The sequence below is a fragment of the Daucus carota genome, chromosome 5 (genome assembly GCF_001625215.2).
Source record: "Daucus carota subsp. sativus chromosome 5, DH1 v3.0, whole genome shotgun sequence".
NCBI lineage: Eukaryota > Viridiplantae > Streptophyta > Magnoliopsida > Apiales > Apiaceae > Daucus > Daucus carota.
Window position 1 is genome coordinate 14,394,367 of NC_030385.2, and position 69,898 is coordinate 14,464,264.

General features: G+C 35.8%; 3 protein-coding genes, 1 long non-coding RNA gene and 1 other non-coding gene across 5 annotated transcripts; 3 read left to right on the plus strand and 2 right to left on the minus strand.

Moving 5' to 3' along the window:
- Nucleotides 1-9,933: 9,933 nt before the first annotated feature.
- LOC108204931 (uncharacterized) lies at nucleotides 9,934-13,243 on the plus strand. The gene is made up of 2 exons (XM_017374627.2): nucleotides 9,934-11,669; nucleotides 11,800-13,243. The coding sequence occupies exons 1-2, from the start codon at nucleotides 10,485-10,487 to the stop codon at nucleotides 13,012-13,014; spliced, it is 2,400 nt and encodes a 799-aa protein (XP_017230116.1). The 5' UTR covers nucleotides 9,934-10,484; the 3' UTR covers nucleotides 13,015-13,243.
- A 312-nt stretch (nucleotides 13,244-13,555) lies between these two features.
- On the minus strand, nucleotides 13,556-17,411 carry LOC135152752 (serine/threonine-protein phosphatase 7 long form homolog). Its single transcript, XM_064093841.1, has 5 exons — nucleotides 17,262-17,411; nucleotides 15,275-16,636; nucleotides 14,222-15,117; nucleotides 14,088-14,136; nucleotides 13,556-13,968 (listed from the first exon to the last, which is right to left on the minus strand). The coding sequence occupies exons 2-4, from the start codon at nucleotides 16,631-16,633 to the stop codon at nucleotides 14,124-14,126; spliced, it is 2,268 nt and encodes a 755-aa protein (XP_063949911.1). The 5' UTR covers nucleotides 16,634-16,636; nucleotides 17,262-17,411; the 3' UTR covers nucleotides 13,556-13,968; nucleotides 14,088-14,123.
- Nucleotides 17,412-18,030: 619 nt separating this feature from the next.
- Nucleotides 18,031-21,268, plus strand: LOC108222590 (uncharacterized). The gene is made up of 5 exons (XR_001807010.2): nucleotides 18,031-18,323; nucleotides 19,436-19,576; nucleotides 20,531-20,611; nucleotides 20,745-20,929; nucleotides 21,095-21,268. It is a non-coding gene; the product is annotated as an uncharacterized LOC108222590 (long non-coding RNA).
- Nucleotides 21,269-60,908: 39,640 nt separating this feature from the next.
- On the minus strand, nucleotides 60,909-65,152 carry LOC135152753 (uncharacterized). Its single transcript, XM_064093842.1, has 4 exons — nucleotides 64,984-65,152; nucleotides 64,385-64,575; nucleotides 62,937-63,955; nucleotides 60,909-61,308 (listed from the first exon to the last, which is right to left on the minus strand). The coding sequence occupies exons 1-4, from the start codon at nucleotides 65,150-65,152 to the stop codon at nucleotides 60,909-60,911; spliced, it is 1,779 nt and encodes a 592-aa protein (XP_063949912.1).
- On the plus strand, nucleotides 64,647-64,753 carry LOC135146836 (small nucleolar RNA R71). The gene has a single exon (XR_010283933.1). It is a non-coding gene; the product is annotated as a small nucleolar RNA R71 (small nucleolar RNA).
- Nucleotides 65,153-69,898: the final 4,746 nt, after the last annotated feature.

Below are 69,898 nucleotides of genomic sequence, written 5' to 3' on the forward strand. Positions count from 1 at the left end.
GTATTCTAGTTAAAAGCTTTGTAAAACTTGGAGTATATAACCAAGTTAGTAGCATCAGTTGAACTAGTTCGAAAACTTGAGAGAATATCTGAGAGTTAGAAACTGTTCAAGTGATGAACCTGCAGCTGTGCGAATTGTAATCAATCAACATATTCTTCAATATAAAATCTCACGGGTGGATCATTCAATCCACCCGTATTTTTAATACTTGGTGTTTTCTGTTTATTGTTTTAAAGTGTTTGTTCTTGAATCTTTTATTTTTTTGTAAAAGATTGTATTCAACCCCCCCCTTCTACAATCTTTCTTATAGTTGGTGTAAAATAACAATTTATATCAGAGCGGGGTTCCCAACAAACAGGGAAGAAGATCAACACTGCTAGAGAAAGATGTGAAAGAAGGATGCTGGAGTGAAGATTCCTGTTCTTGACAAAGACAACTACTTTCACTGGAAAGTAAGAATGCATCTGCATATGTTGTCTATTGATGAAAGTTATGTGAACTGCATTGAGAAAGGACCTCATGTCCCAATGAAGGTTTGCACCAGTATGGGAGCTGATGGTGAAGATATGGTAGGTAAAATGATTCCAAAACCTATCCATGAGTATTCTCAAGAAGATACTGAAGAAGTGCACAAGGACAAGAAAACCATGAACCTTCTGTTTAATGGTTTGGATCAAGAAATGATTGATAGTGTTAGCAGCTGCACAAGTGCCAAAGAAGTTTGGGACACCATCAGGACCATCTGTGAAGGAAATGAGCAAGTAAGATAAAACAAAATGCAGCTTCTGATTCAACAATATGAGTCATTCCATTTGAAGTCTGGTGAAGGTTTGAGTGACACATTTAACAGATTTCAAAAACTGTTAAATGGTCTAAAACTCTTTGGAAAAGTATATCAAGTTAAGGATTCAAACTTGAAATTCTTAAGAGCTCTTCCTAAAGAATGGAAACCTATGACAGTCTCTCTCAGAAACACTCAAGAATTCAAAGACTATACTCTTGAGAGACTGTATGGAACTTTAAAGACTTATGAGCTTGAAATGGAACAAGATGACGAGATTGAGAAAAGCCAAAAGAAAGGGCATTCATTTGTGGCTCTAGTTGCATCTCTTGATGATACTGTCAAGGACAAGGGAAAGTCTCAAGTTGAAGAAACTGAGAAGTTGGTCAAAGAAGAGAGCTCAGAGTCAAGCAAGGGAAAAGGAAAAGAGAAAGATGTAGCTGATTCTGGTGAAGAAAGCGATGGAATTGATGAGCACCTAGCCTTCCTGTCAAGAAGATTCTCCAAACTGAAATTTAAAAAGAATTTTAACTCTGCAAAATCATTTAAAGGCAATCCCAAGTCTGATAGAAGCATGGTAGACAGATCATAATTCAAGTGCTTCAACTGTGGGAATGCAGGTCACTTTGCAAATGAATGTAGAAAGCCTAAAGTTGAGAAGAGGTCAAGTGAAAACATTGACTATAAAAAGAAATATTATGAACTTCTCAAACAAAAAGAAAGAGCATTCATTACAAAGGATGATTAGGCAGCTGGGGATGATTCTGATGAACAGGAGGAGTTTGTCAATCTTGCTCTAATGGCCAACTCCACAGATCAAGAAGAAAACACTGGAAGCAGTAGTCAGGTATTCACTACAAACTTAGTTGAGTTAACTAAAGATGAATGCAATGCTACCATAAATGAAATGTCTACAGAGTTGTATCATTTGCATGTTTCTTTAAAATCTCTCACTAAGGAAAATAGAAGGATTAAGGAAGCTAACACCTTTCTTAGTGATAGAAACAGTGCTTTAGAAGCTCAATTTATTGAGTTTGAGAAACTGAAAATTGAGTGTCAGACAGCCAAAGATGATCTCTTGGTTGTTCTGAAAAGAGAAGAGATCATAAGAAAACAGCTTGATAAGGAACAAGAGATTATTGCTAAATGGAAATCTGGGAGATATGTTTCCACTAATATCATCAACATGCAAGGTAGAGAAACTTTTGTGGAGAATGAATGGAAAAGAAATAAGAAAGCTCTTGAGATTTCTGAGATCAGCTCAAGTGATGAGAATACTGATGATGATCATCAGTTGAAAAGTAAAGCTTCAACTGATGAAAGTCATCAGTTGAACAAAAACTCATCAGTTGACAAGAAAGTTCTCAAGAAACTCAACAAGAAATATGGTTCTGTTAAAAAGAACTTTGTTAAAGGTGAGAATGATTCTTCTGAGACTAGTGAAAGTGTTAACAACACTCATAATTCCAGTAATAAGACCAAGAAGAAGTTGGATGCTAGTGAGCTTAAATCAGAAGAGACTAAAAAGAAGAAAGGAAATAGAAATGGTAAAATTGGAGTCAACAAGCACACTAATTACACACCCAATGCCAGTGCTCCTAGGAAAACTTGCAGTAAATGTGGTAGTGTAAATCACTTATCTGCTAATTGTAAAACTCTGATTGCTCCTAATCTATCATTGCCTATTCCTATGCCATCTGTTCCTCACATGAACTTATCTGCTATGAACATCATGCCTAGTTTATTGCCTCACAATTCATATTCTCAGCCTAGCATGCCATATATGTTCAATCCATATTTCAATGCTTTTAACATGCCTCAATTCCATTCAAATCTGCATGGTATATACAATGTATGCATGCCTCAAATGCCTGTGTTTAAGAACAATGTTGAAATCCCAATTTCTCAACCAAAACCAAAGATTGAATCACTTCAATCCAAGGGAAAGGTTGAGAATGAAGGAAAAGCTGTTAAGACTAACAAATCTGGACCCAAAGCAATTTGGGTACCAAAATCAACTTGATCTATTTTTGAAATGTGTGCAGGGAAACCATAAGAAGAATTTGTGGTACTTAGGTAGTGGATGCTCCAGGCACATGACTGGTGATTCTTCCCTGCTCACAAAGTTTGTAGAGAAAGCTGGCCCTAGCATTACCTTTGGAGATGACAGTAAAGGATATACTATGGGATATGGCTTGATTGCAAAAAAAAATGTCATCATAGATGAAGTTGCATTGGTGTCTGGTCTTAAGCATAATTTGCTTAGCATCAGTCAACTTTGTGACAAAGGATACAAAGTTAATTTCACTCCTGCAGCTTGTGTTGTCACCAAAGGAGATGACAGCAATGTGGTACTAATTGGACAAAGAAAAGGAAATGGGTATGTAGCTGACTTCAATTCTGTAAAATCTGAATCAATCACTTGTTTTCTCAGTAAAGCAAGCTCAGATGACAGTTGGCTATGGCACAAAAGACTGTCTCATTTAAATTTCAAAACACTGAATGAGTTAGTCATGAAGGACTTGGTAAGAGGAATACCAAAGCTGGAATTCTCCAAAGATGGTTTGTGTGGAGCTTGTCAGCAAGGAAAGCAAAAGAGAAGCTCTTTCAAAAGCAAATCTCTTTCATCAATTGTGAAACCTCTTCAGCTCTTGCATATGGATTTGTTTGGACCAGTCAACATAATGTCCATTTCAAAGAAGAAATATTGTCTAGTGATTGTTGATGATTTTTCAAAATTTACTTGGACTTTCTTCCTACATTCTAAGGATGAAGCTGGGAAAATCATTATCAATCATATCAAGGCATTAGACAACAATCCAGATGTCAAAGTTGAAAGAATAAGGAGTGATAATGGGACAGAATTCAAGAATTCTGTGATGAAAGAATTTTGTGAAGATAAGGGAATTATTCATGAGTTTTCTGCACCAAGAACTCCACAACAAAATGGTGTGGTAGAAAGGAAAAATAGAACTCTCATTGAGGCTGCATGAACCATGATTAATGAAGCTCAACTTCCAACCTACTTTTGGGCTGAAGCTGTGAACACTGCTTGTTTTACTCAAAACATTTCTGTAATTACCAAACCTCACTATCTAACTCCTTTTCAACTCTTCAAAGGAAAGAAGCCAACAATCAGCTTTTTTCATGTATTTGGATGCAAGTGTTATGTTCTAAGAAATCAAGGTGAAAATCTTGGAAAATTTGAGGCCAAAGCAGATGAAGCTATTTTTGTTGGATATTCTAATGGAAAATCATTTAGAGTATACAATCTGAGAACCAACATTGTTATGGAATCAATTCATGTAGTTTTTGATGATAAAAAGATTCAAGGATTGACAGATGAAGGATTTCATGATAATCTCAAATTTGAGAATGAGGGTGAAGGTGATCTATATGATAGTGATGATGATTGTGATGACACTGTTCGGAATGCTGGAATAAATCCTGGAATTAATATTCCAACTGATGAGACCTTGGTGCCAGAAACAACTGATATTGGAAACTCAACTGAAGCATCAGTTGAAACTACATTGGAGGCTTCAGTTGAAACACCTCAAGAATCATCAGTTGAAAGAATGTCTCAAAATTTCAATCAATCTAGAAATAATGAGATGTCAAATTTAGGGGGAGCTTTCCAACATGGAAATATGAACTACAACAGTGAAGCTACATCATCAAGACAATCACTTCCACCTCAAAGAAAATGGACAAGGGATCATCCTTTTGAGTTAATTATTGGAGATGCAAATGCATCTGTACAAACAAGAAGAGCTACTCAAGATGAGTGTTTGTACAGTGCATTCCTTTCACAGGATGAACCTAAAGTAATAGAAGATGCTCTTATAGATGCTGATTGGGTTCTTGCTATGCAAGAAGAATTGAATCAATTTGAGAGAAACAATGTATGGAAACTAGTACCCAAGCCTAAGAATAGAACAATTGTAGGCACAAGGTGGGTATTCGGAAACAAGATGGATGAGAGTGGAGTTGTCACCAGAAACAAAGCAAGGCTTGTGGCTAAAGGATACTCTCAATCTGAGGGAATTGATTTTGATGAGACATTTGCACCAGTTGCAAGATTGGAAGCCATAAGAATCTTCTTGGCCTATGCTGCTCATGCAAATTTCAAAGTTTATCAAATGGATGTCAAAAGTGCTTTTCTGAATGGTGAACTAGAAGAGGAGGTGTATGTGAGTCAGCCTCCTGGTTTTGAAGATCCAGAATTTCCAGAGTATGTTTACTTTTTATTAAAAACACTTTATCGACTAAAGCAAGCACCAAGGGCATGGTATGACACTCTATCTCAATTCTTGTTAGATAATCATTTTTCCAGAGGAACTGTGGATAAAACACTATTTTACAGAAATGTAAATGGTGCCTTTATTTTGGTTCAAATTTATGTAGATGATATAATTTTTGGTTCTACAGATGAGAGACTTTGCAGAGTTTGCTAATTTAATGAAAAGTCAGTATGAAATGAGCATGATGGGAGAGCTCACCTACTTTCTTGGTTTACAAGTTAAACAAGTAAAGGAAGGTATATTAATAAATCAAACTAAGTACATCTATGATTTACTTAAAAAGTTTGATTTAATGGATTGCAAAGAAGCTAAGACTCCCATGCCAACTGCCGCCAAATTAGAGTTAAGTCCTAATGAGAAATCTGTGGATATCTCTAATTATAGAGGCATGGTTGGTTCTCTTTTATATCTGACAGCCAGTAGACCAGATATTATGTTCTCTACATGCCTCTGTGCTAGATTTCAATCTGATCCTAAAGAATCACATCTTATTGCTATAAAAAGAATATTCAGATATCTTAAGGGAACACCAAATCTTGGTATTTGGTACCCTAAAGACTCTGGATTTGATCTAATTGGATATTCAGATGCTGATTTTGTAGGATGCAAAATTAATAGAAAAAGTACAACAGGCACATGTCAATTTCTTGGAGATAGGCTGATTTTTTGGTTTAGCAAAAAGCAACACTCTGTATCAACCTCTACAGCTGAGGCTGAATACATTGCAGCTGGAAGTTGTTGTGCACAGATACTGTGGATGAGAAATCAATTACTTGATTATGGTTTAAATCTATCAAAAATCCCAATATTCTGTGACAATAACAGTGCTATTGCTATAACTGAAAATCCAGTACAACACTCAAGAACCAAGCATATTGACATCAAATATCACTTCATAAGAGAACATGTGATGGTTGGTACAGTTGAAATGCATTTTGTTCCAAGTGAAGAACAAATTGCAGATATTTTCACAAAGCCTCTTGATGAATCCACATTCACAAGGTTGGTAAGTAAATTAGGTATGTTAAATTTCTCCTAATTTATAATGAATTTTTCTGTAATTTGGCAGCCAGAATTTGATTAATTTTGATTTATCAAAATTGAGTTAGTTATAATTCTGGATAAAATGTGTAATATTTCAACTGATGAACTAGTGAAATTGTTTCAACAGATGTTTGAAACAATACACTCTTGTTTTGTTTTTCATTCAACTGATGACATTAGTTGAAAACACTTTCAATTGATCATCATCAGTTAAATAAGGAGTTTAAAGAGGCGCTTATTTCATCCGTTGAAAATATTATCAGATCTGAGCCGTTGAAATTTCTTTTATCTCTCTCCTGCTTTATACACACGATCGTGTGTGTAATTTTTGTAGAGTTAAATAAGAGTTATTTCTTCTCAACGGTAATTTCTCAGCCAATCACAGCAATTTTCTAAGAAAGTATTTAAGTGTTTTAATTTATTTTCATTTCTTTTCACTTCACTCTTTCGAATTCAAAAACTCCCCTTCTCTCTCTGTGCAAAGAAAACCTTCATATTCTTCAAAGCTTTTCTAACTGTAACTGCAATGGCGCCAATGAAGAAATACTCTTCTCCCACTCACTTCATTTATGAGAAGAACAACTTCGCATCTTTTGTGGACACTAAGGCTGTAGAGGAGAAGGAATATCACAAGATGATGGAGTTCATCAAATCCAGCTAACTGTCTCATGCCATACTCTCAACTCCAACTATTTACCATGAAGTTGTGGAAGAAATTTGGACATCGGCTGAATTTAATAGTGAGGATGACACTATCTCCTTTTCTCTCAAAAATACTGTTCATATAATTAACTGTGATGTTATGAATGCATGTTTTAAAATTCCTGAAAATACTGTTGAAACTTTGCCTTCTGATATTCAGTTAGTTAATATGCTTTATGCCATGAATTATGTGTTGCCAACTGATGCATTAGGTAAGATTGAGAGGAGAGGTCTGAGGAGAGAGTGGAGCTATTTATGTGATGCTTTTGTGAAATCTTTTTCTGGTAAAATTAGTAATTTTAATGCTATTACCTCTCAGATTTTGCAAATGCTTTACATGTTTTTGACTAATGAGTATTATAATTTTGGTACTTTGATGATCCATGAAATTGGGGAGAAGTTAGGTGATAAGGTAGATAGACCTAGGAATATCTACTATGTTAGATTTCTAATGATGCTAGCTAATCATGTTGATGATAAGCTAGTTATCTCTAACCAGGAAGCCAAGCTTCCAAGTTTTGTGCAGGAAAAGAGGGTCTTCAAGGACCTCTTAAGGATGAATCTCTACCCCTCTTTGGAGGTGATTTACCTGCCAATCATGGAGCCTGGAAAAGAAAAAGAGGTACACGGCTTTCCTATTACTCCTTCTCAACCCTCACCTTCTTTGCTTTCTGCCATCAGGGCTGTTGAAGAGGCCCATCAACAGTCCACACAAGTGGCACAACCCTCTAAAACCAAATCTTCCAAACCAACCTCAGGTGCCTCCCAAAAGGCATCTGTTGTAAAATTAAAGAAGCACAAACCTGAGGGGAGTATGATTGGAGGAAGTGAGGGGGGGGGGGAAAGGGTGAACATCAAAGAAACCCTGAGGATAAGGCTGGAGAGAAGAGTGATAACCAGCCAAGCCACTCTACAGTCTCCCAAAAGACTGCAGAGCTTAAAAAGGATTCAACCTCATCCCTAGCAGCATCCTCCCAAAAGGATGTTGCTATTGAAAATAGTCCCCATCCAGGGACACAGCAAAAGAGGGGGAGGGACACTACTTCTTCACCTATAAAAGCCTATGGGAGAAAGAAGCTCAAAGGTGAGAAGGTACAGCACTCTGCACACACACAGGCATCCATTCTAGATTTCATGCCTGTAACTTCACAAAGTCAGCTTGATGTGACTCCAATAAATGTGGAGTCACAACCCCCTTCCTCTTCTCAACTTATTTTGCACATACATGATCTTACTATATCTACTACTCAAACACAATCCCCCACCTCTTCTGTGGATGTGGAATTAATCCACACCACACTTGTAAATTCTCCATCTTTGGATTCATGGAGAATCCCCTTTCTGAGATTGATAATCATCATTTTGATGATTTGTTGGATCTTTCTCACCAAATTTCTTCTACTGTGACAATGTGTTCCGTGGATTTACATTTAAAATCAATCACCACAGACTCAACTGTCACAGCTTCTATGCCTTTTTCTTCTTTATCTTCAACTGATCTACTTCATCAGTTGAATGGTGTTTGTCCTTCAACTGATGTGCTTGACAGCCTTCATCAGTTGAAAGCCCCTTCTACTCACACTAGTACAAAATTGTCTTTTAGCATCGCCCTTTTAGCGTCAGTTATATAGAGTGTCGTGGCTTATACATACTTTAGATGTCGGTTGTTAGCTTGATCGACACTTAATGTCATTTGTGTAGGACTTTTTGCGTCGGTCATGAAACAACCGACGCCTAAAACTGACTCTTTAGCGTCGGTCTTTACTCAACCGACGCTTAAAACTGACCTCTAGCGTCGGTCATAAGCAACCGTCGCCTAAAATAGCCCCTACAGCGTCGGGCTTTAGTCAGACGACGCTTAAAATAGGCCCTCTAGCGTCGGTGTTTACTTAACCGACGCTTAAAGTCAATCCTACAGCGTCGGTCGTATACAACTGACGCCTAAAACTGATCTTTTAGTGTCGCTATTTACTCGACCGACGCCTAAACTCACCCTTTAGCGTCGCGTACATTTGACCGACACTAAAAGTATTAATTTTTTTTAAAAAAGCTAAAATTATCTGGCATTACCTTCTTGTGTGTGTCTCTGACTCCATATATGGTGGAGAATTTATACTTCACATGGAGCGTGGACGTGATGACTAAACTTGATGAGCGTGAGAGTTGCCTGTATTTTATTAGTTTTAGATAATTCAAATTATTTTTAAAATTCAAATTCAATTGATATTTATTTGGAATAAAATTTTAAATTATATTTTGAGTAATTAAAATATTCAGAAAAAATTGAATTTGTAAATAATTATATTATTACGTGTATAATAATAATATGATCTGCCGTATTATGTGTATTTTCATTATTTATTTTTTGTCTGAGCAGGTAATTTAAACAATTAAGAAATATTTAAAATAATATAAATAATATTCATAACTATTTATATAATGAAAGGAGTATTCATACAATTATTTTTTAAAATCAGGTGATTGTTTTAAAAATATTATTTAGAATGTTTAAATATTTTAGGAAATTTTTATGATAATTTTTGAAAATATTTTTCAGGTTCATAAAAAAGAAATTTAATTTACAAATGAAGAATAATATATATATATATATATATATATATATATATATATATATATAATACAACAAGAATAAGTATTCCAATTCGAAAATACAAATCTACCCTTACCGACTATATATATATTTATATATAAAGAGGTTATGATTGACTTTTGATACTAACCTATTTATTAGACATTCGTTAATATACATTAATTATTTTATAATCAAAATTAAAATACATATATGTATATTATATTTTTAATTATGATTAATATATAATAAATAACAATTATTATAGAAAGCGGTAATCAGAAAATTGATGATTAATCAAAAAGATTAATATGATTATTATATGGAATTAATTGAATATAATATATAAATAATATATATCTATATATATATAATCATTTTTAGAATTTTACATTTTCCCCAAAAATTTTGTAAATTTTAATATTCTACTTGATTTAGTAAATTTTAATATTCTACTTGATTTAATCATCGATTTAGTCAAATTTTGTCAAACCCGTCCGATTATGGGTGAAGGCCCAAAATAACTGTTTTTTAATAGCTGTTGCCCAAATTAACCAGGGGCGCTACAGGGGCCCAAATTAACCAGACAAACACGCATTCAGCAGATGCGTGTATCCCATTCTCCGTATACGCATCCATAAGATGCGTGATATACCCTACCCAAATTAAGATATTCGCATATGGGTAATGCGAGGGTCGACATACGCATATGTCTAATGCGTTTTCAGTTAAAGTTATAAATCAAATTTGACCAAGGAAACGCATCCATCAAATGCGAATGTGTGAATTCGCATTTAAATAATGCGTGTATCTGTCTGGCATGCGCATCCAGGAGATGCGGTTTTGTGATTACGCATTTAAAAAATGCGTGTAAAGACATTACTTTACCCTTTTCTTCGTCTGTCTACTACTGCTTATTCACAAAGATGTGTCAACACACATGCTCTGGTACAATCTTTTACTCTCCTTTGTTTGCTTCATTATAAATTAGATATAAGCATGTAATTTCTTCATATTTTTCTTCCCTTTTCGGCCACGAGTATTTTGAACCCTAATTTCAATAATGGCTTCTGGTTCTAATTCAAATTATGTGATGTGTTGGTTGTATTATGATGGTAACATTATCAGTAATAGTGTTATTGGTTCTACGTACAATAAAGATCCTATTCGATTTGTGAAGTTGCTCTTCAATTTGAAGTTTGGAGGATTATTGGATCTTTTGTATGCAAAATTGTTTATTGATCCGAGTATGTACAAGTTGAAAGTGCTGCGTAGAGTTTTAAATACTACGACAAACAAGTTTGTTGTTGCTCCAATTGTTGATGATGACGACGTTGAGTATATGTTCGAATCTTTAGATGGTTCGGGTAGTAAGGTTCATGTGGAGCTTTATGTGGAAAAGATTCCAATTGATACGGTCCAAAATTCGAATGATATGATTCAATGTTCGAAAATGGGTGAAAGTTCTAAAAATACTTCAACTTCACACAACTCACAAAGTGTGCAAGGTGAGAATACTTCAAGCGGTAGTTCAAGTAGGTCACTATATATGTCTCGTGTAGATAGTGAAGGGAACTCAAGAGGAAGTAGTGAGTTTAGAGATGATGATATACCTTATTATAGATCATTTGATGGCTCGTCAATGGTAATTTCATATAAGGAGCCAATTATGCAAAAGGTTGGTGATCTGCATAATCCAGCAGAGTTGACAAGGGGAATGGTATTTAAAACAAAAGAGGAGTTGTTGGAGGTGGTAAAGCGTGTTCATATAGCCAATCATCAAGAGTTCAAAGTGGTAAGGTCTGATCCATTGACTTGGGATTTGGAATGCAAATTGGCAACAACAGGTTGTCCGTGGAAGTTGAGGGCTAGAAAGAGGGCAACACATAGTTGTTTTGAAATTATGTCCACTAAGGGACCGCACACTTGTCTCAATCAGTCTATATCACAAGATCATCACAATTTGAATTCTACAAATATTGCACAAATCATTACTGGCCTTATAGCTGCAGATCCTTCAGTTTCAGATAAGGTGTTGGTGTCTACCATTGTGAAGGAATTTGGTTATACACCATCAAAGAAGAAGGTTAGGGATGCAAGAAGGATTGCTACTAATACAGTTTATGGGTCTTGGGAGCAGTCGTATCAGAAACTTCCTTTGTTTTTAAATGCCCTACAGATTTCCAATCCTGGCACACATATTGATTGGTACTTCAAGGAGCATGACATGAGACAGCCTATATCTGAGGTAGCATGACATGACATGGATCCTAACTCGTTGTACTTTTTATCAGTCTTTATAAATATTTCTAAAACTCAAGAAGGAACGGTGAACCCTAACCTTTTAATTAATTCAAATTGTGTGAAATATGTTATAGGTGGTGAGATTCAAGCGAGTCTTTTGGACATTCCAGCCTTGCATAGATGCATTTGCACACTGCATACCGGTACTTCAGATTGACGGTACACATCTATATGGAAAGTATGGTGGGGTCTTGCTTACAGCTACAGCGATTGATGGCTTCTACCACCTTCTTCCGGTTGCTTTTGCCATTGTCGAGGGGGAAAATGTAGGAAGCTGGACTTGGTTCATGGAGAGATTGAGAAGGGTAGTAGTCGCAGAGCGAACAAGAGTGTGTGTCATTTCTGATAGACACGCGGGAATCATTTCTGCTATGAATAACCCTGCAGTTGGTTGGTGTGAGCCACTTGGGCATCATAGATTTTGTGTGAGACACCTAGCAGCTAACTTTGCCAAGAAGTTCAAGAAGATCAATTTGAAGGATAGGGTGGTTGCAATGTGTAGCCAATTAACTGTGGCCAAGTCAAATTTGCATTGGAATGCATTATTGGCAGTTGAGCCTAGAGCTGATGAGTGGTTTAGTGAAATCAACCCAATACAGTCTACTTTGGCATATGATGGAGGCAAGAGATATGGCATCATGACCACGAACATGGCTGAAAGTTGGAACAATGCCATTAAAGCTTCGAGAAAACTCCCGATCACTGCATTGGTTACTTCCTTATTTTATAAGGTGGTCAGCTACTTTGACCAACGCAGGGTGGAGATTGAGAAACAGAGCATTAATGGCAATGAGTTCACCAAACATGCAAACCAGATTCTTGCCAAATGGATAAAGCGTGCAAGTGGACATCATGTGAGATTGTTTGATAGGAATACTTTGGTATTTGAGATTACTACAATGAAACGTGGTCAAAAAGGTGGGAACAAACAGATTGTCCAATTACATGATCACATTTGCACTTGTAACAAGTGGCAAACATATCATATTCCATGTTCCCATGTACTTGCATGTTGTGCTAATGTTGGATTGCAATACACAAGCTTCATAGATGACTGTTACAAGCTAGAGAATGCAAGAAAAGTTTATGCAGGGCACTTTCAACCAATCTTGAATCAGAGTGACTGGCCTTCGTTGATAGGTTTTCCATTGGTGTTGCATGATGATGAGAACGTTACAAAAAAAGCGGGGCGGAGGAAGTCAACAAGGTACAAAAATGAAATGGATTATCAAGCATTGGGAAAAGGCAAAGGAACTTCTTGTAGCGGAGCTTCATCAAGTATTCCATAGATTATTCTGTTTTTATTTGTACTAGAATATAAGGATTTAAAGTCTTAGTTTGTATTTCAAGTATTGATGTTTTTATGGTAGTCACTGCTGTTGGAATTTAAATTTGTGGCAGATTTATAGACAGTAATCTATAAATCTATGAATGGTTAGAACATGATGATGGTCTGCAGAACTTGGTTGATGAGCCCTGCAATTGGTATTTTTAATAGGCAAAATTATAATTTTTATACAGAGTTGTTAAGAGGATTGCAGATGTTTGGTCTGTAATATTCTGCATTTTTTTTTGGGTTTATGATATTAAATATGATAATTTGATGAAGATTGAAACTTCATTCTGGTTTCTTGCTGTGTAGATGTTGTTGACTGGATCTTGCCTTTTTTTCATATTTTAATGATTAGTTTATGCAGATTTTTTAAAATTGACCTGGTACTTTAGTTGCAAATTTGCAGAGGGTATAATACTTGAGTAATAATTTACTTAAACTTTTACTGTTTTATGTTATTCAGCTGTAACAGAGATATTCTTGTTGTTGGCCTATAACTTTTAAAGAGTCAGTATACACTAGTATAGTAGTGTATGCATCCACAATCTCAAGAACACAGAATGGGTACAAAACTACAGAATTAATTTCAGCAAACAACAAGAAAATCGACAGGAGGAAAGGCACCAAGGAAGCAACTAGTAAGGTCATTTTCATATTAGATAATTTTCATCACTACAGAGCATTATCAAGTACAATTATATACTACAATTAGATACTAGAAGTGCCAGTTTACACTACTAGATTTCTTTTCCAAAAACTACAAAAGCGTGGCATCACTAGAACTAATTAGCCATTTTCTATTTTTCAACAACTTCAGTCCCTTGCTCTATTATAATTTCTTCAACTGGCCTATCAAGCTTCACATCAACATCTTCATATTTGGTAATTGCTGCTATTTTAATAATTCTCCCTGCACACATATAGCAAAAAATATTACAAATGATGTACCACATTCCAATCAATCTTAAGGATGAAAGCTGCAAAATAAAGCTGGACAAAATATATAAAGAAAGTGAAAATAAAACTCACCAAAAGGTAATCCTAATACTTGTAATTGTTGCTACCTTAGTACTTATACCTTTAAAAAAAAGAAGAAATATCATGATGATTATTAAACTCTGTAAATAAAAAAAATGAAAACTTTATACAAAACTATATCGCACCTGAGTCGCTTGCAATCAGGAACCTTTTTACCACGGGTTCCACAATTCATATGCCGGCTTCTACGCTCTCGCAACTGCATATTGTGATGACTTGCAGCTGGCTGTTGTTGCACCAAAGATGGGTGATGCTGCGTTGTAGGTGGCTGGACTGAAGGTGGTGGTGGCTGCTGCACTACAAATGGTGGTTGCTGCACTACAGAAGGTGGCGGTTGAACTGAATGTCGCTGCACTGAGGTATGTACTTGGTAGTTGGAACCCGCAGTAAAGGTGGGGGTTGGTGTCACCATACTAAGGGCTGCAGGAGGTGATACCTGCTTCTGCTGCACTAATTGCGGTCGAGGAGGGGACTGAGACATTAAGTTAAATGTGGGGTGGGATATCGGGGAATGATCATTAGGTGCAGGATCATGTGGAATTGATCGATCAGGCGAATGGTATAAAACGGCATCATTGGACATCCGTAAAAAGTCTCCAGAAGGTAATAAATTCCAGTTCGGTAACCCAAAAGGTGGTGTAGGATTAACTTCTGTTAGAACCTCAGGATGCTCTAGATGTACACCTCCTGGCACAGTTTCACCTCCCTGCAAATTTTCAACATCCTTGTCAATAATATCAGCTCCCACATTATCCCCACGAGGTATATCATCAATCTGAATCCCTTGTTGTTTCGGTGCATTAACTCCGCCACGTCCGCCTTTGTGGCCAGCTTTTTTTGGCTTTGGTCTCTTTAAAATTTCTTTTTCTCGTCGATCTTTTACAGGATAATCCTGAAAAACACCATAGTTGAATGCATTTTTAACAAGTTGTCTTGCATGTGCACACAAATGAGCAATATCTTCAATGCTTCCATCTATCTCGCCCCTTGCTATAGAAGAAATGTGATCAAACATATCAAGCTGTAAAAAAAACATAAGCATACAAAAATAAAGTAAGTTGACCAAATAAAATCATACTACATCTTAAGGAAATGACGATCGAGTAATAAGAAATATCCATCAAACTACTAATCACACTACTTAATTAAGACTAGTTAAGAAAAGAAAGTAGAATTACCGTATAAAAGTGTGAGCCAGCAATACGAGTATGAAACCGGCGGGTAATGTTTGTATACCACTCATAATATCCATCAACAACCCCGACACCAGAATGAGCAATAACACCAATCAAATGCTCTTGTCGATGATTCCAATGTGTAATATGCTGCTCATGCATAGAAATCCAGTTCGTGGACTGTTTCCCCTGTAAATTTATTTCATGAAGTGCCTTCGAATATTCTTCATTAACTGGTATTTCCTGGACCTTTCCAAACTGTCTCATACATCTGTCCGGTAAATGTGGCTCAACGATGTGAAAACAAATCAAAGGACCTTTATAACACCAAATTTCAGAACCTTCTGTGCAATGCTCGGACAGATTTGCAAGAACATCCTCCGTATATGGCTGCCATTCAAAGTGAGAGGGTGAGAGGGCATCGAAAGACAACCGAAGAGTGGAGAGGACATGTGAACTTGTATCGGTGAATTTTAAATGCAAACACCATCTCATTCCATAAGGACCTGCTCGACCACTCCATAAAGGATTATCCAGAGTTTCTGAAACTGGACCACGAGGAACGGGTGCTAAGAACGGCAACCTGGTCCAAGCCCACAGTTGTAATAGAAGAACGCAACCTGCCATCTCCTCAACTCCAGACCTGCAGGACTTGCACAACTCCCTAAACAAATATGCGAGTACTGCAGCCCCCCAACCTAAATTCCTGCAACGCCCAAAGTCTTGTATCAACGGGATGTACATGCAGTGCACAAGACCTCCAGATTTATCAGTAAATAGAATCCCTGCAATCAATTGTAGAATATAGGACTGAGTATAACGTTGGATATCTTGATCAGATGGAGCAGCAGGTAGTTCTTTGACAGTTGAAGTCAACCAGCTCAATAGTAACCGTCCACCCTTTAACTCTTTATCTTCTTTAGGTTTTTTTCCAAAAATCTTCTCAACTAGATTTGACCAGCCGCCCTCAAATCCACCAGTAGTGCCAGTAATTACGTCACCATCTATGCGTAAACCAAGTAGAACAGCAACATCCTGCAAAGTAATGGTGGACTCTCCAAATGGTAAGTGAAATGTGTGTGTTTCAGGTCTCCAACGTTCCACCAGTGCAGTAATTAAGCTCCAGTCAATATTTACACAGGAAAGCCTAGAAACCCCATCAAATCTTAAGTCCTCTAGAATAGGAATCATGCTCTCATGTAAAGGAGGAAATCTAGCTTGTGTAGGATTACGCCGTCTAGATCTGTGAGCATCACCACCACAAACATCCCAAACAGTAGATGATCTATGGCTTGATTGTAAGTGCAGCACAGAAGGAATCTTAGGCCCAGGATGCATGGTTAATTCATCGTTAGGATCCATAATCTGCAGTGACAACCAATACAAACATGATATTAGATATAAAAGCTGTAAAACTAACTAAACAACCTTAAATTAGTTAAAATAATTACAACTGAAGCAACTTCATAGTTGTATTCCAAGTAGGTTCAGAGGTAGTTATAGAGTTAAGCTGCATTTCTTAAGTTCTAAAATTGTATTTCACAACGATATAAACACTATATAATTGCTACAACAACACATATAAACTAATAAAAATGAAATATGACCAGAATACACAACTCTGATAAATTGGCATCAAAATCCTATGCACTTATTATGCATATTTAACTAAATAACAAATAATACTGAAAATCAACATACATATAAACATGAATTGATCCAATTGAGTTGGAAACATGAATTTCTAGTGATAATTGCCATAACGAGACCTAAGTCTTACTCAACAAAACAATATCATCACTAAAATCAACACAAGCATCTGCATCAACACTAAAATCACTAAAATCTGCATCAACAAATGATTCAAAGACGGAATCAATATAACAAATATCAATTCAAATTCACCAACAAAACCTATAAATGTCACTATATTACAATATATTCAAGCCAATTCAATATGAAAAGCCCCAAAAGGGATATTAAAACTTACATATAGTCGAAGTTGATCTCCTAAATTGATATAGTCTTCATTGACAGTAAAAAATCTTCGAAAAGCACTGGCAACGGAGAGGATATAAGAAGGCACTTTGTTCTGGGCGTGAATTGTGTGTATATGTTGGGTTTATGTGTATATGTTGAGTTAGTATGATGGCAAAATAGAAGGGAAGCAGGAGCAGCAGCTGGGTTTTATTTTACATCGTACTCGCATTTCTTGGATGCGAGTTCTTGTGGGTAAATTGGGCCCCTACAGCGCCTTTGGTTATTTCGGGCATTAGATATATAAAATTAGGATATATAGGGCAATTTCTCTCCGATTATCGATTGATCGGTTAATATTTTTAAATATTTAATTATTATGATTAAATAAAATTTTATTTATAAATACTCTGATTCGACAATAATCTCATTTTTAAAATCAAATTTTCAATAATTTTTATGTGAATTGAAATTTGACTATATAATAAAATTTTAATAATGTAAATTCTTTGTTTTTATATTTCAATAGATATTATTGTAGGGAGGGTATGTGTATATATAGACATAAACATAATATAAATTAAAATTAAAATAAATATTAAATATACATTACTTTATAATACAAGTAACCTGAATTTAAAAAAGATAAAAAAATAAGATATATTTAAAAATTAATTTCACAATTTATTAATTATTAATTATTAATTTAATAATTTATTTATAATTTATAATTTAAAACAAAACGTGCTGCGTACATGTTAAAAAGCCGGTTACAAACAGAACTGGAGTCGATTGGGTCGGGGAAATTGGGTGCGGCGACTCCAATTAGGGTTTCAAGCAGAGGTCAAAGAGGATTGAACGGATTAGGTAATCAAACTGAGTTCTTGCTTTCTTCCCTACTTGTTTATGTTTGTATCTTGGTCGGTTATTGCTGTTGGTTGCGGCGAATTGGGCGGTGATGAATTGTCAATTGACGGTGGGGAAGGAGAGATGGAGAGTTGCCAGAGGTTAATCTGGATCAGAGCTATGAACCTCTGAAATGAACAAAAGAAAACTTCTGATGTTGCATTAACAGGTATTACTCCCAGGCTGCTCTTTTTTTTTATTCACATGCATATCTTGTTGGTTACAAGTTTCGGACCACTGGGTCATCGGTCATCTGCTGATTTATTATACCCCGTAATAGGTTTGGCATGGCTATCTTCCTCTATTATCTGAATTTTCACATGAATATGTATCTAGTTGAAGTGAATGAGGGCAAAAAGTAACTATATATTTACTGAAACTTTGTTTTAGAAATAATATCACTCTGACTAGCATCTCAATGTGTTAAAATTATAAAGATTGCTTTTACTGATAATTGCCACACAAAAGATTATCTTAGCTTATTATTAGTAATTAATGAGTTTTAAATTTACTTCGTCATCTTAGTGCTTGTATGGGTTACAATAACAATGCGTTAAACAATAAAAATATTTCATTAGCAAGACTTGATTGAAAATTTGACACTTATCTTTTTCTCATTGAATATCACACCTAAAATTTTGTTTGTGGCACAAAAATGAGTTTCATTTGTGGTCTGCCAATATTGTAAAAATAGTCAACTCTATCTAGTTAGGTAAATGTGTAATCATTATTAGTTTCATATCTTGTGAGTGATTGTTCAATTTGGTAGTTTTTGTTTGATCTTTGTTCATTGTGGACTTGTGGTTCATAATAAGGCTGATAGTTGATAAATATTATAGGAAATATGATTTCTTGGGATGTTAATCTCGATGTCACTGGGATTGGAACTGAAATCGACTAGCTGTAATCGTAGTCTAGTTCTTTTTGAAATTAAAAGATTAGTTTGTATTTGTGTTTATGTTATTATTCAGGAATACTTATAGGTTTCTATATCTGTACAAGGAGGTGTACTCTTATATTGTTGGAGACTTCGACTGATCATTGAAATTAAGATTCTTATCTTGTTATAGCTTGTTACAGGTTTTGATCCAAACACACTTCTTTCTGTCATCCTGTTAAGGATATACTTGGGCAGTGGTTCTGCATTCACATCACCCAAGCCTATTTATTACTGCTTTTTAATGTAGATCCTTCTTTTTAGTTGTTTTGCTGCATTAACAATTATATCCTTTAGATGTTTATAGTCATGTAATTGACCAGCTCTTTTGTTTCTATTTCTAGACTTTCGGACCTTGTCCAGCAGCATTGCGTGCATTCATATGTTGTGCATACAGATTCAGTTTGGGCACTTGCTAGTACACCCACTTTCAGTCATGTTTATAGTGGTGGCAGAGATCTTTCTGTAAGTGCTGCGCAACTAAGGTCTTTCTGCTTTTGTTTCTTGTATTATATTTTCTCCAATGACTGCAGCAGTTGTATAGTTACGTGTAATGTGGTTACTAAAAAAATAGTGAACTAGAGAGATAATTTATGGTAGTTAAGCATAACAAAAAGGAGACGAACTGGAGTCTTAGTTTGATGTCACACTGTCAGAAATAAATTACAACCGACAAGATAAGATACAATGATGGACAACATGAAATTTTCAAATTATTCTATGAAATCAAGTCCTCTCCATTCTGCACTGTACAAACAGACTTGAGTTGATTTAATTAGCCTATATGTATCTGGAGGAAGATCTTTTTTATCCACGCCTTCTCATACAGGATGACTGCAGCAGTTGTATAGTTACGTGTAATGTGGTTACTAAAAAAATAGTGAACTAGAGAGATAATTTATGGTAGTTAAGCATAACAAACAGGAGACGAACTGGAGTCTTAGTTTGATGTCACACTGTCAGAAATAAATTACAACCGACAAGATAAGATACAATGATGGACAACATGAAATTTTCAAATTATTCTATGAAATCAAGTCCTTTCCATTCTGCACTGTACAAACAGACTTGAGTTGATTTAATTAGCCTATATGTATCTGGAGGAAGATCTTTTTTATCCACGCCTTCTCATACAGGATATACTTTGGGGAACTCTAGATAAGGTCGTGGAACCTCTACTAATGCATTGGCCAGAGTCCAAGTTAAGAGAAAATCGCTTCACACAGTTATGGAACTTATACATTATGAGGATGAGAATACTCGGTATATATGTACAGGACCCATAAATTATTGCCACTAATATCCTTCTATATGTGTATTGGTTTAATATCTTTATATATTGAAGCTAGATATAGTGAAGATTGCTGGAGTATGAATTTAATTTTGTTGTTTGAGTTTTACTGGGCCTTGTTGATTTTTTGGTTAATGGTCTCACATAGGTTGCGAAAATAAAATGTGACGAAAGAGAAGATCTGAAGGTGTTGGCTACAGGTCTTACTGCAGCTTTGGTTGCAAGAAAGGTATGATTTATAAATCTACAATATTATCTTAAAACGATAGCTCTGAATTTCCTTAAATTCTTTACATGTTTATTTAACTGTTATATTTTTTAAAAATGTATTGACCCTCCAAAGTCTTTAACTGGTAATGTAGCTCCTCACACAAATGAACCTGCTGGTGGAAGAATAAAATCTGCTGATAGAAAATTGGAAAGAACAGAAAGTTTATCTGCCGCAGCTAAATCAGTAGAGAACCAAAAGCAGGGAGAGAAATATGGAAATAAAACACTGCACGAGGATGCCTTGAGAGTTTTTGGGAAGGCATCACTCAAATCTGAGGTATCACTTGAATTTATATAGTCTAGAGACTTCAAACATTAATAGGCAGTAGGTAATGTTGAATAGAGAAAGGGGGTTTTCATTTTTAATGTTATGTGCTGGTCCTGCTGGAACCTGCAAAGGGGTAGAATTTGCAGTTGTATAATATTATTATTTTATTGTTAGGGAAAAGCCACATTGAAAATATCACTTGCTGCTGGATCTCTTTCTATTCCACTGGTGACAGCTGAGACCTTTCAACATGATCCATACGAAGGGCGATAGATAGTAGCAATGGCTTAGCTTCAGACAAAGTATCCTATGCAAGGAAAATGTTAGAAGTTCATACTTATGTATATAGACACCTTGGATTGGATTTAGAAGGATATTTAGCTTTAATTATGTGTGAAACCTTGGTCGATACTTTTTTTCTTTTAAATCGAATATTGAGAGCTTTTATTATATTTATTATTTATTATGGTTTATTTGTGGTTGTGGTTTGTTATACATAGTATTTGATCAAAATCTTTTTGTGTAAGACAACAAATTAAGGTTATCAATAAATTAAAAAAAAATAAAAAAAAGCTTATAAGTGTCGGCATTATAGCGTCGGCATTTCAGGTAGCCGACGCTTAAGCCTACACCTATAGCGTCGGCATTTAGATAGCCGACGCTTATGACAGTTTTAAGCGTCGCCTAAATAACCGACGCAATAGGACTATACCTTTAGTGTCGCGTGCATATACTACGCCACTTGACCGACGCTAAAAGTGTGTTTTGACCGACGCTATAGGCCCTTTTTGTACTAGTGTCATGTTTCAACTGATGTCTCTCATCAGTTGACAACTGCTGTTACTTCAACTAATTTACTTTTCTCTACAGCAGTTGATCACATGGTAGCACAAATACTATTAGGTTTGAGTGATGTGAGCTCAGGAGTGGAGAGGCAGCCTTGGGTGCTGGCAAAAGGAGAGGGTGTGGAGAGTCTGGCAATTTCTTCTAGCCAGGAAAAAGGAGAGGCAATGAGTGACCCTTTAGCAAGGGTAAGTGAGGGAGAGGTGAGTTGTGTGGTGAGCCAAGGGGAGCCCTTGATGCAAGAACAGAGAGAAATTGAGAGAAATGCAGGTGTCAATGAGGGGTTCAGTGAGCAAGCTTATCAAGCTGAATATAGATCCTTATTGGATAGTGTGCCACTAGACCCTGAGACTTTTACTCATGGGATGTCTGTTGTTCAAGCTTTTGCAAGGATGGACAATCAAGCAGCTGAGAGGAGTTTAAATCTCATTCACACTACATCATCCATGCTTAGAGCAAAGGAGGCACTTGCAACTCTGCCTGCCAATGCTGGTGATGATTTTCATTATGATGATAGTGATGAAGACCTCAATGAAGCTCTTGAGGATTCTCTTGGTGAAGAGCCTACAGTCTCTCTTCCATCTTGGCTCTCCATTCAATCTGCCAATGCAACTGCAGTCAGTCTTGAGTTGCAAAGGCAAGCCACATCCCTTCTCCATCCTCAAGCTGGGAGCTCTTCCTCTTCTCCATCCATCACTGCTACTTTTGCCAGTCAAGCCCTTGAAAATCTAAGACTGCACAAGTATCAGTCTCTCCATTTCCAAAAGGAAGCTGAATATCTAAACTCTCTCATCACATCTGTTAAAACAGACTTATCTAAAAAGATTGATGAGAAGTTCTCTACTCAAATCCAAACTGCACTATCTACATCTGACAAGAAGCAAGCTCAACTGGAGAAGAAAGTGGAAGCTCTGGAAGAAAATGTTCAGGTTTTAAACTCAAGGATGGAAGAGATGCTCCAACACCAAAGGGTGCAAACTGGACTTCTTCAATATCTTCTTTTGGCTTCTGGCATTTCTCTTCCCAGTTCTTCTGCTGCAATTGATGATCACAAAAAGGGGGAGAAAGAACCCTTGCCTTCTCCTGCAGAGTTGGTGAGCAGAATTCCTCCTCCTTTCCATACTGCTAAAGAACAAAAGAGGCTTGAAAGACTTGCAGCTTTGGACTCCATAGAAAAGAGATTGGCTCTGTTGGATAAGAAGGCTTCTGCAACTTCAAATTCACAATCTACATCTGCAGTTCCAACCTCTTTTCCCACAACTACAATTCTCAGGGTGATCACACCTGAAATTGTCATGCCTTCCAAGAAAGAAAAGGGTGAGCCATCATTTGTGAATGAGTTCAAAGCCATCCTATTTTCAAATAGTTGTGGTTACTCTAGGCCTGGAAAAGACTCAAGTTCAATCTACTTTCCACTAGCCAGGCCTGACAAGAATGAGTATAAGCTTTTGGGTCAAGAAATTAAGAGCTACAAAGATTCTACAGATGTCGCTCTAAAATCACATTTTGCCATCATCTACAGAGAAGGCCAAAAGCTGTTTATTGGAACTGGCCATCCTCACTACTCATTTGCAAAAGCTGAAGAGGTGGCCAGAGACTGTGAAAGAAAGGAGTATGAATCTCAACTTTCTTTAAACCAAGAAATAGAGGTTGATGAAAGATATGCTATTGAGCTTGAAGAGGAGTTGGCAGCTGAGCTACAAAGTGAAAATAGAATGGCTCTTGAAAATTCTCCAAAGAAAAAGAGGGTCAAGTCTAGATCAAAAAGATGCCTGAGGCTGCCAAGAGAAGAGAAGAAGTGCCTGAAGAGTCTGTACCTATCTCTAAACCTTCTTCTCCAATCAAGGACACCACAGTGATACATCCAGATGTCAACTTCCATGATGAGCCAATAATGCCAAAGGAGGAGCCAATTGATCTTGAAGATATTCCAATCCCAGCCTTTCTTGTTCAAGAGACTCCAAAGCCAAAGAAGAAAGTGAAGACTGTGGCTAAGAAAATGGCTAACCCTCCAAAACCTCCAAAAGAACCTGAAAATCCAGATGACTATCTTGTCATTGCCAACATTGAAGAAATTTCTGAGTTAGAGCTGGAGCTGGATGATCTTCAAGAAGTCAGAGGAATAGAAGCAACTTCCAAGCTTCCTGAAAGATTGGTATTCTCTTACAAAAGCAAAGGTGATGTCACCTGGCCTCTTCACAGAGTTCTGAGTTCTGAAGGATTCAGTTCTCTAACAAAGATATATGCTTCCATGAAGAGGACAGGAGGATTTACACCACCTGCAAAGCCAATGGTATTAAAGAGAATCCTTGAAATCAGGAAAGAATGGTCCTCAGATGCTAGTCTACAAAGAAGGCTGAAAATCCCCTACACTGGAAAGAAAATTCACCATGAACCTACTCCAATCATGGAATTTAGGGATAGTCAAGGTGTTAGGAGATTTTTCAGACCTAAAGATCAACTCAAGGTTGCTAGCTTGAACACTCTGAAGACTCTCCGATCCAAGCTTAACAGACAGGACGGTGATGAAGAATGGTTCTACAGGATTTTTCAGAAACGGATTGATATTCTTGAAGAAAAGCTCAAGTCCAGAAGAAGAAGATCTTCTAGGAACAAGTAACTGCTCAGTCTAGAGGAGCATGTAAGTCTAAATGTAAAGACAACCCTATCTGTTACATAGGGATGATAACTCAACAATAGAACAGGACAAGTAAATAACACTACGCCTGCACCGGAATCGGAAGATACGAAGACAAAGGTTGAAGAAGCCATCTACAGTCTTGAAGGAATAAGTTCACTAGAAGAAGTTCATTAATATGTTCATGCCTCAGTGAAGAATAAAGATTGAAGTATTCAAGATTGTGGAAGCAATGAAGATGTTGTCCAAGTACTCGAAAGATTTCAGTGCAACCCCTGAAGCAAGATATTTCTATATATCTTGGTTGGTTATTTATAATCAACAAACTGAAGCATAAACTAACCTGGAACCGACTGATCAATGTTTGCTGACAAAGAAGGTACAATGTTTAACTTCAGTGTTAGTCGCTTGTGAACCAGACCAGTGCACTAAGCGTCAGCACGTACGGAGCTTTGCAAAGTATTTATCGATCGAAGAATTGATCCAGTCATATCAAGTCATTTGTTCCAAAGCCAAGCCAAGTCAAGCCAAATGCCAGCTATGCCAAAGCTTACTGCTCAAATGCAATATGTCAAAGCTTCCACAGAAAGCCATATCAGGAAGTGACATTTTATATATGTGTGCACTTATATATTTGTATATGTACAAATATAATTATATATGTATATATGTATATTTAATTAAATATAATATATATAATATATATGTATATATGTTTTTAAACATATGTATATGTATATTTATATGTATATATATTTAAATAAATATATATGTATATAGTATATGTATTTATATTTTACATAAACATTTATATATTTAAGTGTGTATATATATATTATATTATGTGCATAAATATGTGTATATTTATATCTATAGATAATTATATATACATCCCTATATATATTTATATTTATGTTTACATATAATTTTATGTATATTATATATATTTAAATATATGAGAATATATTTAAATATATGTATATATACATATTACTATATGTTTATATAAATATTATTTATATACAGTTATATATATATATATATATCTTTATTTATACATATATTTATATAATATTATGAATATAATATAATACAAATATATGGATGGAGCAAGCTCAAGTCAAATCTCAGTCAACTGTGAGATATCAAGGGGAGTACTTCAAATGGCGCAAGTTTTTGTTACTTAGAATTAATTCTAAGTACTACTACAGTGGAAACCCCTTTGGGGCGCAACTGTTGACCTAAGTCAACTGACTTCTACTTAGAATATTTTCTAAGTACCAAAATAATGGAATAGCCTTTCTAGCGCAAGGTTTGACTAAGTCAAAACCTGCGCTAGATCTCTTCACACTGAGAGACTAAGGCAAATCTCCACTGTGATGCTCTTGGCGCAACCCTTGACCGCACAACTTTTGACCTCAACTCAGAATACACTAAGTACTTCATGCTCTTCCTCTGTGCAAACAATGGAGCGCAAACTTTGACTAGAGTCAAAGTTTGCTCTCAAGTGATGAGAGAGAACAGTGAAGGCTTCTTCACTATAGCGCAACTTTGGAAGGCTATGTATTTTCTAAGGGAATCATCACTAGACACCATGAAGGCGCAACTTGGAGCGCAACCTTTGACCAAGTCAAAGGTTGCGACTCTAAGTCATCTCACTGTGGCAATAGTTCAAGAAACTACAATTTGTCTAAGTAGAAGACACACTGTGAACACTGGAGGGCGCAAGGTTTGACCGCGCAAGGTTTGACTCCCCTCCTGTACACTGGATCAAGCGCAACTTTACAATACATGTATATATATATATGTATATGTAACTGGCGCCAATTCATTACACCTGGGAGTTAGTTTATTTCTGATAAATCGAATCCGTCCCGAACGAACTCAAGTCGTCCAAGACGAACTCGTTAACCATGGTTAGTTTATGAAAGCCTATAAATATGTGATTGTGGTTCTCACAATTAACATCATCCTTCGGGATGGATGACCAAGTGCTATGCACAAACTCTCTCAAATATACACACACCCTAGCCTAGTTTTGTACCATAAATATTTGTAGTGGATAGGGCTTGTAATATTTAGAGGAGTGGTCATTGTAGCCAACCTTCGGGTTTGGATTTGTAGCACCTTCGAGGTATTTATCAATATACAGATATACCTTGGAAAATATTGTGTGTTGGTTTAATATTTTCATATCCTTAGGAACCGACCCAATAAATATCCGGAACACGAAACCCATTACAGGACTGCAATTTATTTATCCGCAAGATTCGAAAGAATTTTAAATTGTAGTGAGTATCGTATTCAACCCCCCCTTCTACGATACTTTGGACCTAACAGAGCATAATCATCTGTAAATTATTTTAACTCTTGTATTTAAATTCTACATTTTATTTTATTCATGTTTTGTTATCATCAAGTGTAGAATTTATGTCTGAATCTTCTCCAGTCATAAATTGGGGGAGATTGTTAGGAATCAATAATTTTTGATGATAACATAAACATTTTGTAGCATGTTTTATTTAGAATCTTTATCAAATTTCAGTTGTAATTGTTATACTTCTTGTCTTTGGGAATTATCAACGGATGGGTAGAATAGGATGGCTAATTGTAGATATCCAATGCCATGTAATTTTATCTAAGTGAAGGATATTCAACTGATGAGATGTAACTATTCAACTGATGAAGACTGGGTTATGTTTCAACTGATGAAAACCAAGCATTCAACTGAAGACAAAGTATTTAACTGATGATGCTAAGGAATTCAACTGATGAGACTGGAACAACATTCAACTGATGAAGTCTGTAATTCGTTCAACTGATGAAAGAACTCTCAACTGATGAAGTCAAGAGCAGTTGAAAGTAACCAGAACTTTCAACTGATGAAACAAAGAGCAGTTGAAAGTGACTAGAGCTTAAGTCTGACAAATCACATGGATCAAAAATCACATGGATCGAATTACACTAAAATAGACATGGAAGCCTGATAAGGAAAATAAAGAAGAAGCAGAAACATTCTTATCTCATGCAATGCAATCTGGATCAAATCAAGATGATGGTCAGAGATGAAGACATCTCAGAAAGCATGCATAAGACAAAGATGTGCAGCATTGTTTTAGATTAGAGTGCAATTTGTATTCTAGTTTAGAGCTTTGTAAAGCTTGGAGTATATAACCAAGTTAGTAGCATCAGTTGAACTAGTTCGAAAACTTGAGAGAATATCTGAGAGTTAGAAACTATTCAAGTGATGAACCTGCAGCTGTGCGAATTGTAATCAATCCACAGATTCTTCAATATAAAATCTCACGGGTGGATCATTCAATCCACCCGTATTTTTAATACTTGGTGTTTTCTGTTTATTGTTTTAAAGTGTTTGTTCTTAATCTTTTATTTTTTTGTAAAAGATTGTATTCAACCCCCCCCCTTCTACAATTTTTCTTATAGTTGGTGTAAAATAACAATTGGTATCAGAGCGAGGTTCCCACCAAACAGGGAAGAAGATCAACACTGCTAGAGAAAGATGGGAAAGAAGGATGCTGGAGTGAAGATTCCTGTTCTTGACAAAGACAACTACTTTCACTGGAAAGTAAGAATGCATCTGCATTTGTTATCTATTGATGAAAGTTATGTGAACTGCATTGAGAAAGGACCTCATGTCCCAATGAAGGTCTGCACCAGTATGGGAGCTGATGGTGAAGATATGGTAGGTAAAATGATTCCAAAACCTATCCATGAGTATTCTCAAGAAGATACTTAAGAAGTGCACAAGGACAAGAAAACCATGAACCTTCTGTTTAATGGTTTGGATCAAGAAATGATTGATAGTGTTATCAGCTGCACACGTGCCAAAGAAGTTTGGGACACCATCAGGACCATCTGTGAAGGAAATGAGCAAGTAAGAGAAAACAAAATGCAGCTTCTGATTCAACAATATGAGTCATTCCATTTCAAGTCTGGTGAAGGTTTGAGTGACACATTTAACAGATTTCAAAAATTGTTAAATGGTCTAAAACTCTTTGGAAGAGTATATCAAGTTAAGGATTCAAACTTGAAATTCTTAAGAGCTCTTCCTAAACAATGAAACCTATGACAATCTCTCTCAGAAACACTCAAGAATTCAAAGACTACTCTTGAGAGACTGTATGGAACTTTAAAGACTTATGAGCTTGAAATGGAACAAGATGAAGAGATTGAGAAAAGCCAAAAGAAAGGGCATTCATCTGTGGCTCTAGTTGCATCTCTTGATGATACTGTCAAGGACAAGGGAAAGTCTCAAGTTGAAGAAACTGAGAAGTTGGTCAAAGAAGAGAGCTCAGAGTCAAGCAAGGGAAAAGGAAAAGAGAAAGATGTAGCTGATTCTGGTGAAGAAAGTGATGGAATTGATGAGCACCTAGCCTTCCTGTCAAGAAGATTCTCCAAACTGAAATTTAAAAAGAATTTTAACTCTGCAAAATCATTTAAAGGCAATCCCAAGTCTGATAGAAGCATGGTAGACAGATCAAAATTCAAGTGCTTCAACTGTGGGAATGCAGGTCACTTTGCAAATGAATGCAAAAAGCCTAAAGTTGAGAAGAGGTCAAGTGAAAACATTGACTATAAAAAGAAATATTATGAACTTCTCAAACAAAAAGAAAGAGCATTCATTACAAAGGATGATTGGGCAGCTGGGAATGATTCTGATGAACAGGAGGAGTTCGTCAATCTTGCTCTAATGGCCAACTCCACAGATCAAGAAGAAAACACTGGAAGCAGTAGTCAGGTATTCACTACAAACTTAGTTGAGTTAACTAAAGATGAATGCAATGCTACCATAAATGAAATGTCTACAGAGTTGTATCATTTGCATGTTTCTTTAAAATCTCCCACTAAGGAAAATAGAAGGATTAAGGAAGCTAACACCTTTCTTAGTGATAGAAACAGTGCTTTAGAAGCTCAATTTATTGAGTTTGAGAAACTGAAAATTGAGTGTCAGACAGCCAAAGATGATCTCTTGGTTGTTCTGAAAAGAGAAGAGATCATAAGAAAACAGCTTGATAAGGAACAAGAGATTATTGCTAAATGGAAATCTGGGAGAGATGTTTCCACTAATATCATCAACATGCAAGGTAGAGAAACCTTTGTGGAGAATGAATTGAAAAGGAATAAGAAAGCTCTTGAGATTTCTGAGATCAGCTCAAGTGATAAGAATACTGATGATGATCATCAGTTGAAAAGTAAAGCTTCAACTAATGAAAGTCATCAGTTGAACAAAAACACATCTCCTGGATTTAGCCCTATTTCATCTTTGAAAATCGACCACGAGTTCCCAAATGCACAGCAATCCCCACTTTTTCGTATGCAAACTTTCCACGATTTAAACAGCAAAAATAAAATTGATAAATTGTCCATTCTTCCACCCTTTGTAAAGATCTTTGATATCATCCTTTAAAACCTAAGTTATTAAAAAACATGCTTAATGTGTTATAAAGATAATATATAACGCACGGTGTAAATCCATAAAATAATAATTACACTAAAATCTGCATACCAGGTATTCACTCGACTTCTCAAAATAATCATTGGACAGGTTTATCGCATAGAAGTCCTCATTTGGAAAAAATCCATTTAGTAGCAAAAGTGAAAAAGCCGTTTGTTTTTCCAACATATCCATTCCAACCATATATTCGCCTTGAATGGTTCTTCTAAATGTGAGCTTATACATTTTCTTGGAGTCACCCAGCTTAAATCCATCTTTGTACCACATGGTGTGTAAATTGCAACAACAAACAGGTTGTTCCTAAAGTAAAAGTGTTAGGCCGAATTTATTCACTATATTAATGTATATAGTGATCACAATCAATAACAAAACTCAAGTATAAGAGAATAAACCAACTAATCTCTTATTCACAAATCACAGTAGCTTACAAATAATCTCTTAGTGATTTATATGTTATCACTAAGAGCTGCTAGGTTACACGAATAATATTCAATTAACAACTCATCTAGAGTAAACCCTAAGCCGTGTTTATATACACAGTTACATGATATCTACTGATTGATTTATAATTATCTGCTTCCTAAAATAATCTAATCAGTAGCTATCCTTTTCCTGTTCTGATATGCATATCTTCCTTGATATTCTCTTTCCTTGCTTATCCAGATCTTCTCCTAGAAATCAGCCGCCTGCAAACTCTGATCATCATACAAACTCTGATCCAGCTGGCAGTTGTTAAACTCTGATTCTAGATTAAACTCTGATCTTCATTTCTGCACACTAAACAAGTTAAATACCCGTGACATCATCAAATATGTAACAATCTCCCCCAACTTGTACGTTAGACAGAATGAACAAGTTCTATATATATACTGATGATGTCAAAAATAATCAAGGACAAATGCATGAAGTAACTAATCTGCAAAAATTAATTATTACTTACAGAACAAGCAGAACTAATTACAACTTACAGAACTAGCAGAAGCTAACTAGCCAATCAGTCTATATCCATAGCTCTCCTTGACAAACTGAGTGATCAAATCTTCTTCAATCTGTTTCAGAGTCTGTATCATCTGAGCTTTGACAGTCTTTAACTCTTCATTGTCTTCTCCTGTCTGGTATATAGCTGATCTCAAGGCTCTTGCCTTGCATCTTTTCATAGCTTCTCCCAATTGAATAGCTCCTGGTCTGTCAGCTTCATTATTGTAACCCAAAATTCTGGTTCCTGCTATAGTCTCCAAGACAGAGCTATTTTTGATCATATCTATCTCTGAACCATCTTCTTGAGTTATCTTAGGAACATATTCAGCCTTAGAACTTATCCCATAAAATCTTCTCTTTTCTTGGATAGTTCTCTTCAGCCTCTCAGACCATCTCTTGGTTGCTTCATTCTTTATCTCAAGCATATAATGAATATGCTCAAGTTCCCTTAGAGACTTTAACAACAGATCAGCTTCAGAAATTCTGTAAACTCTGCCAGACTCCAAAAATATAGCAATTTTCTCCTTATCTTCTGGTCCATCATGAATATCCATCAGAATTTGTGCTGACTCTATTCTGTCAAGATCTTTCTGTGTAACAACTTCTCCAACCGTTTCAGTAAGAGGATATGGATCTCTGAATACAGTTGCTGCACTGGTCAGCATTTTCTCTTGGCTGTGACCTAGACCAGTAGTGTCACGTGCTTCTTTTCCTTTTGTTCCTTGAGTTCTGATTTGTGTGAATAAAGAGCTTTCCTTGTACTGTCCTGTACCAAGGCTTCCAAATAAGCTCTTCTTCTTTGGTTCAACTGTATCAACTTGAGCCTTGTCAGAGGTTGACTTTATCCAGGTAGCTTTTACTTCAGCTGGCTTCAGCTGATCTTCCTTCATATTTTTAGCTTGAGCAGTGTCAGAGGCTAAATTCTGATCAATAGACTCAAGAATAGTTGCAAGAGTTTGTTTTACTTCTGATTCATCCTTCTTTTTAGATGGAGCACCATCTATGATATTTTTCCCTTTTCCACTGGAATCAGAGTCAGACTTCTTCTGATAAACTCTGGGCCTATTGATATCAGCATAATTGACTTCACTGATCACTATTCCTTTTCTTTTTGAAGATGGTAATTTCTTTGAGGAGGAATCAGTGATCTATTTCTTTCCATCAGACTTTGCTTTCTTTCCATCAATCTTAGCTTCCTTTTCATCAGACTTAGATTTGCTGATCTTCTTCTTCTCAGCAGCCAACCTTTCTTCTTCTTTTCTAATATCTTCAATTGACACCCCTGGATTTTCTTCTTCAAATATATTCTTTGCAACTGCTTCATCAAAATCCAGTTGTGTAGGAGCTTTGTAGAATAAGGTTGTTTCCTCTCCCTGAATCTTCACTGTGTGACTCAAAATCTTAGATTCAGGATTACCAAGCTCAATTAGTTGCTCAGAGAGAGCTCTTGATTTACTGTCAGCTGGTATCAGAGGTTGAGTTATAGTCTGAGTCTGAGACTTTGTAGTCTGAGTTTGTTTAGAACTGCTTCCAACCTTATCACTCCTATTTTCCTTAGTCTCACTGAGAGTGTGTAAGACTATTTCAGAGTTTGTATTTCCAGACTTCTTCTTATCTTCATCCTCTTCCTCATCATCTGGCTTTCTCTGTTGCTGATCAACCTTGCATTTGTCTTTAAGCACTTTCTCCCCCTTTTTGACATCATTAGGGTTGAGAAATTGTACCAGTTGAGCTACAGAGGAGCTCAAATCAGCCAGAGTTTGCTGCATAGATCTCTGAGTGGATTCAATTGAGGAGAGTCTGGCTTCCACAGAGGAAGGTGGAGCTCTGTGCATTCTCCTGGAGTAACTTAGTGTACAGACCCTGGTCTCTGTAGGCTTAGAATGAGGAATGTTACAGTCAGGAGCTGGTGAAGCAGGTTTAATAGGTGAAGAAACTCTGACTGGAGAAACTTCCCTTACTGAGATGCTTTCTCTGATCTGAGCAAAGACTTCAGCTATATGAGTGGCTGAGTCAACAGGAGGAACAGAGGTTACCTCTGTAGCATCATCATTATCATCATCATCAATAGCTGTAATGCTGATTGTATGGGAACACAGAGGAGCTGTAGCTTCATCAGAGTTTGCAGCATTTAAGATCTCCTGATCAGGAGCTGCAACAAAATCTTCAACAGGAATCAGAGTTTCCTGAGCAATATCTGGTGTAGTCACAATTGCTTCTGGAGTATGTGCTTCTGGAGTTTGTGCTGAAGAAGGTATAACAACAGCTGTAGGTTGTGGCAAAGGTTCCTCTGATTGAAGATTATCTTCTGACACAGGAATGTCAGCTTCTGGAGTATGTTCTGATGAAGTTGTCAGAGGTACAGCAGATAGTGGTTCCACCATCAGAGGATCAGAGACTGTGACCATCTCAAGAGGATTAACCATGGATTCCTGAGGAGGGTCCACAGTGAGATCAGTGATTGTGGAGGTGGCCTTGATCTTCTTCCTGGGCCTGGAGACAAGAGGAACTGGTACTGTCTCAGTGTCAGAGTCAGAGTCTGAGATCTTCTGGAGAAATCTTCTCTTCCTAGGTGGAGGAGATGACTTGGATGGTGATTTGGAAGATCTCAGCACCCTGGTAGGAGAAGAAGGTATAACTGGTCCTTTTTGGGAAGGATCAGAGATTTGTTGCTTGTCAGATTTTGCAACTGGCTCTTTGTTTGAAGGACTAGAGGTTGGGGCATCTGTTTGTTGCTGGTGGGAAGAGGAAGGAACATTCTCATCAGAGAATAAGGAACCATATTTCTCTGGCATTGCCTGCTTCAGTTTATCCTGTACAGTTACAGGAATAGCAAAAACAGGTAGTTGGGGTTTCTTACTATCCTTCTTCATTAAATCAGTGAATGCTCGTTTTGTGATTTTAAAGGGTAGTTCAGTATCAGTATCAGGAATGGGGACCAGAGGATAACAGTATGAGAAAATAAGCTGACAAAATCGAGCAAAGTAAACAATATTCTCATCCTCTAACTTCCTATCACCAATAAATCTCAAAATAGATGGAGCAATATCAAAGCTGAGATTATGGATAAGAGAATACCCAATCTGCTGACTGAAGAGAGGAATAGCATCAAAATTGCTGCATTTATTCCCAAAGGCTCTGGTTATGCAGTCATAGTAAAAGCTCCATTCTTTGCAGAGACATGGACGCTTGAGTTCCCCCATTTTATCAGTGCTACCAGAGTATCCAAAGAACTGCATCATATCCTTCAGAGTTTGAGTAGAAACAGAACTATGATACTTGGAATGCTCTGGAAGGTGAAGGGTCTTTCGAACCGTCTCAGGAGTTACAAGATACTCCTGTCCCTCATAAGTACAGGTTAAGGATGGTGATCCTTGTTCACCACCATCATTGTATCTTGCCGAACGCCAGAGAGTCAGAACTTGTGCTGGAGAGATAACCTCTGGTTGAGTGAGGGCATACATAAGTTCACTGTGGGCAAGATAGTCTTGGATTAGATGGAACTCGCTGGGAGCTTCATCATTGGTCAGAACTGCAGCATAGTTGTTGGTAACGAACTTGGCACCATCAAATTCGAAGGCTTTGGTCGACATTGTCTGAAAAATCAAGAAATCGTGAGTTTGAGGTAATGCAGGTAAGGTGTTTGTCAAAAATCTAGTGAGAAAATGAGTTGACAGTTTGAGAGAGAGAGAGTAAGTAGAAATCGTGTGAAAAAGGTGAAAATGATTTTCAAGAGCGATATATATATGTATATGCACGATATTCTGACTCTAAGTGTTAGTGGGACACGTGGCAAGCTCTGAGCGGTAAAAAAAATGGTAGTGGAGTAGTAATAATGAGCAGCGTGTGAATCTGTACAACCTTGTACCATTTACCGATAAAACACAATTATTTACCGTGTTTTTCTCCACTCAGGAATTCAAATGGATTTTGTACCGTTTGACAGTAAATCTGATATTATCTGACCAAAATATATTTAATTTTAACTCCGACTTCCGTCAAAATTTTGACCATTGACCAGAGTTTAATTAAATAGCTAATTATCAGACAAAAATAACAGTTGAGCATAGAATTTTAACACTGATGGGAGATAAAAGGAAAATTTGATGCACAATTTTCTCTTCAGAGTTTTCAAACCATTATTTGAAAAAAAATCACCCAATGTCATAAATTTCTCAGGGTAAGTGAGCTATAACCTTCATCAGATTTTATTTATCAGAGTATTTCTCAGGTAATCAGAGAATGTGAAAGGTCACCAAGAAAAATAATTTTCTGATGCATTTTGCTTAATACCAGCATTGCACATGGTTCTTTCCTTTCACAGAATTTCTAAGATCTCAAAGGAGTACCTGAAATAATTTTCTTTCTTTTTCTATTTTTCTTTTCTTTTCTTTTTCTTTTCTTTTCTTTTCTGAGAGAAAACCAATATGTGATCCATATCTGAGACCTGATTACTCTTAGCTCATAAGAGGAATAAAACAAGTTCTTCACTGAATACTTATCTAATATTTAAGAAGTAAGCCAGTCTAGGTAACAAGTTTAAATCATGATTTGTGTAACAAGGATTTCCACATATGTAATGTCCCAAAAGTCAGACTTCAGAGTTTTTCATGATTTAATTCAAATATTTGCAAAAGATTTTGCACAAGAATATCTCATATCGGTAAAAATTCAAACCATCAGAGTTTGTCGGGTCAGAGATTAACTATCAGAGTTTGTCATATCAGTGCATAATCATCAGAATTTAGATCAGAGAATAACAGAGGCAGTTGCATATCAAGATATTAACAACAATTACTAACAGATATAATATCATGCAATGTATCAGAGTTTAGAGAGGACCAGTAATCATCCCTAATTCGTTTACAAGTCTTGTAAATGTTGCTTCAGCCAGAGGTTTGGTGAAGATATCTGCCAACTGCTGATCTGTTGGGACAAAATGAAGTTCTACTGTCCCTTCCATCACATGCTCTCTGATAAAATGATATCTTATGCTGATATGCTTGGTCATGGAATGCTGTACTGGATTTCCTGTCATAGCAATAGCACTTTGGTTATCACAATAAATAGGAATTTGAGTCAGAGTTAACCCATAGTCCAGTAGTTGATTCTTCATCCATAAAATCTGAGCACAGCAGCTTCCTGCAGCAATATACTCTGCTTCTGCAGTGGATGTAGAAATTGACTTTTGTTTCTTACTGAACCAGGAAACCAGTCTTCCTCCAAGAAATTGACAGCTTCCACTTGTGCTTTTTCTGTCTATTTTGCATCCTGCAAAATCTGCATCAAAGTAACCAATCAGTGTAAAGTCTGATTCTCTGGGATACCAGAGTCCCATCTCAACTGTTCCTTTGAGATATTTGAAAATCCTTTTGACTGCTACAAGGTGTGGTTCTCTTGGATCTGCTTGAAATCTTGCACAGAGACAGGTTGCAAACATGATATCAGGTCTGCTAGCAGTCAGATATAGTAGTGAGCCTATCATACCTCTGTAGTTAGTAATTTCTACTGGTGAACCAGTATCTTTATCTAACTTAGTGGCAGTTGCCATTGGAGTGGTAGCAGCTGAGCTATCCTGCATGCCAAATTTCTTTAGCAGGTTCCTGGTATATTTAGACTGATTAATGAAAATACCCTCATCAGTCTGTTTGACTTGAAGTCCCAGAAAATAGCTCATTTCTCCCATCATGCTCATCTGATATCTGGACTGCATAAGCTTTGAGAATCTCTCACAGAGTTTAGGATTAGTAGATCCAAAAATGATATCATCTACATAGACTTGAACTAATAGCAGATCATTACCATGGTTGAGATAAAATAAAGTTTTATCAATTGTACCTCTATTGAAACCACTGTCCAAAAGAAATTGAGCCAGAGTTTCATACCATGCTCTTGGTGCTTGCTTTAGTCCATACAGTGCTTTATCCAATCTGTAGACATGATCTGGAAATTTTGTGTCCACAAATCCTGGAGGTTGTTCAACATATACTTCTTCCTCCAGCTCCCCATTGAGAAAAGCACTCTTTACATCCATCTAAAAAACTTTGAATTTCTTGTGTGCTGCATAAGCCAAGAAAATTCCGATTGCTTCCAATCTGGCAACTGGGGCAAAGGTCTCATCATAGTCAATTCCTTCTTGTTGAGAATATCCCTTAGCTACCAGTCTGGCTTTATTTCTTGTAATTACACCATCACTGTCTGTTTTGTTTCTGAAAACCCACTTAGTACCAACTATTGATCTGTTCTTTGGTCTCGGTACCAGTGTCCAGACTTTATTTCTCTCAAATTCATTTAACTCCTCCTGCATTGCTGTTACCCAATCATCATCCTTCAAAGCTTCTTCCACTTTCTTTGGTTCTGTCTGAGATAAAAATGAATGGAATAAACACTCATTTGCTGTTGCAGTTCTGGTTTGTACTCCAGCATCTGGATCTCCAATTATCAGATCTGGTGTATGAGACTTTGTCCATTTTCTTTCATGTGGCAGTTGATTTCTGGAACTAGATCCTCCCCCATAATCCATGCCAGTATCATTCTGATTCTCTGATGCCTCTCCCCCATTATTCATGCTATCTCCATGAGCATTCTGAGTTTCTGATGCTCCCCCTGAAGATGTGTTCACATGATTCTCTGATGCAGAATGATCAGAGTTTGAGGAGTCAGAATCAGAGTTTGTGTTTTCTGCCGTGTCTTCAACATTTTCATCCATATTTTCATGTAGAGAGTGCTCCCCCTCAACATGTGCTTGAGGTTGGTGAGTTGAAGTGACATGCTCTGATATTGTCTCAGAGTCAGAGTTTATCCCAGAATCAGAGAATGCATCTTCATCTTCAAATCTCAGTTTCTCATGATCTTCAAAATCTTCCATTCCAGTAATTTTCTTATCATCAAAGGACACATGAATGGATTCCTGATTACCCTTGTTCTCAGATTGTAAACTCTGAAGGCTTTTGTTGATAAAGGATAACCAACAAAAATTCCTTCATCAGCTTTTAAATCAAATTTGGTTAGCTGTTCGGGATGATTTTTCAGAACAAAACATTTACATCCAAAAATATGGAAGTATTTGAGATTTGGTTTTCTGCCTTTGACCATTTCAAATGGAGTTTTCCCATTCTTGTTAATCAGAGTTGCATTCTGTGTGAAACAGGCAGATTGCACAGCTTCAGCCCAGAAGTAGGTTGGAAACTTTGCTTCCTCCAACATGGTTCTAGCAGCTTCAATCAGAGTTCTGTTCTTTCTTTCTACAACACCATTTTGTTGAGGTTGTTCCAGGTGCTGAAAATTCCTGTTTAATGCCATTTGCTTTACAGAACTCCTCCATTTTTAATTCTTGAACTCAGTGCCATTATCACTTCTGATGATCTTTACTGCATCTTTAGAGATTTTGTCCATCTGTCTGACATGCTCAATCAATAAAGATGGTGTCTCATCCTTGCTGTGTTGAAAATATACCCATGTATATCTGGTAAATTCATCAACAATGACCAGAGTATATCTCTTCTTTGCAATGGACATTATATTTACTGGTCCAAAAAGATCAACATGAAGCAGATGATATGGCTCAAGAATTGAGGACTCAGTTTTACTTTTAAATGAAGACTTCCTCTGTTTTGCTTTCTGACAGGAATCACAGAGTCCATCTGGAGTAAAAACTGATTTTGGAAGTCCTTTCACAAGATCTTTCTTCACAAGCTCATTTATATTATTGAAGTTCAGGTGAGATAATTTCTTGTGCCAGTTCCAGCTTTCTTCAATACTGGCTCTGCCAAGTAGACAGATTGCAGAGCTTTCAGAGTTTAAAGATAGCTTGGCTTCATAGATGTTCCCATGTCTATATCCTTTTAGAACAACTTTTCCAGTGGTTTTACTGATAACCTCACAGTGTTCCTCCAGGAAATCAACATGATATCCTCTGTCACAGATTTGACTTATGCTCAGCAGATTGTGCTTAAGTCCTGAGACCAGAGCTACAGATTGAATGATGACATTTCCAAGATTGATATTGCCATATCCCAAAGTTTTCCCTATGTTGCCATCTCCATAAGAAACATTTGGGCCAGCCTTCTCCACAAAGTCTGATAGCAGGGCTTTATTTCCTGTCATATGTCCTGAGCATCCACTGTCCAGAACTAGGATGTTCTCCCTGTTGCCCTGCAATCACATACACAACTAATGGTTAGTTTTAAGGACCCAGACTTGCTTGGATCCTTTGTTCTTGTTAAGTTTGTTAACACTAGCAGCGGAAGATTTATCAGAGTTTAAATCAGAGTTTGTGCTAACAGACTTTTTAACAGATGTTGAACTAGGAGAATCAATCTTTTTCTTCAAAGAAGGTTTCAATTCATAATAGTCATAATATAAACTATGGTATTCCTTACAAGTGTAAATGGAATGCCATAAACTACCACAATGAAAACAAGGATTTTCTGGTCTAAATCTAGTATTCCTAGTCTTAACTTCTGATTTTGGAGACATAGCATTTATGTCCTTATTTTTCCTGCAAAAAGAAGCAAGATGATTAGGATTACCACAATTATGACAAGTTTTCCTAGGAGCATTTGGAATAGGCATATAACTGTTGCTTTTGTTTATTCCAACCTTTTCATTCCTATTTTTCCTAGGTTCCTTAATCCTGTTTTCTTTCTTAACCTCCTTGAGCTTATGCTTAAGCTGTTTCTGAGTCATCAAACCAATGTTAACCTGTTTAGGTATATCAGTATTTGATTTGTCCTGAGTCTTTGATTCTGCAACAAATCTTACTGGAACTACCCTAGGTTTTTCAATTTTAATGGTTTCTTGTTTATATGACTCAGCTTCATGTTTATCAGAGTAACCTAACCCTTTCTTCCAGTTTCCACTTTCTAAGATATTCTGAGTAGTCTTCCCTGAGTTAGTCCAAGTTCTGATTATCTCTCTTTCCTTAACAAGTTCTGATTCATGAGAAGCATTTTTCTTTAAGAGTTCATTTTTAACAAAGATAGAGTCATCTCTTTCCTTCTGAACTTCTAGCATCTGAACTAGTTCCTTTTCAAGATAATCATTCCTTTTCTTGACATCTAAGATCTCAGATTTTAGTCTTTCATTTTCTAAAGTCTGATCTCTATAACTAACATGCAGAGTTTTAAGAAACAATCTTAACTCAGTTATATCCTCAGTATCAAAAGCAAGAGTGGAATGAGGTACCTTAGTTTCAACAGTCTCAGTGCTGTTGTCCATGTTTGCCATCAAGGCATAGTTGACTTCTTCCTCTGATTCTGATGAGTCTGCCCAGCTTCCTTTCTTTGTGATAAAGGCTTGTTCTTTTTCTTTCTTAGCTTTCTTGCACTCAGTTGCAAAATGGCCTTTCTCTCCACAATTGAAGCAGGTGTATTTAGACTTATCAGATTTTCCAGATTTTTCTTCTTTGCCTTCATTCCTTTTGAAGACCTTCCTATCAGAGTTTCTGTCTTTCTTTGAGAACTTCTTTCCTTTGTTGAAGTTCTTATAAGCCATCTTCTTGAAGCTTTTCACCATCAGTGCTGCCAGCTGCATCATCTCAGTATCACTGTCATCAGAGTCTGACGGTATATCAAAGTCTGAGTCATCATCAGAGTTTAATAACTCAGTGTCAGACTTTCTTACATGTACTTTTCCTTTGCTTTTCACAGCTGTTTCTTCTTGAACTTTTAGAGCAACTGGTTTGGGTTTCCCACCATGTCGTTTGTTCCTTTGCTCAATTTCAAGTTCATAAGTTTTCAGTCTTCCAAAGATATCATCCAGAGACATATCTTCAAGATCATGATTGTCTCTTATAGTGGTTACTTTTAAATCCCACTTTTCAGGAAGAGCAAGCAGAAATTTGAGATTTGAATCTTCTAAATCATACTCTTTATCCACTAAAGACAGATCATTCAGCAGTTTGACAAATCTGTCATAAAGATCAGTCAGTGATTCACCAGATTTTGCATCAAAGTGTTCATACTCTTGAGTAAGTATGGTTCTTCTGTTTTTCTTGATGGCTTTGGTTCCCTGACATCTGACTTCCAAAGCATCCCATATTTCTTTTGCAGTTTTACAGCCAATCACCCTATTTGACATAGCATTATCAAGAGCACTGTGCAACAAGTGCTTCACTTTTGCATCTTTACTGATTGATAAGATGTCCTCAGGAGTATAGTCTTTCTTCTCTTTGGGGATCATCTTCTGAGGTTCATCTCCAACTGCAACAGAGAGCTTTGTTGGCATGTGTGGACCATCATAAATCCTGTCCAGGTATTCTGGATCTGTAGATTCCAAAAACATAGTCATTCTGACCTTCCAGATAGGATACTCAGATGCCTTGAGGATCGGAACCCTAAGTGACTCATATCTACTGGTTTGTGATTTCTCAGACATTATTGTGTGATTAAGATCTCACTGTAGGTATATCAACAGAGCTGGCTCTGATACCACTTGTTAGGCCGAATTTATTCACTATATTAATGTATATAGTGATCACAATCAATAACAAAACTCAAGTATAAGAGAATAAACCAACTAATCTCTTATTCACAAATCACAGTAGCTTACAAATAATCTCTTAGTGATTTATATGTTATCACTAAGAGCTGCTAGGTTACACGAATAATATTCAATTAACAACTCATCTAGAGTAAACCCTAAGCTATGTTTATATACACAGTTACATGATATCTACTGATTGATTTATAATTATCTGCTTCCTAAAATAATCTAATCAGTAGCTATCCTTTTCCTGTTCTGATATGCATATCTTCCTTGATATTCTCTTTCCTTGCTTATCCAGATCTTCTCCTAGAAATCAGCCGCCTGCAAACTCTGATCATCATAAAAACTCTGATCCAGCTGGCAGTCGTTAAACTCTGATTCTAGATTAAACTCTGATCTTCATTTCTGCACACTAAACAAGTTAAATACCTGTGACATCATCAAATATGTAACAAATAGACTATTATTAACGATTGTTGTGTTGCCTTATGCGCTGTCAAGAATCTGTCCACGCCAAGTATCTTTGATTGTTCCTGGCTGTACTGAAATCCCCATATCAAACCTTCTTTGCAGATAACGTGAATAATTTCTGGTAAAATCTTCCCATAAACATCATTGAATTCAGATGGTACTCGCTGCAAATATCCAATGCAAGACCTTTAAAGTTAGCATATTCGAATCACATTCATACAAGATATTTTTCATAGTAATTTAATATGTAATGGCACTCACGATTGACCCAAATGTGTAGTTTTCTGATGTACCGCTAACAAAACTCGAAACAATATCATTGTTTTGAAGACCTGAAGAGCAAAAGCGACAAAGGCCATATGATCAAAAATAATGCACCATTAATTTGATAGCATAACCTTCAAAAGGATGATTGTATGTCTTCCACGATAACAAGAGCCAACATATGGCAAAGTAATAAATACCTGTTGCCTTATTACAAGAAGTTCCCTGTTAGAACAATGAAAAAATATAGTTATAATTTGTCAAGGAAAAGCAATATGTACAGTATAGAGTGGCTACTATGCATTAACAATTTACAAAGTCTGAGAATCATGCATCTCAGTATATTGTACATCATGTCTTCGAATTAACTCTACACCATAGTGTATTTGACGTGAAGCTCTTGACTAACCTGTACTTGGGCCATATTTTTGGGAAGTTTTGTATCCAATGTATTAATCTCCATACTTTTTGAACTGTTCTTGAATATGCCCGAAGCCAGTTGCTCCAATTCTTTCATGGTGAGTTAATATTTATAGGTAGTTTATAGGTGGTGTTAATAGGATATTAGAATCTTAGCGAGGAAAAATTTATTCATGTATCAAAAGACATTTATGGAAGTATAGTAAACATGTAAAAAAAGAAAAAAGGTATATAAATATCATCCCATTATAAAAAAATTTACATCAAATATTTGGCCATTAGTGTATCCAGGCAACTTATTTGTGTTCGCATGGTAATTTTTCCAAAAAATAGATTACAACACTGTAAATACATACATATACATACATATATATATATATATATATATATATATATATATATATATATGAGTAAAGTTCTATGGAGACCACCTTTATTAGAGACCGTGGAGACCACTTATGTTCTGCAATCAAAACACTATAAAATACATTATTTTGTGAAGTATGTTCAACAAATATAATGTATTCATTAAAATTGTTGAAGATCATCTATGTTTCATAAGTATATAATGTATGTTCTGCAAGTTGAACAATGTCCTGCAAACTAAATATATTTCGTAGAATATAACATTTTGTAATTGTAATGTTCTACATGCATGCGAAACTTATATGATATTCAAGATTTTAAAGTGAAATAATGATTTCGTACAACATAATGTGCAAAACTATATGTTTTGCAATGTTTTTATGCAATATTTCACTTGCAGAACATAAGTGGTCTCCACGGTCTTCAATAAAAGTGGTCTCCATAGAACTTTACTATATATATGTGTGTGTGTGTGTGCGCGCGCGCTATGATGTCTACTATAATTAAAAAGATTATTGATGCAAGATATATAATTTATCTCCTTATTTCATTCTTCCCAATATTAGGTTCAAAGCAGTACCTTATGCCATGGAAGTTAGCCCAAGATCATCAATATATTCACTATATTCAATATCTTTAACAAGATAAAACAAATCTTTAATAACTTTAATCTTTAATAAAACAATGTTATCCTTAATCTTTGATCTTTGGACCTTAATATATTTAATTTTAAATATTTAACATCAACTCACAATAAATTATATTTAAATCAATTATTTTACAAAAGAAAATTATTTGAATAAATTCAGAACAATATCCTGATTTTGATTTTATTTTACAATTTATTTTATTAATACAAACATATACACAAACACACACACATGTGTGTGTGTCTATAAATATTAAATAAATCTATATTAATATATAAACTAAAAACCTTACGGATGCAAGATATCTGATTTATATCCATTATCATTCTTCCCAATATTAGGTTTAACATATCTGTTATTCATACATAAGTTTGTTATTTGACATAATTGAGGATAAATTTTGGTCTTATAATTTCCAAAAGAAAAACAAACTAATTCAAAATAAAAAATCATCTTCCTTTGAAATTTATTTTAGTTTTTATTTTGTTAATTGGTGTTAGAGGAAATTAACATAAATAATAAAGATGTTTCAACATAATTCTGATAATTTCATATACACAGTTGTTTTTTATCCTTAATGTTACTTAATACGCAATTTAATGTCTATTATTAACAAATTTATGCTATTAATGAACGACTAATCAATATATACAAAAATTTCTGCATCTAATTCCGATTTTAAAACAAATAAGTTTAGCATTTATATTCTTCGTGTTGGTTTATCGGTGAATATTATTTATGCCTACAAATCTAGGCTACATATTCATGAATCAATCGTCATTCTCTAACAGGCTGTTTGAACCTTATGTTTGACAAATTTTATTAATTAGTGTATTAATGTATAATTAGTGTATTTTTGAATATATATTTTTGGATAATATTATCATATTAAACCACATTCCAAAGACACATATATTGTATAATTTCATAAAATAATATATAATTTGTAAAATTTGCCAATGTACCTAATATTTTTTATATGATCATGGCCGGTTATTTTGCTTTTAAGTATAAAGTTCTGATTATATTATTAAAAACAAAGATTGTGTTGCATGTTAATGGAAATTTCCAGAAATGGTAGAGATAGTGATATCGTGTATTAAGGATTATTTATGCCTACAAAATCAAGCTACATATTCAAGAATCAAACGTCATTCTCTTCCAGATTCCAAACTATTTGAACAATAATGTCTTTATATTATATTCAAATATAAAGATGTTTTAACATAATTCTGATAATTTCATGTACACAATTGTTTTTTAATCCTTCATGTTACTTAATACGTAGTTTAATTTCTAATATTAATATAGATTATGCTATTATTAAACGACTAATCAATAAAATGTCCGGGAATACAAGCGTTTGATTGTACATGGGGTATACAACCTTTGGTTATATATAACATCACTTACACATGTAGTTGCTAATAGAAAATTTTAAAAATTGTTTGGGAAATTAATTCAATTATAAATTTAGCTATAAATAAATATAGAATTACCGACTAATGGTTGCAAAGATCCATATTACCCAGAGAAAGCAACATTTCCATTTTAAATAACAAATCAATCAAAAATTTTAATATCTGGATGTCTGCTAATATGGAAACAGAGAAAAATAAATACCACGAATCAAGCCATTACCAGAAAATCAACATGATAAGTTTTTTGATTAGAATTACTGATACTCTCAAGGTTTTGATGATGACACTAACAGCAAGCTAATAACATGAAACTGATATGTGTGAGCATGCTATCAAAGGTTGTTTATGTGAACTAACAGTATTTCAGGATGTTAGCATGATAATAGCTATCAGCAAGCTTACAGGAATATTTGCAAGCTATCAGCAGGCTTACAGCGTGAACAGAGAAACAATCGGATAAAGATCAAAGTCTATTTTCTTGGAGATTTAATAGAAAACGACTTTGTAAGGATTCTAATATTTGTATATATCTTATATAAATATTAGAGCTCAGTTTTATAAAGAGTTTTCATTCAAAAACGTTTTCCTAACTAATAGGAGATTTTCTCTCAAGTCAATCTTATCTTTAACAAACTCCTATTTTGTTTCAAACGGGTTTTATTTTAAATACTTTACTGAGATGATTTCAAACGCATTCTATCTCTTACTCAGTAAACTTATGTCATCCAAACGTTCATTATTCAAATCAAATTTAAATGTGAGGTGGTTACCAAGATCGTTGGAAATTTGTTGGATTATGACCGTTAGTGTGATGTATATATACTTGAGTGTGATTTCGTTTTTCAGAATGAGGAGAACACACCAAGCTTTCTGAAATACAACTCTTTACATTGCTAAATCTTTTGTTGAGCTCGAGTACTTATATTTGCATATATATCTATATTGAGAGTTCATAGTTTCGGTTGTATTACACTTATTCATTGTATTGTTCAAGGTGTAATGTTTTGTTGCTGTGTATCGAGCTTGTGAAACAAGGGAACAAGGGAACTAGTTAGCTAGAAGAGTATACTTGGGAAGTATAGGTCTTGGTAGGCTTTTGGTTCGTGGTTCAGGGGTTTCAGCAGGCTGATAACAGGAACAAGGGAGAAAGGGAGTTATATTATTGAATCTTGTAATCGTTGACATTTCTTGATTAATAATATAATCTCTTACCAGTTGGTAGGGGACCAGGACGTAGACCATTAGGGTTAGGGGTCGAACCTGGCTAAAATTCTTGGTGTTGCTAGCATACTGCTTTACATTATCTGCATTGCATTTATTTTATTAGCAGGCTAACTGTTTACTCTGAAAATTAACAGCAGGCTGTCTTTGACAGATTAATTATTCGGTAACTTATAAAAATCGGGTATATTAGCCATAACACCTATTCACCCCCCTCTAGGTGTGTAATTTCAATTGGTATCAGAGCCAGGTTTGTACTAATACTTCTGTAACAGGAATAGTATCGATCGATATGGCTGATAACTTTCAGGGAAAGTCCGATTTTAGAGCTCCTCTCCTCACGGGTTCTGACAACTACAATTGGTGGAAAGGCCAAATGGAGGCTCATCTGTCCAGAGATCCCCTAATGCAAAGAGTTGTGCAAAGAGGTCCTTATGAATATCTTGATAAAGATGGCAAAGTCAAGGACATTGATGTTCTCACAGCGGACGAGCTATCAAAGGTTGCTGCCAATGGAAAAGCGAGGAGTACATTAATCAATGGGCTGAATCAAGCTGAATATGACAAGGTCTCTTCTCTCAAAACAGCAAAGGAAATTTGGGATGCATTGGAAACATATCATGAAGGCTCACAAGGTCTAAAGAAGGTCAAGCTCGGAAAGCTTATGAAAGAATTTGGAAGCTTCGCTATCAAGAAGGGAGAATCCATTCGTGAAAGCCAAGCTAGATTCCAAGTTACTCTTAACAGCCTTGAAAGACTTGGGAAAAAGATTCCTCAATCGGAAATAAACATGAATATTCTAAATGCAGCTCCGTTCGAATATGGTGCCAAGGTCACAGCATTGGAGTCAGCTCTCAATATTGATACTTTGGATCATCTAGCTATATTTGGTGAGTTGGAACAGTTTGAAGCTAAAATTGAAGCTAACAGCTCAGAAAGCAGCAGGCTACCTACTGAGAAAATGAAGAATCTTGCACTTCACTCTACTGCCAGCAGGCTAGAATCAGATGAGGAAACATAATCAGATGAGGATCTAGCTCTCATGTCCAGAAAAATCAAAAGAATGATCGAAAAGAAGAATAAGATGAAAAGAGAAAAGGGCAAAGCTTTTGGTGCAAAGAAAGATCCAAAAGATGATGCATGTTTCGAATGTGGCAAGAAAGGACATTTCAAAAGGGATTGCTACAAGCTGAAAAACAAGTCTAAGCCGCCTAAACAGCAAGCTGATTACAAGAACAAAAAGAAATCAAAGGCACTTCTCACATGGAGTGATGATGAAGATGAGTCAGCTTCGGATGTTTCAAGTGATGAGATGGTTAACTTGGCTCTTGTTGGTCTCGATGGCTCAATAGAGACAACTGATTCTGATTCAGAGACTAATAGTGAGGTACATTCTATTAATTCTGAATTACATTCTATTGATACAACATCTTGTGAACTAACCATGCAAGATAAGAGTTGTCTATCAATTATGGAACTCATTGATCTAAAGAATGAGAACTATGAGCTCGAGAAAGAAAATGTTCATTTGAAGAAAGTCATAGGTGAATTCTTGAATGAAAAGAGTGCCAACGCAAGCAGTGGAATCATTGCTACTCTCAAGGAACAAATCTCACAACTTGAAGGGAACAACATGCAAATCCAAAGAAGGAATGATACACTCATGAAGGAACTCAGCTCGCTAAGAGCTGATCTTAAAGCCAAGGATGCAAGCTTGGAGGCATTCGAGTTAAGCAAAACCCAAAGCTTAGCCGAAATCACAATTCAAGCTGAAAAGATCAAATCATTGGAGCAAGAAGTCAAAGATCTTCAGAAAGCCATGGGAAAGTTTGTTCAAGGAGAAGAAAGTCTCAAATCTATGATGAAACAAGCTAAAGGTTCTCATGATAAAGGAGGCATTGGTGCAGCTTCTACATCCACATCATCAATGAGATATGAAGGGAAAAATGGCATTTCATACAATTATGCCATGCCTTGGGTGACTTGTCACAAGTGTGGAAAGAAGGGCCATCTTGCTAATAATTGTCCAATGAAGAATACTCAATCAGCAAGCTGGAGAAGGAAGTCATCTCACAGAAAGTATGCTGACAACACAAACAGACAGAAGACAGCTCCTAGACAGTATGCTGATAAGACTGGCAGAACATGGAAGAAGAGTTCTAAAGTGCTCCAAATGTGGATCAAGAAATCTGATCTAAATGTTCTATATGTTTTATCATCTAACACTGTTGGACCCAACAAAATTTGGGTACCAAAACGTTGAGTTGTTTGTGTTTGTTTTGAAGGTTTGTCTCGTGTCTAAAGTAAAGCCAAATCAATGGATATTGGATAGTGGATGCACTAGGCACATGAGTGGAGACAAATCTCAGTTTCTAAGCTTGAAGATGAAGAAGGGTGGTCGTGTCACAATTGGTGATAGCAAAACTCTTCCTATTCTTGGCAAGGGAACTATAGGTAATAGTATCATTTCTATTAACAAGGTACAATATGTTAAAGGTCTTACTTATAACTTGCTTAGTATAAGTCAGTTATTTGATGATGGTCATATTGTTAACTTTGGTAAGGATAAATGTACTATACTTGTTGGTGCTAACAAAACTCCTCTAGTTGCAAAACGAGAAGGAAATATATATGTTTTGAACTTTGAAGAACAGGAGGCAGGTGTTTGTTTAGCAGCTGTGGATAATAATCCAGAAATTTGGCATAGAAGGCTTGGACATGCTCATATGGATCATCTCAGCAAGCTGTCAGCAAAGAAGCTTGTTCGAGGACTACCAAAGCTTAAGTATGTTAAGATGGAGACATGTTCTGCTTGTCAATTGGGAAAGCAAACAAGGACTCCACATAAGGCAAAGAAAATGGTATCTACTTCTAAACCTTTAGAGCTTCTTCACTTGGATCTTTTTGGTCCCGAAGCTTATAAGAGTATTGGAGGTAAACAATATGCCTTTGTTATTGTTGATGATTATTCTAGATTCACTTGGGTATTATTCTTGCGTATTAAAGATTGTGCTTTTAGTGAATTTGAGAAGCTAATCAAGTTGCTTGAGAACTAACTAGATACAAGACTTGTAGGTATTCGAAGTGATCATGGTGGGGAATTCCAAAAAGACTTCATTACTTATTGTGAAGAAAGAGGAATCTCACATGAGTTCTCAGCACCTCGTACACCTCAGCAAAATGGAGTTGTAGAACGTAAGAACAGGTCCTTACAAGAAACAGCTAGGACAGTGCTGCAGGAGAGCAAGCTGCCAAGAAGTTTCTGGGCAGAAGCTGTCAACACAGCATGCTATGTTCTTAACAGAGTGCTTATCAGGCCAATTCTCAACAAGACTCCTTATGAATTGCTAAGGAAAAAGAAGCCTAACATCAGCTACTTCAAAGTTTTTGGATCTAAGTGCTTCGTACTCAAAACCATTGATAGGGATGGTAAATTCGACTCTAAATCTTATAAAGCTATATTTTTGGGTTATTCTTTAACAAGTCGTGCTTATAGAGTGTATAATCTTGCTAAACATACTGTTGAAGAGTCTATTGATGTTTCATTTCAAGAGTCTACTGATGATCTTGCAAGGGATGAGGAAGAATGTGCAGGTACAGGTACTGACAGCAAGCTGACAGTAAAGGAAACTGGAAATCAGCAAGCTGACAAGTCAACTGCCACAACTTCAGAAGGCAATAAAGCTACTGAAATCACTCCATCTCTTGAAGAAACCTTGGATAAGATGTCAAAGCTTACATTGGATGAATCCAGAGGTCAAACTTCATCAGCAAGCCAAAATGTTGTTGATCAGACTCCTCCTAGGCAGACTACAAGGAATGAAGAGGTCATAGCTCAACACAATCTACCAAAATCAACTAGAACAGTGAAGAATCATCCTCCTCAGTTGATCATTGGAGATAAATCAGCTGGAATCAAGACAAGGAAAGCTCAAGCCAACATTTGTGCTTATGCTGCCTTTATAGCTCAAGAGGAACCAAAGAATGTTCAAGAGGCTTTACAAGATGAAAATTGGATCATGGCAATGCAAGAAGAACTCAACCAATTTGAAAGATGTGATGTTTGGGAACTTGTAGATCCACCAGAGGATGCTTCAATTGTTGGAACCAAATGGGTGTTCAAGAATAAAGTTGATGAATTTGGTACTATCACTCGGAATAAAGCTAGACTTGTTGCACAAGGATACAATCAGCAAGAAGGAATTGATTTTGATCAAACATATGCTCCGGTTGCAAGATTGGAATCTATTAGGATGCTGTTATCATTTGCATGCTACAAGAAGTTCAAGCTACATCAAATGGACGTCAAAAGTGCATTCTTAAATGGATATCTAAAGGAAGAAGTCTATGTGAAGCAACCACCAGGATTCGAGGATGAAAAATATCCCAACCGTGTCTACAAGCTCAAGAAGGCACTATATGGATTAAGGCAAGCACCTCGGTCATGGTATGAAAGGTTAAGTGAATTTTTGATCAAAAATGGTTTCATTAGAGGTAAAATTGATCCTACTTTATTTACTATCTTTAAAGGTCAAGATATATTAGTTGTTCAAATATATGTAGATGATATTATATTTGGATCTACTAATGATTCTTTGTGTAAGTGGTTTTCAAAGTGCATGCATAGTGAGTTTGACATGAGCATGATGGGAGAGCTCAATTATTTCTTGGGGCTCCAAATTAAGCAAACTCCAGAAGGAATTTATGTGCATCAATCCAAGTATATCAAGAATCTACTCAAAAGATTTGGATATGAGAATATCAAGGCGAAATCAACACCAATGAGCGTTGTCAGCAAGCTGACAGCAGATGAAAATGGTAAAGATGTTGATATTCGAATGTATAGAGGTATGATTGGTAGTTTACTTTATCTTACAGCCTCTAGACCGGATATTACTTTGGGCTTATTCTATCCTATCACAAATGCTTTTGATCTTGTTGGGTATAGTGATGCAGATTATGCAAGTAGTCAAACTGATAGTAAAAGTACAAGTGGTGTTTGTGCAGTTTTGGGTCAAAGCTTAGTTTCTTGGTTAAGCAAGAAGCAAACTTCAGTTGCTCTATCTACGGCTGAGGGGGAGTATCTAGCAGCTGGTAGCTGTTGCTTTCAAATGCTATGGATGAGACAACAATTGAAGGACTTTGGAATCAAATGCAAGCAAACTCCAATCTTTTGTGACAACACAAGTACAATCAACATTTCAGAAAATCCAGTCAATCATTCAAGGACAAAGCACATTGATGTTAGACATCATTTTCTGAGAGATAATGTTGCAAAGGGTGCTGTCAAGTTAATTTTTGTGGCTACAGCAGATCAGCTAGCTGACATCTTCACAAAACCTCTTCCTGAAGAACGTTATGTCGTGCTGCGAAGGGAATTGGGTATGTGTGATGTGCAGTCAGCAGGCTCTTAAGCATGGTCTGGGTACTATCAGCTTACTCCTAGCATTCTACATAATTTTTATTTATTTTGCATGCTGGTCAATTTAAGTGTTTAGTTGAAATCTGTGTTGTTAAATGATATTACCGTTGTAAGTTTAGAAAGTTGAAATTTTGTGTTGAATTTTGATACGTTATTATGTGCTTATCTGTGTGATTTATGATATGTTGTAAATTCAAATTAGTTCAAATGGATATATATATATGTGATAAGAGATAAGTAGTGTTAACAATCTTTTAACTCATCCGGTTTCTAATATATTAACATGAATTATTTTAGGAATTTTAGTTCGTTTAATTTTATTCCTAAAACTACTCCCCTGACAATCGTTAAAAGAGTTTTGAAATATATACTTTCTCCACGCCTCTTCAACTACATATATACTCCTCCCCGAGACGCTAGGGTTTTATCGCTACTTCTCCGAAAACTCTTCGTACTCACCATAGCCTCAATCGGTCTCCGTGTCGCAATGAGGAAGAAGACGAGAGCTAACGTCAAAGCCCACACCCCACAGCCCTCTTCGATTTCCCAAAAGAGAAAGCTAATTGATGAGGATGATGATGAGTTTGTCACTGTGGAAAGCGGCGATGAGTTGTCTGGGGTCAATCGCGGTGATGCTGGAGTTGAATCGGGTCAGAAGAAGGTCAAATCGGAAGTTCTTGCTGTTCGAGGACTCGCCGGTCGGAAAGTTATCTTGGGTAAGCCTCTTTCAGGCAAAACTTTTTATGCTTGTGGTATTGTGAAGCTGTTTGAAGATCTAGGTTTTCAGTCATTTTTGGTTGATTTGCCTAAGATGTGTTATCCTGCTCTAGTGCGTGAGTTTTATGCAAATCTTCAACTTGTTGGGTCTGATCAGTATGTCTCTTATGTGTCGGATGTTAAGATATGCTTGTCATCAATGTTTTTGGGGGCTATTCTCAAAATACCACCATCCACTGTGTCTATACACACTAAGAGAGGTCCTAAGGATGTTGCGGGTTTTTCTCATAAAGATCAGTTGATGTTACTTACTGGTTCTGAAAATGTATCTGAAAATGCTTTTCCTTCTACCACTCAATTAATCCCACTGGCTCAAGCATTATTTAAGTTGTCTATCGAGAATGTCAGTCCTAGACTAGGAACTCGTTCCAATTTGTCTTCACAGGACATTGTGGTGGTTTCTATGATCATGGCGGGTCGAAAGTTTGATTTGACAGATTTAATTCTTAAGAATATGTTGGATGCAGTTGAGGGTAAGTCTTCTGGGGGATTACCATATGGGTTACTGTTAACCAGGGTTTTTGAATGGTTTGGAGTGTCGTTTGTTGATGAGGACACTATTACTGCTAAAGAATTTTTGGATGTAAAGTTTTTGGCCCAATCAAATTTGAAACTGGATAAGGATGGGAATCTGGTTGTGGTTGAAGTTCCTCCACCTCCACCTTCAGCACAGTCTGTCAATGTTGTTGATTTGGGAATTTCTGCTCAAGAGATTCATGACTAGATGGAAGAGATCCGTTCTAATCACAAGCAGCTGGTCGATGGTCAAAAGCAGCTCTCTGAACAGATGGAAGAATTGTCCAACCAGTATCAATTCTGGAAGGATATTGTGTTTGGCGGAAAAACTGGGAACTCTCCGGAAAAATGCAGCTCCAGGAGTATTGCTTATGAGCTTCGCAAGCGTATGTTCAGTTCTGGGGGTTCGTCTGATGTGAAGTTCACCTTCACTTCAGAAGATGATGCCACAGATAGCCCAAGGCCAAGGACAGCTTTGGATGCACTGAAGGAAGCTGCTGGAACTGATTCCAAGTATGCTGATGCTGGGAATGCGATGCTGGCTGAAAATCTTATTGCTGCGGAGCTTGCCAAGAAGTTTGCGAAGGAAAAGGATGATCAGGACAAGGCTGGAACTTAATTTCTTTCCTTTTTAATGATTAAGGGGGAGGAAATTAGGAAAATAAGACTTTACTTAAGTTTGTGTTATCTGCTTAAGTGCAATTATTGGCCCTAAGTTTATTTTGTTCAGTGTTTTAAGACTAAGTTGTTTGTTGGTTTGAATTTGGTGGTCTCAGGTGGTTTATCCTGAGTTAATTTGTTTAAGTTGTTTGGATAATATTGTGGATACCAGGTGGTTTATCCTGGTTAGGATTATTTGAACTTATTATCTATGCTATGCAAGTTGCTCTGGTTAATTGTTTTCTGTGTTAAATATTGCATATCTGTGAATATCTGTGAATTAGGATTATCTGCTAGATTTTATTCTCTGTGATAATTGTGAAAGTTGAGTGATATTAGATTGCTATATTTAGGGGGAGTTTATTAACTTTTCCTAATATAGTGTAATCATCAAAAAGGGGGAGATTGATACTCTCAAGGTTTTGATGATGACACTAACAGCAAGCTAATAACATGAAACTGATATGTGTGAGCATGCTATCAAAGGTTGTTTATGTGAACTAACAGTATTTCAGGATGTTAGCATGATAATAGCTGTCAGCAAGCTTACAGGAATATTTGCAAGCTATCAGCAGGCTTACAGCGTGAACAGAGAAACAATCGGATAAAGATCAAAGTCTATTTTCTTGGAGATTTAATAGAAAACGACTTTGTAAGGATTCTAATATTTGTATATATCTTATATAAATATTAGAGCTCAGTTTTATAAAGAGTTTTCATTCAAAAACGTTTTCCTAACTAATAGGAGATTTTCTCTCAAGTCAATCTTATCTTTAACAAACTCCTATTTTGTTTCAAACGGGTTTTATTTTAAATACTTTACTGAGATGATTTCAAACGTATTCTATCTCTTACTCAGTAAACTTATGTCATCCAAACGTTCATTATTCAAATCAAATTTGAATGTGAGGTGGTTACCAAGATCGTTGGAAATTTGTTGGATTATGACCGTTAGTGTGATGTATATATACTTGAGTGTGATTTCGTTTTTCAGAACGAGGAGAACACACCAAGCTTTCTGAAATACAACTCTTTACATTGCAAAATCTTTTGTTGAGCTCGAGTACTTATATTTGCATATATATCTATATTGAGAGTTCATAGTTTCGGTTGTATTACACTTATTCATTGTATTGTTCAAGGTGTAATGTTTTGTTGCTGTGTATCGAGCTTGTGAAACAAGGGAACAAGGGAACTAGTTAGCTAGAAGAGTATACTTGGGAAGTATAGGTCTTGGTAGGCTTTTGGTTCGTGGTTCAGGGGTTTCAGCAGGCTGATAACAGGAACAAGGGAGAAAGGGAGTTATATTATTGAATTTTGTAATCGTTGACATTTCTTGATTAATAATATAATCTCTTACCAGTTGGTAGGGGACCAGGACGTAGACCATTAGGGTTAGGGGTCGAACCTGGCTAAAATTCTTGGTGTTGCTAGCATACTGCTTTACATTATCTGCATTGCATTTATTTTATTAGCAGGCTAACTGTTTACTCTGAAAATTAACAGCAGGCTGTCTTTGATAGATTAATTATTCGGTAACTTATAAAAATCGGGTATATTAGCCATAACACCTATTCACCCCCCCTCTAGGTGTGTAATTTCAATTACTATATTTCACTAATTCCTATAAGTTTACGAATACAATATCGTTTTTCTTTGAGTCATTGTTCAGCTATGTTCGATAATCTCAAATCCATTGATTTTATAAGTGATAGTTGGAAAATTATTGTTCGTATTACACGTATGTGGCCTTCTACATCGAGATTAACTAGTAAATTCATCGGAATGAATATGATCTTTTTGGATGCTCAAGTATAACATCATATACATTTATCACATTAGCTTCTTTGATCGGCATTATAATTTGTGTTCTTTTTACAGGATTATAATCTACATTGCTTTGTCAGTCAAGACCTGTGGAAGCACTGCGAGGACCTGCTTTTTGAAGGAAGAGTATACCATGTCAGCAACTTCGCAATAATGAAGGCAATTGGCAGCCTAAGACCGGTGACTTCTAACGCATCCATCTACTTCACTCATCAGACCATAGATTTCCCTTTTCCTAAAGAGAAGATATATATATACCAGCACATAAGTTTGAAATCGTCGAACTACGAGAAGTGTGGCACTATGCAAACAGTTTCCAACACGGCGAGTCTGCCGAACATGCCATAGGTTTGGATCATAATTCATTTATAAGTATTAAATACATACTGCAATAATATTTACACCGAGTATTCCATTGCATGTATCAGATGTTATCGGAGTTGTCGAAGATGTTGAACCTCTTAAACACTTCATACACCCGGTGGTGTCACAAGATTCATTCGCTTTAAACATTATGATGGAAGGTTGTATATTATTGTTAATCTTAATAAACATATTAACCTTGGTTCTTTTTAGTGTTATAATTAATACTATTTGGTCAGAACCTTACGTCAAGCTTTTAGGAAAACAATCCATGTCAAACTTCATGACAAGCACATAACAAGTATTGATGCAATAATAACTGGAAATTTTCAATCATTCCCAATTGTGATCTTAGCCAGCTTTAGGGCAGCATCAGCTGATGGTAAAATTACTTATTCATTTACCTTTATTGTTGTTTTTTAATTGAATATCAGCTTTTTGATAACTTCCTAACCATAACAGGTAATGTTATGGTGAGCACACTGCAATCATCAAGGGTTTACATAAATCCACATTATGCAGCGGTTGTGCGGATTATGCAGAGGTGAAGATCATATTCTTATCTTCAGATTTTTTATGTGTACTTGATTAACACTGACAAAATTCAGGCTTCTCAATCAAAGATATCAACCCCACATACTTGTGGAATAAGGAATAATAGTGGTCTTGCATGGAGTTTTCTGCAAAGAATGATATTCAAGCACGGTGTTTCTATATTGAATATGTCTGTCATCTATTTTACATTCTAGGTTGAACATGTCGGTCATCTGTTTTACTTCATATATTTATTAACCTTTGCAAGGTTCACGCGTGATTGCTCCAATGAAAATATCCATTTCCATCTACAAGAGAAATTTTAAATTTTGATATTTAGTCTAATCATGTTCGATTTATAAATAATTTAAAAGAAAAATTAAGAACTGTTATTACTGTAATAATGATTAAAAAATACGTGTATGTTAATTATGTTATGTAAAGTCCCAAATTAAATGTAAAAAAAACAAATTGTATGAATTTACCGGTAAATGCTTACAGGTTCCTAATTTTAAGATTAAAAAAATCGTATATCATATAGTCAATTCGAAATTTTAAGATAATTTGAAATCATTATTAAAAGCATATAGAAAATTTTTGCTAAAAAAGCATATACAAAATTAAAATTTATTGTTTAAATTATTCTATGATGGAAGAAATAATTGAAATTATTTATTTGAGTGGATGACAGTAAATTTTTCAGGCTCCACAAAACGTATTACTGATATTTCAAGATAAGTTAGTAATACAAGAATATAATATATTGTGTTTTGTATTTAAATTCATGATATTAGTGCATATATAGATTGTGCATCTTTCTCACGCTAGAGTTTTCACTTTTTAAAAACACCTGCTATAAAAATTTTGGAATATGTCACAATCACGACAAAAACTTAAAAATGTAAATAAATCAAATTCAAGGTCTAAAGAATCTGTTAACGTGTCATGATAATTACTCTGTATGGCTAACAATTTTATACAAACATGATTTTAGCGAGATACTAAATTATCACCCCTAAATATTATCCATGTTATAAAAAAAAAGTAATTTTGTAATAATGAAAAAATAAAGACACATGCTTATAATTTCCTTATTTCATACACTTCCTTTCATAGAGCACCATGATTTTAGCTAATTAACAAATTTAACCAATATCATTAAAATTTTTGTTAAAATGAGTTCGGAAAATAAATTAAACCAATATTAACATTCGACATTATGTATATCTACAAGTACTGCATTATCAAAAATTTGCCTCATGGTGATTTATGGATTGGGTTTTATGCTAACAAAATACAATGAAAATAATATATGTTTCTGATTTGACAAAGATACATATAGTATTTAAATTTGTGTTTCCTTATAGTATGAACAAGACAATTAGCATATACAATTAGTAATGAACATGGCTAAATAAGGAATAGTGGTATATATTCAAAGATCTCACGATCAAACAATTTCGGTGAACCAATTAGTTTAGCCCAGCAGCATAGTTTGTAGCTTCGTAGTAATAATACCACTACAAATTAGAATAATATATCTTTTTTTCATATAGATATCTCTTTATTTATTATAACTATGATCATAGACAATTACTGATGTCTGATATCTATTTATCTCCATACCACAATTCCTAAAATTTTTGCTCAATATATTAATTACTCATGCATATGTTTGATACTTGACATAATTTAGGATATCTAATTTTCCTCATCATATTAATTTTCCGAATAATTAGGCAATATCATCTTTTAATCATATATTCTTGTATATCTTTAACGTTTATAAATAATATCTTCGATGTGAGAGTGTGAGAGCAACTTATGTAGTTAGAATTACCTATCAAGACAAAAAATAGTACATCTAATATTTTTTTTATGGTCGAACGTTAGAAATTAAGTTAATTGTATTTCTATCCACATCGACATTTAAATTATTACTTTCGAATTTATTTTTTTGAATTTATATTGTTTATAATTAAGCCATGGAACATATAAATATCTTATTATATATATTATTCAAGTAATATATTTTTATGGAAAAAGATATAATAAGAAAATTGATAAATAAGCTCCAAACTTTACTATTTAAGCTCCGAATCAATTTTTTCATTTATCCAAATCTCATTCACCAATAATATCGATGAAAAATGTGGAGAAGGCATGGATAAATATGGTACAAAATTTGGAATTCGAGCTTAAATAATTAAATGTGCAGTTTATTTATCAATTTTCTATAATTAAAACTTTAATCATTTAATATATTTCTATTTTAATAGAAACATTTTTAATGTCATTAGATCTTGAATACTTTTGATTATTTTCGATTTTCTTTTCAGATTACACGTGTCCTACGATTTTAGTGTATGTTTTATATTAATGATATTAAAAATATCAAACCTCATGCATAAATACAATATTAAACGTAATTTTATTTTGTATTTTATCATGTTTGGTGTATGTAAATATATGTATTTAGGAATGTTTAAAATAATAAACCATAGATAATTCTAAGCCTATTTTAAATTTTAGTTTGCTAACAGATATTCCTCGATTGAGTTTTAATCGTAGGACATAGTTTTAGCATTAATTGTTCACTGTAATTGTTAGCAGTATGTATTGAACCAACTAAAAAGTCCCATGCTTCTGTGTTACAAATTTTTTTATCTTAGACTGTTTTTTAAAACACTAATCAAGCCTATTATGATTTCTCCGTTTATTAGTTTTATATTGCAAGTGTATTGCAGTAACAAATAGATCAATTCTTTGAATATAAAGACATTTCTTTTCTTTTATAACTATTTCCAAAAAAACGCCAACAATTATCAAATAGCATGTTAGATAATAAAATTTACGATATATATATATATTTCAGTCAAATGTATTTTTATTATATTTTTCTCATACTAATCCATATATCCATAACCATGTAATTCCCGATATGTGAGATAATATCTATTATCACAGTTCATTAAATGGTTGGGTTCAAAATCTGTAATATATGAAACAAATATAACAAAGAGAGTCAGACATTCTGGAATTGATCTTTACATAGGTTATTCTTTCTTTCGATATCGACATTGGAGGCTAAGCTGTCAGCAAGCAGACTGAATGTTACTGCATCTCCTGCTTTCAAATTCTTTTCATGAACAAAGCAATTCCATCCGGCAGAGAACCATATTCTTCCATTTATGAAATTAAATCGTACCTGCCATGTGTTCGTCTTAATTTGGAATATAACCTGAGTCTCTGTGTGTCACTGTGGATTTGTTTCTGCGACTTCCCTTGAAATATACTGCATTGAGGAAGATGTTTTTTATTAGATATACATCAAATTTAAAAACCTAAACCAAAATGAGGGAACAAGATTGACAAAAAAACATTACCACTCCATGCGAATTTGAGTCCACATTAGACTCCATTAGAATACATGTGAAAACACCAACATCATATCGGCATTGTTCTTCATCTTCAGCAGAGTTGATTGGAGATGGAACAACAGCTGCTTCAACATGGCAACATGATATTTTCATTAGTAAGTTGTAATTACTGCCATTTAGTCAATATATTTCAGATATGGATACTAACATGTTGTGTTGTGATTCATCCAAACTTCATCAATGAAACTATGCTGTGACTCTGCACAGGGAATGTAAGTCTTCGTATTTTCATAATCAACCTCTTCACCAGTGAACCGGAAAATTCACAGCGAAGTGTTCGCACAAAATCACGCAAGCGTACGTGGTCACAAGTAATATAGAATAAAATTAAGTTCGTTCCCACAGAGACTAGTGTATTCAAAAATATGCACTTATGCACCAATGTATGGCTATTATTCAATGCTCGGACAAATAACAATTTGGTTGGTTTTATCTAAGTTAACTAAATCAGGTCGAATTATAACTAAGAGAATTAAAATCAAATTACTAATGAGAATAAAACATGGAGTTCTAGCTTCATTAACAACTTCATTCAGAATTATGCCTATATTCGATTGTAATGGTTGATAACTAATCAGATAACACGAGACTGATACACGCTAACTGTCGTTATACGTGCACCATACTGTTACACATCCACAATTAAGATAGAAGGTAAACAGACACCAATTATGCTTAGACCCTATATGTCTATAGAATTTGAAAACATAACAGTTGAAGATCAAGTTATCTATCAAGATTACATAGGGCGATGCAAGATGGGTAAAATCACATCACAAGTCATGTTATCAAACACAAAACCTATGCTCGCATGGCAAGTTCTAAATCTATATATCCATTGTCGCTTCAATAAAGATTAACAAACAATCTAAAATGTTAGCTACGCATCCAAGACGAATAAGCACAACCAATACGGAGAAATCAAACCATCACATATGAATAAGACAATTTAATTACTGAAATCCATCGATAAATCTGCTAAAACCCCATGACAACGATTAGTTCATAATCGAACTACTCATCATCATGGGTTCGAATGTAAACATTATACTAGATTTCTAAAACAAATACGAAAGTACTAGAGTAAGAGTTATGAAACAAATCCAAACAAGCATCCACAATTACGCCTACTTCGAAGAATTACAAAGATGAAATTATGAAACTAGATCTTCTTCGTAGCCGTCACGTGCTCTCTGAATGTTTTTAGGTTATTTTACTTCGCCCTTGAGCTTTGATTTAAGTCCCACAGCGATCGGGCCTTCAAACGGATCAAGAATAGGCAATTTGGGCTTTTTCTCCCGTCAGAGTGGGGTGGAGACCCCGTCAGTGGGGTGGAGACCCCATCAGTGGGGTGGAGACCCCGTCTGGGCAGACCCTTTTTCTGTTGAAGTGGGGTGGAGACCCCATCAGTGGGGTGGAGACCCCATTTGGGCAGGCTTTTCTTCTTCAGAATGGGGTGGAGACCCCGTAAGTGGGGTGGAGACCCCATTTGGGCAGGATCGAGAAATTCTGAAATTGCTTTGCCTTTTTCTCCCTCCTCACTCGCTTGATTCTTACACCGTTTTCTCCATCCTTTGACCTCGAATCCATCCTTTAACCTCCTTCTAGGAACCCTACACAACACCACAAGAAACACATCAAAAACTCCACATACTTGAGGCCAAATCATCAATTTAAGTCGAAGCGAAGGCATTCCAAGTGGATATGAAATCCACTTATCACACCCCAAACTTAAACCGATGATTGTCCTCAAGCATAGACACACAAACAAACTACTAATGCAATGCATGAATGCAACTATATGCTTACGTTTACTCGAATCATGAAGTGTAATCCTTGTTAACATAGAATCCTCAGAATATGCAACATTATCGGCATTCATCTCTATCACATATTAGCCATGTTCTCTTCCACTACAAGCGTGAAGTGCATCGTGTGTGCTAGCATGCTCTCTAGTGAAACAAAACAAAGACTATCAAACTTCAACAGAGTCCTCACTATGAGTCGTTAATCAGAATCAGGCTTAAACACTTCTTTACTAAAGAGTCAACTACAATTTAGAGTCACTAAAGAATTCCTATGCCTTTCCTATTTTTTTCTATTTTTTTTTCTTTTTCTTGCTAAGTCTAAGGTTAGGCTGCTTCTCAGTGTAAGTGAGTCACGACCTTCGTTCGACTTCGCTTATCTCTTTTTTTTTTCTTTTTTTTAATCAAGTAATTCTCCAGTAATAAAGGGTTGTGAAAAGTCACCAAGAAAATGCTTATTCTAATACATTTGCACTTAATACCAGCACAAGTACATGGATTGTCCCTTTCACATGACATTGCATTTTACCCATTGATCTCTAAGGAGTACCTGATAATTTTTATTCTTTTTTTGTCTCTTTTTTTTTCTTTCTTTTTTAGAAAGGCATATTCATCCCTTAACTCCCCTAAACTTAAGATTTACAAACTCTGAGTTCAAAAAGAGAATAATCCAAACTCTACGCCCGACTTAACGCGAGGACTCAAAAAATAAGTTAGTCTAAGTCTTATCTCTAAAGCATAAGTGTAATTACAATTTCCACACAAGCAGCTTCCAAGTAACAAGGCATCACATATGATAAAGACTACTAGCCAAGAAATGCAACTATATGAAACTACTAACACATACTAAACACAAGCATATATATAAAAAAAACACGTAGTAATATGCTAATATGTAACTAAAAAAAACACGTACTAATATGTAACTAAATGAGATAATATGCTAGCTATATGCATCATGCAACCTATATGAACACACACTACTACTAGTCCTTAGATTACCACCCCCGAAATTAAAATATTCAATGTCCTCATTGAAGGTGATAAAAAGGATCGAATGTACCTAGAAGTCGGGAGGATCACCCTCCTCGGGTGGAGGATCAGGTGGTGAATATACCATGCCATCTCCAAACACTGGCCAATCAACCTCAACACCAATGGCTCGAAAAGCACTCCCAAGAGCTTGAGTCAAATCCTTTGCAAAACGGCAGTGAATGTCATGCATGTCATCTATGCGCCGTGACAACCTTCCTAACTGCACATCACTTAAGAGATCCGGTGGTAGTTTGAGTTCGATTATAGGAGCTTCTTCAATAGATGGGTTAAGATGCTCCTGAAAATTTCTAAGCTCTTCTACTCCTTCATCTTCGAAATCAGAATCCCCTGTTAAGACGCTCTCTAAGGTACATGGCCTTGGCTTTTGCACCATCTCAAACTTTTCAACAGCTTCTAGTGGCTCCACCTTAAAGCATTCTTCTTCGTCGGTTGGAAATTTCATTGCGTTGAAAACTTTAAAAGTGACACTTTGATCTTGAACTCTCATAGTAAGCTCTCCTTTTTGCACATCGATCAAAGTTTGGCCAGTAGCTAAGAATGGCCTTCCCAAGATAATGGGAATCTTCTTATCCTCCTCAAAGTCTAGGAAGACAAAATTCGCAGGGAAGATGAGCTTATCCACCTTAACCAAGACATCTTCCACTATACCTCTCGAGTATGTGATGGACCGATCAGCTAGTTGTAAGTACATGTTTGTAGGTTTCGGCTCTGGCAAACCAAGTTTCTTGAAGACAGATAATGGCATCAGATTAATGCTAGCTCCCAAGTCACATAAACACTTGTCGAATGACAATGGTCCAATGGTACACGGTATTGTGAAACTCCCCGGATCCTTGAGTTTCGGAGGTAATTTCTGCTGTAGCACCGCACTGCACTCTTCCGTTAGAGCAACGGTCTCCAAGTCCTCAAGCTTCAGCTTACGAGATAGAATACCTTTCATAAATTTAGCATAACTCGGCATTTGTTCTAGAGCCTCCACAAAAGGTATGTTGATATGTAATTTCTTGAAAACCTCTAGAAATTTAGCGAATTGTTTGTCGAGCTTATGCTTCTGAAGTCCCTTCGGAAAAGGGGGAGGTGGATATACTTGCTTGACCCCAATATCAGCTTTCGGACTAGACTTCTCGGCTGATTTCTTGCTTGCTTCCTCGTTGATTTCATTCTTGTCAGCATCAAAAACAGTTTTTTCACTATCAGACTTAGGTGAGAGTACGGGTGTTTCAACCTGTGGATCGCTCTCCTCCTTGCTTTGCTCTGTTGCTGAGTCTTTATCCTTCGTAACCTTTCCGGATCTCAAGGTGACTGCCTGCACCTGTTCTTTCACTTCCCTCTTACCCGGATTGGCCTCGGTATCACTAGGAAGAGTTCCTTGTGGTCTGTTTATCAACGCGTTAGCAATCTGCCCAATCTGGTTCTCCAAAGTCTTGATTGACACCGCTTGGCTTTTAATCATTAATTTCATCTCTTCCCATTCAGATCTTTCGTTGGAAGACTGTCCAGCCACCCCATGATTTTGTTGTTGGAATCTAGGTGGATGGAATTGCTGTTTCGGTGCAAACTATTGTTGAAAACCAGAAGGGTTGAAAGGTCTAGCTCCTTGCTGCTGAAACTGTTGCTACTGTTGTGGCATGAAGTTCTGATTGTTGCTCCAGTTGAAATTCGGATGGTTCCGATTATTGGGATGATAAGTGGCAGGAGCTGGCTGTTGAGACCGCTGAAAATTGCTCACAAACTGAGCTGACTCGCTAGATATGGCACACTGATCAATGGAATGTGTACCCGCACAAAGCTCGCAAACTGAAAGTGGCTACTGATTTCCCAGATTTGCCAAAGAATCCACCTTCATAGTAAGAGCCTTAAGCTGAGCAGTCAAGGCTGTAGTAGCATCAACATCGAGAATCCCTGCTGCTTTGCCCTGATGAAGACGCTGAGTAGGATTCTGATATTCATTTGCAGCCATCATCTCGATCAACTCATAAGCCTCATCATAGCTCTTAGTCAATAGAGCTCCACCTGATGCTGCATCAAGCATTGGTCTCGATTGAGGTCCCAAGCCATTATAGAAGCAATTAATCACCATCCAATCAGGCATCCCATGATGTGGGCACTTTCACAGCATCTCCTTGTAGCGTTCCCATGCTTCACATAAAGTTTCACCAGATAGCTGAGAGAATTGAGTGATAGCATTCCTCATTGCAGCTGTTTTGGCCATAGGGAAGAACTTAGTAAGAAATTTCTGAGCCAGATCCTCCCATGTCTTAATAGATCCTGCAGGAAGAGAATGCAACCATCCCTTAGCTTTATCCCTCAGAGAAAATGGGAATAGCCTCAATTTGATGGCTTCTTCAGTAACACCATTGAACTTGAAAGTGTCGCAGATCTCAATGAAATCCCGAATATGCATATTAGGGTCCTCTGTCGGAGAACCCCCAAAATGCACTGAGTTCTGAACCATCTGAATAGTGCTCGGTTTGATCTCAAAAGTGTTGGCCTCGATCGCTGGCCTGACAATGCTCGACTGAATATCATTGATTTTAGGCTCATAGAAAGCCTTAAGAGCCTTAGTATCATTCGCAACTGGTGGTCGATCTCCCATTGTAGTATTCAGTTTCGTTTCTGCTTTTGCCTATGCTTCTTTACGGGCCTGAGAACGTGTTCGCATACACGTCACTCAAGTACCTGAAACACACACAAACGAAATAAAAGTTAGAAAAGAATCCAAGTCACTGAACTTTAACGACCACTGATGACAAGCATATAAACTAAAACATAACACCGAGTCCCCGGCAGCGGCGCCAAAAACTTGTTCGCACAAAATCACGCAAGCGTACGTGGTCACAAGTAATATAGAATAAAATTAAGTTTGTTCCCACAGAGACTAGTGTATTCAAGAATATGCACTTATGCACCAATGTATGGCTATTATTCAATGCTCGGACAAATAACAATTTGGTTGGTTTTATCTAAGTTAACTAAATCAAGTCGAATTATAACTAAGAGAATTAAAATCAAATTACTAATGAGAATAAAACATGGAGTTCTAGCTTCATTAACAACTTCATTCAGAATTATGCCTATATTCGATTGTAATGGTTGATAACTAATCAGATAACACGATACTGATACACGCTAACTATCGTTATACGTGCACCATACTGTTACACATCCACAATTAAGATAGAAGGTAAACAGACACCAATTATGCTTAGACCCTATATGTCTATAGAATTTGAAAATATAATGTTGAAGATCAAGTTATCTATCAAGATTACATAGGGCGTGCAAGATGGGTAAAATCACATCACAAGTCATGTTATCGAACACAAAACCTATGCTCGCATGGCAAGTTCTAAATCTATATATCCAATGTCGCTTCAATAAAGATTAACAAACAATCTAAGATGTTAGCTACGCATCCAAGAAGAATAAGCACAACCAATACGAGGAAATCAAACCATCACATATGAATAAGACAATTTAATTAGTGAAATCCATCGATAAATCCGCTAAAACCCCATGACAACGATTAGTTCATAATCGAACTACTCATCATCATGGGTTCGAATGTAAATATTATACTAGATGTCTAAAACAAATACGAAAGTACTAGAGTAAGAATTATGAAACAAATCCAAACAAGCATCCACAATTACGCCTACTTCGAAGAATTACAAAGATGAAATTATGAAACTAGATCTTCTTCGTAGCCGTCACGTGCTCTCTAAATGTTTTTAGGTTATTTTACTTCTCCCATGAGTTTTGATTTAAGTCCCACAGCGATTGGGCCTTCAAACGGATCAAGAATAGGCAATTTGGCCTTTTTCTCCCGTCATAGTGGGGTGGAGACCCCGTCAGTGGGGTGGAGACCCCATCAATGGGGTGGAGACCCCGTCTGGGCAGACCCTTTTCTATTGAAGTGGGGTGGAGACCCCATCAGTGGGGTGGAGACCCCATTTGGGCTGGCTTTTCTTCTTCAGAATGGGGTGGAGACCCCGTAAGTGGGGTGGGAACCCCATTTGGGCAGGATCGAGAAATTCTGAAATTGCTTTGCCTTTTTCTCCCTCCTCACTCGCTTGATTCCTACACCGTTTTCTCCATCCTTTGACCTCGAATCCATCCTTTAACCTCCTTCTAGGAACCCTACACAACACCACAAGAAACACATCAAAAACACCACATACTTGAGGCCAAATCATCAATTTAAGTCTAAATGAAGGCATTCCAAGTGGATATGAAATCCACTTATCACGAAGCTCTTGGTTTCTCATTAAGATTGAGAAAAAAAAAGTCTCTCACTCCAACAGAGAGGCGCCTGAAAAGTTTGTCATAACCTGTGATGAAGCCCGCTATTCTGAAATAGCCGAGTTTTAGCTCCCTATTCCCGCAAGCTACATTCATAATTTCCGCGAGTTTATTTCCGAAAGGTTCGGTGGAGAGGAGCGGAGGTACCTGATATGATTATGATGTAGAAAGAACTCGATCATTCATTGTTCCCGTCACTTTGCAGAGCACAATACACAGTCTATATGTATCATAGTAGAAAAATATTTGGAATAGAAATATAGTACTTACAAACACTCCAAAATCAAGAACCTTTTTGTCAACAAACTGGAAAAAGGATCCGTTCTGGTTTCCACCGGCTGTATGCCCAAAAAAAACATTAGTTTACAGAATTGAATGAATATTATTAGGTATGTTAATGTGTACATACCTTCTTCTCCGTTCACTCCAAGTGTATCTTTTTTGAAGACGCACACATGAACGTCTGTACAATTATCAGTTGGGCGAAACACAATCATGTCTCCTTCCTCGATGACAGCATAAATAGCAAACAACTTCCACGAAGGTCCAAAAGAACAATATTGATTACCCCTTATTATTTGGATAGACCACTTTGTTCTTGAAAAGAACAGGTTTATATCCTGACCATCTGCCCAATATTTGTACATATTGAACATAGTAGGTTGCAGCCGCTGATTACAGCAGATAATAAGTTTCAGAGATTATACATCATATAAGTAAAATTAAATGGAAATACTATATGGTTAAGCCAGGCATTGAATTCTCACCAGTGTACGTCTTCTAAGTTCATGATCGGTGATCAATAGCTTAAAAATTTCCGAATTATCCTGATAGGTGTTGAACTCAAAGATTCCCATTGCCTTTTCACGTTCTATGCTATCTACGCTTAGGATGTATTCTTTTTCGTTGAACTTATCGTTTGGCAGGAAACACAGATCTGGTTTTCTAACACTGCAGTCAGTTTCCATTCCACAGGATTTGTATACGAAAACTGTGAATTCACCACTTCCTGCATAATCGAAAATCAGGATGCTCCAAATTGCAATCATGTGTTGTTTCATGAATTCTTCCAGTCCAACGATTTTCCTGCTAAGATGATTGTACAGTGAAGGCCATGGATAACCACTTTTACAACGAATAACGATCATGTTTGTTATTTTCTTCCCTACACTGTTGTGGAATGAATTCGACACTCGCTATTTCAAAACAAGAAACAAGAAATAAAAAATTTCTCACTAAAAAATTATAAATTGTTGTTCCAAAATAAATTTTAAATACTGGATTACAAACAATTAAAATCTGTTAGATATTACTTATCAAGAAAAAGGAGTTGAAATTAGAGATGTCTGGACTTATATGCTAAAGAAATCTTACAACTGCTCTGAAGCATCCTTCTTCCGTTGTTGCGCTTACAAAGCTTGACCTCTTCCCCTTTACTTCTACAAAAATGCGCTTCCCTGATTAGGCATATGGATTCAAAATTTCATCACATGTATGTATGATTTTGTTTATCTATATCATACAGAACATTGATTTCTACTAACCATCAATTACAGCCTGATCTCCGAATTGCTTCTCTTTCCTGTTTTGATGGACGTTGAAGTTTTCCATCTCTCAAAAGGTTGAACTCGAATGTTACTGTTGTGATAGCATTTTTGATTCAATTTTCCTTGATAAATATGATTTGCAACTATAAGTAAACAGGATTTTGGACTTCTTTACTAACAGGTTTTCTTTGTCCCTTAATACTCCCATTCACATGTTAAGTAATTTTCCACGTCTAAATTTCCTTAATCGCCTGATATGGCCTTAACCAAATCAATTATTCATTCTCAATTTACTTTACTTTCTTAGTTTCGTAATGGTTATTATTTCTTAACATATTAACATTGCATTAAACATGTCAATGTTTAAGTGTTGTCGAAAATTTTAGATAAGTTTTAGTAACTCGCTCGCATTTAACTTTTACATTTAAAATAAAATAGTTATATTATGGGCGGACCATATCAATTCATAAAAGCCAACATATTGTGGACTTATAAAAGAATATTTTTATGGTTCAATTAATATTTATATCTAATATTATATGGAAATATAATTTTTTCTGGAAATATAAATTACTATTTGTCTCAATATGTCATGGTGTTTTTACGAAAATGATATGTTCTTGGTATATTTTTGTTCTTTTATCTTTTGACCAAAAATTTTTGTTTTTAATTCGAGAGCCATATTTATCTAACTTAAAAACAATTTTAACGTTCGAGTTAGTATACCTCTAGATGTTGAATGTAATATCAAATCAGTATTTACATTGTTTTGTTTCCATGAAAATACCAATTCGGGTTACTGCTTTGTTAAAATTAGTTTTTTTTATTTATCAAATGGATAGAAAAGAAATATTTAGACCCAGTTATTTCCTTTACCATAAAAATTATTATTTTTTAAATACTCCTTTTAAATAAATGCTTATATTCTTCACTTTTATAAGCTTAATATATTAATGATAATTTACCATAGAATTTTTTTTAGAGCTTGCATGACATGTAGACTACTACAAATACATTATACTACTAATTTATTAAACCGTGCATGACATGTAGACCATGTTGATTTTAGTGACAATATTGTAAAATAAGTTTAATGTATTATTAGGGTACTACTAATTTATATTAGTTTTGTTTTCAACACTCAATCATGTATATCTATATACTTCTTAAAGCATGAGTGATTTTTTAAAGCTATTTTGGTCATGTTCCAGCCTCTTGGATCAACCTATTAAGCTCCGGATTGACCCAACATCTTCCTTATTTAAATTAACACTATGAAAACATATTTCGGATCTTTTTGTGACCCGACCCGGATGACACTGGATATGCAGCATGTTCCCACCATATCAGTAGCGCTGCATTAAATGCCGTCCCTTCAATCATGCCACTCATTACGATTTCTGTTTGAAGAGTCTAGCTTTCAGAAATATTTATCTTTTATTTTATTTTAAATCTATTTGAATCTGCAGCATCTTCCTACCATATATGACTAT

What these genes read in the sequence shown, in the direction of transcription:
- LOC108204931 (XM_017374627.2), top strand. Translation starts at nt 10,485, where the DNA reads ATGGCTTCTGGTTCTAATTCAAATTATGTGATGTGTTGGTTGTATTAT. An exon ending in TGAGACAGCCTATATCTGAG is followed by an intron (nt 11,670 to 11,799) that starts GTAGCATGACAT and finishes AATATGTTATAG; the next exon opens with GTGGTGAGATTCAAGCGAGT.
- LOC135152752 (XM_064093841.1), bottom strand. Translation starts at nt 16,633, where the DNA reads ATGGATCCTAACGATGAATTAACCATGCATCCTGGGCCTAAGATTCCT. An exon ending in CTGGCTCACACTTTTATACG is followed by an intron (nt 15,118 to 15,274) that starts GTAATTCTACTT and finishes TTTTTTTTACAG; the next exon opens with CTTGATATGTTTGATCACAT.
- LOC135152753 (XM_064093842.1), bottom strand. Translation starts at nt 65,152, where the DNA reads ATGGGAGATCGACCACCAGTTGCGAATGATACTAAGGCTCTTAAGGCT. An exon ending in CTATGAAGGTGGATTCTTTG is followed by an intron (nt 63,956 to 64,384) that starts GCAAATCTGGGA and finishes CAGATTGGGCAG; the next exon opens with ATTGCTAACGCGTTGATAAA. An exon ending in CCACTAGAAGCTGTTGAAAA is followed by an intron (nt 61,309 to 62,936) that starts GTTTGAGATGGT and finishes GGTGTTGTGTAG; the next exon opens with GGTTCCTAGAAGGAGGTTAA.